Source organism: Nerophis lumbriciformis, linkage group LG27 (assembly GCF_033978685.3).
Source record: "Nerophis lumbriciformis linkage group LG27, RoL_Nlum_v2.1, whole genome shotgun sequence".
In the NCBI taxonomy this organism is placed as follows: Eukaryota; Metazoa; Chordata; class Actinopteri; order Syngnathiformes; family Syngnathidae; genus Nerophis; species Nerophis lumbriciformis.
The window spans coordinates 11,776,005-11,843,814 of record NC_084574.2 but is presented as its reverse complement, the minus strand read 5'-3'; the positions used below and the strand labels follow the sequence as shown (position 1 = coordinate 11,843,814).

Sequence of the window (67,810 nt, the reverse complement as noted above, 5' to 3'; positions counted from 1 at the left end):
ATATATATATATATATATATATATATATATATATATATATATATATATATATATATATATATATATATATATATATTCTCCTTGCAAGCACAAAACTCCTAAAACAAATGACCTGACTCAGATATTTACACAGTATATGAACACAAGCATGTCTACTGAGGTGAGTCAATCATAATATGCATTGACGTTCCTGCCTTTGCTTGTGTTTTAATGTTGTTAATATTTATTTAACGTTGACAGGTTGATGATGGCAGTGATAATGGCAGTGTGGGTGGTGGCTATCATGTCTTACGGAGCCTCTTTAGAACTGACACAGGTATTTATGTATTGCTGGGGATGGTTTTCTGATTTATCAGTGTCTTGATAGTTAATTACAGTACAATGAGTTGAAAAATGAGGGGGTCATATACCCATAAGGCTTCCGTTTAATGTAAGAATGATTATTGACAGATGTTTTTTTTGATGAAAAATTAACATTAGAGTAAAAAGAGTTCCACTGTACAGGTAAGGTTAATTTTTAACATACCCAACTTTAATGCGCCCTATAATCCGGTGCGCCTTATATATGACAAAAGATCGAAATAGACAATTCATCGGCGGTGCGCCTTATAATCCGGTGCACCCTATGGTCCGGAAAATACGGTACTTCACTTTATTTCTGGTAATAATAATAATAATAATAGATTTTATTTGTAAAAAGCACTTTACATTGAGTAAACAACCTCAAAGTGCTAGTGTATTAAAAAAAAAAAAAAGATAATAAAAAAATAAAAAAAATAAAAAACTAGAACAGCCAAGTAGCTAAAACTAGTATGTATACATCTAAAAAAAAGGCTTATATATATATTATTTTTATTTTTTTATTTTTTTTATTTTCCTGAGGGAACTCTCCTGAAGGAATCAATATCTATCTATCTATCTATCTATCTATCTATCTATCTATCCATCTATCTATCTATCTATCTATCTATCTATCTATCTATCTATCTATCTATCTATCTATCTATCTATCTATATATATATATATATATATATATATATATATATATATATATATATATATATATATATATATATATATATTCCGAGCGCGATGATGTCACCTTATCGATGGGAAAATGCATTTTTAGACAATATGATTTGCCAGAGCGGCTAGGAGACACCGGTAGTAACACGCGATAGAAAATGGATTAGAAAGGACAGATAAAAAAAAAAAAAATATATATATATATATATATATAATATAAAATAAAAATACAAATAAAAAACATTTTTTTACTTGGGACTTCCTGCGGGCCAAATTCGGGCCGTGGTTTGGGGACCCCTGGTTTTTAATAAATAAAGATTTTATTTTATTTTTTCTGGAAGAGTGATTAAATTTAAATCTTTTTATGTTTGAGACTAAAAACAATGTTAATGAAGTTATTTTTGTTGGAGATCTATCAAAATAATTTGTTCTATTTCGTTCCTTGTTGTTTTCTTTCATGTTAATAAGACTACAATGTCATGCAGAGGTGTACCTAAAACACTTTTATAGACATATAAAATGTATAAACGCGGTCATGAAATGCTTTTCTTATTCCATGGGGGGTCGCAACAGGAAATAATTGAGAAGCACTAAAGCACAAATTGAACTGAAAGTGAATTGAAGACATTTTTTACCGCAACACATGTAAAACAGCGCCCTCTGCTGTGAGTGTGCCGCAAGTGTAAAAAGCTTACAGCACCTGCAATACCAAGCCTAGCACGCATGCGCGCACCAATGTTCTGTTTGTTGTGGCTATGTGACTGTTGTCTTCTTTTTCTGCGGTTCACTCTGAGGCCAAACAAGATTTAACCAGCAAATCACAAGTCCCAAGCTGCCATTTGCCGAAAAACATGTGTGACGTTCCAAACATGTGTCGTAGTTAAATATTAGTTAGGTGAGTGGAATAGAAGTGCCAAGTAATTAATGGCAATTAATGCTGACAATTGTAAACACACACACGACAGTCCGTGATTGGTTAATTTTTAAATGTGCAAATTTCACACTTTGGGGAAATGAACCAATCAGCATAAGGTATTCCAACACACTCCAGCTTTTCACCCAATCAGCTCTGCTTCCGGCCTCATGAGTGTCATGTATTGCTTACTCCGGTCAAGGGACAATACCGGAACCATTGTAGGGGGAACTTAAGGGCGGGGGACACAGGATGTGACGACATGTGTTATGGTTGGACACCGGGAAGTGAAGGAAGGAAGAGCGGGAATAAAAAGGCAGAAAAGACAATAAAGCTTTATTTGTGTATGATTAATCTTAAAGTGCACTAACTAATAAGTGAATATTAGCATATTTAAGAATTCACCGATAACAGACTTTTTTGGAGTTACTGTGAGTGAACACGTTAAATTGCTATTAAAGGACATAGTCTTTAATTTCCTCCAACCTGACTAATATATATTTATCCACAGGTCAACATGCAGCATGGAGTGACTTTAGTCCAGTACATATATGAAGCTTTACCCATGATTGAAATAATTCTTGCCAATTTATTCTGTATATTTGGAAGTGAAAGTGAATGAAAAAACAATTGATATTTTCTGAAAGAAAACAGCGCCCTCTGCTGTGAGCATGCCGCAAGTGTAAAAAGCTTACAGCACCTGGTATTCCCAGGCGGTCTCCCATCCAAGTACTGACCAGGCCCGACCCTGCTACTTTGCTGCAGGGATGTCACCTCTTCTCACGGCGAAAAATAGTTAGTTCTATGTTTTTGTATCACCTCAATCGTAGGTTACTAGTTTACTAGTTTACCATTACAGGAGTGAAGCAAACCCAGGATAGAACAGTGGTTAAGACTCCTGCCTCTGAGTCCGTAGTACTGAGTTCAAATCCTTGACTTTTAAAGTTGAGGAATTTGTTTTACCTTTATCATATATCACTGATTGCATTTGTAAATAAACAAAAATCATGAATCAACAAGATGCTGGATAGTTTAATAGTCAACACTGTGGGCTCCCCAGAATCCCAACTCTGCAAGACCCATGAGAGCATAGTAGTTAAGACTGCTGCATCTCAGTCGGTAGTGGTGGCTTAAAATATCTTACTTTGAAAGTTTAGTTGTTTTGTTTTACCTCTAGAATAGTTCACTGATTGCATGTGTATATGAACAAAAATAATTTCAAGACCTTGGATAGCATGGTGGTTAAGACTGCTACCTCTCAATCAGTCGTATGGGGTTCAACTCCATGACTAGGAAAATGTAGGTTTTTGTTTCACCTTTATCATAGTCCACTGATTGCATTTGTATATGAACAAAAATGAAGTCATAACAAGTCCCTGGATAGCATGGTGGTTAAGACTGCTACCTCTCAGTCAGTCGTATGAGGTTCAAATCCATGACTAGGTAAATTTAGGTTTTTGTTTCACCTCTATCATAGTCCACTGATTGCATTTGTATACGAGCGAAAATTAGCTTGTGATGGGACCCAGAATAGCTCAATGGTCAACACTGTGGGCTCCCAATACAGGGGTACTTGGTTCAAACCCCAGACAAGTAATCGTTAATTTGGCTGAATGTCGTCAAAACGACATACATTGAGTACAATGATGTGCTCGTTGCTTGAATAACATAGATTTAAAAAATTAAGTTAAAGATAATAATAATAGTCAAATAGTCAATGAATACACCTCAGGGGTTACCTGTGTGTGTGTGTATGAGTATGTGCGTGTGAGTGTAATTCCTGAGGTGGGGGGAATAGGAGTAAAACTTAACAATAGAGAGCGTTGACCAATGAGCTCTCCTGGGTACGATTAAAAAAAAAAGTTAATTGAACAGTTAAAAAAATAATTAAATAAGTTAATTATTATGTTTTCATTACATGTGGAGGTGAAATAAGTCATCTGACACCTCCAATCAAAGCTTCAGAAATAGCTAGTCAACATACTGGATTTGAACCCAGCACCCCTTACTCCGAGTCAACAGTCTTACCGACTGTGCCATCTTGGGTGTTGAGAGAGCTTGTATCCGGCTTGTATAGAAAGCTAATCAGAGACTTGCTGCTGGGTAAACTACACTATAGACCAGTGGAATAAAATACTGTCAACTAGACTGGTATTGAACCAAGGATTGTTTGATTTTAATCAAGAGTCTTAACCACTGGGCCATCCTGGAACTGGTAAGTTATTCTTTCCGGCTCATATAAATAGCTAATCAGAGACTAAAGGTGGAACAAAATACTCCGAACTTACCTGGGATTGAACCCAGCACCCTTCATTCCAAGTCAACAGTCTTACCCACTGTGCTATCCTGGGTGTTGAGAAATCCTGTATCCGGCTTGTATAGAAAGCTAATCAGAGACTTGTTGCTGGGTAACCTACACTATAAACCAGTGGAATAAAATACTGTCAACTAGACTGGTATTGAACCCAGGACTTGTTTAATCCTAATCAAGAGTCTTAACCACTGGGCCATCTTGGCACTGGTAAGTTAGACTTTCCGGCTCATATAAAAAGCTAATCAGAGACTTAAGGTGGAACAAAATACTCCGAATTTACCTGGGATTGAACCCAGCACCCTTCATCCCAAGTCAACACTGTTACCCACTGTGCTATCCTGGGTTTTGTAAAATCCTGTGTCCGGCTTGTATAAAAAGCTAATCAGGGACTCTTTGCTGGGTAAAATACAGAAGAAGTGGACCAAAATACTGTCAACCCGACTGGTATCGAACTCAGGACTGTTTATTGCATGTCAAGAATCTTAATCGCTGCGCCATCCTGGGTCTTTTTCTGGCTATATAGAAAGGTAATCAGGGACTTGTTGCTGGTTAAACTACACTATAAAATAAAATAAAATACTGTCAAAGCATCTGGTATTGAACACAGGACTGTTTAATCCTAATTAAGAGTCTTAACCACTGGGCCATCCTGTCACTGGTAAAATGGTTATTTTCAGCTCATATAAAAAGATAATCAAAGACTTAAGGTGGAACAAAATGCTACCAACGTACCTGGGACTGAACCCAGCACACTTCATTCCAAGTTAACAGTCTTACCCACTGTGCTATCCGGGGTCTTCCAAAATTCCTCATTGACATTATCATTAGACATTTATAAAAAAATATACAAATGAACAATAGTGTCACAGTGGCTTACACTTGCACCGCATCTCATACGCTTGACAACACACTGTGTCCAATATTTTCACAAACATAAAAGAAGTCATATTTTTGGTTCATTTAATAGTTAAAAAAAATGTACATTATTGCAATCAGTTGATAAAACATTCTCCTTTACAATTATAAAAGCTTTTAAAAAAAATCTACTACTCTGCTTGCATGTCAGCAGACTGGGGTAGATCCTGCTGAAATCCTATGTATTGAATGAATAGAGAATCCTTTTGAATTGGGAAAATATCGTTTTTGAATCGAGAATTGCATTGAATCGAAAAAAAAATCGATTTTGAATCGAATCGTGACCCCAAGAATCGATATTGAATCGAATTGTGAGACACCCAAAGATTCGCAGCCCTAATATGTATGTATGTATATATATATATATATATATATGTATATATATATATGTATGTATATATGTATATATATATATATATATATATATATATATATATATATATATATATATATATATATATATATATATATATATATGTATATATATATATATATATATATATATATATATATATATATATATATGTATATATATATATATATATATATATATATATATATATATATATATATATATATATATATATATATATATATATATATATATATATATATATATATATATATATATATATATATATATTAGGGCTGTCAAACGATTAAAATAATTTTCCGCGATCAGTTAACTCAAAGTGAATCGCAGATAGGTATCATTTTTCATCATTAAGTGTACCCAAGACACATCATTTTCACGTTTTTTGGATTCATTCGTGACAATGTTTTAACCTTCTCTATTAAATAATACAATTTAATATTGAGCCTGCTAATCATTCTGAAATTGACAACTCGACCAGAACAAATTATAAAATAATTTACAGATTATTTCAGCCAGCCGGAACGCTACAATACATTATATGACATTATTTTATTAGGTTTGGTGGCTAACAGGAAGCCGTACATTAAGGAGAAACCCTAAATGTAGTTTAACTAGATGTAAAGCCTAGCGCTTCTATTTTGAAGTGTGCGATTGGTTTGAGAAAGTGTCATGACATGTTTTAATGTTGGATCAACTGTTTGCAATAAAAAAAAGTCTCCTTTCGACATTCTGCCGACTGTCTTTCATTTCTGTTGAACTTTTATGCCATCCTACTTACTAAATCAGTCACAGTAACAATCTACTATAAATGTTATGTTATCACTGCAACTTAACTGCAAACCTGAACACTGAAATGAAGCACCACCCACATCGAGAATGACGCTGCAGGGATGTCGCCTCTTCTCACGGCGAAAAATAGTTGGTTCTATGTTTCTGTATCACCTCAGTTGTATGTTACTAGTTTACTAGTTCACCATTACTTAAGTGAAGCAAACCCAGGATAGAACAGTGGTTAAGACTGCTGCCTCTGAGTCCGTAGTACTGAGTTCAAATCCTTGACTTTTAAAGTTGAGGAATTTGTTTTACCTTTATCATATATCACTGATTGTATTTGTAAATAAACAAAAATCATGAATCAACAAGATGCTGGATAGTTTAATAGTCAACACTGTGGGCTCCCCAGAATCCCAACTCTGCAAGACCCATGAGAGCATAGAGGTTAAGACTGCTGCATCTCAGTCGGTAGTGGTGGGTTAAAATCTCTTACTTTGAAAGTTTAGTTGTTTTTTTTTACCTCTAGAATAGTTCACTGATCGCATTTGTATATGAACAAAAATGATTTCATGATAAGACCCTGGATAGCATTGTGGTTAAGACTGCTACCTCTCAATCAGTTGCATGGGGTTCAAATCCATGACTAGGCAATTGTAGGTTTTTGTTTCACCTCTATCATAGTTCACTGATTGCATTTGTATATGAACAAAAATGAAATCGTGACAAGACCCTGGATAGCATGGTGGTTAAGACTGCTACCTCTCAATCAGTCGCATGGGGTTCAAATCCATGACTAGGAAAATGTAGGTTTTTGTTTCACCTTTATCATAGTCCACTGATTGCATTTGTATATGAACAAAAATGCATTCATGACAAGACCCTGGATAGCTTGTTGGTTAAGACTGCAACCTCTCAATCCGTCGTATGGGGCTCAAATCCATTACTAGGAAAATGTAGTTTTTTGTTTTACCTCTATCATAGTCCACTGATTGCATTTGTATATGAACAAAAATGAAGTCATAACAAGTCCCTGGATAGCATGGCGGTTAAGACTGCTACCTCTCAGTCAGCGGTCGTTTGAGGTTCAAATCCATGACTAGGAAAATTTAGGGTTTTGTTTCACCTCTATCATAGTCCACTGATTGCATTTGTATATGAGCGAAAATTCACTTATGATGGGACCCAGGATAGCTCAATGGTCAAAACTGTGGGCTCCCAGTACAGGGGTACTTGGTTCAAACCCCAGACAAGTAATCGTTAATTTGGCTGAATGTCGTCAAAACGACATACATTGAGTACAATTATGTGCTCGTTATGTGTAAATAAACAAAAATCATGAATCAACAAGATTCTGGATAGTGTAATAGTCAACACTGTGGGCTCCCTAGAATCCCAACTCTGCAAGACCCATGAGAGCATAGAGGTTAAGACTGCTGCATCTCAGTCGGTAGTGGTGGGTTCAAATATCTTACTTTGAAAGTTTAGTTATTTTGTTTTACCTCTAGAATAGTTCATTGATTGCTTTTGTATATGAACACAAATGAATTCATGACGAGACCCTGGATAGCATGGTGGTTAAGACTGCTACCTCTCAATCAGTTGTATGGGGTTCAAATCCATGACTAGGAAAATGTAGGTTTTTGTTTCACCTCTATCATAGTCCACTGATTACATTTGTATATGAACAAAAATGAATGTATGACAAGACCCTGGATAGCATGGTGGTTAAGACGGCTACCTCTCAATCAGTCGTATGGAGTTCAAATCCTTGACTAGGAAAATGTAGGTTTTTGTTTCACCTCTATCATAGTCCACTGATTGCATTTGTATATGAACAAATATGAATTTATGATAAGACCCTGGATAGCATGGTGGTTAAGACTGCTACCTCTCAATCAGTTGTATGGGGTTCAAATCCATGACTAGGAAAATGTAGGTTTTTGTTTCACCTTTATCATAGTCCACTGATTGAATTTGTATATGAGCAAAAATCCACATATGATGGGACCCAGGATAGCTCAATGGTCAACACTGTGGGCTCCCAATACAGGGGTACTTGGTTCAAACCCCGAACAAGTAATCGTTAATTTGGCAGAATGTCGTCAAAACGACATAAAATGAGTAATATTATGTGCTCGTTGCTTGAATAACATAGAGTTAAAAAAAATTAAGCTAGAGATAATAATAATTGTCAAATAGTCAATAAATACACCTCAGGGGTTACTTGTGTGAGTGAGAGAGTGTGTGTATGAGTATGAGCGTGTGAGTGTAATTCCTGAGGTGGGGGGAATAGGAGTAAAACTAAATAATAGAGAGCGTTGACCAATGAGCTCTCCTGGGTACGATTAAAAAAAAAAGTAAATTGGAACAGTTAAAAAAATAATTAAATAAGATAATTATTATGCTTTCATTATATATGTAGGTGAAACATATCATTAACACCTCCAATCAAAGCTTCAGAAATAGCAAGTCAACATACTGGATTTGAAACCAGCACCCTTTACTCCAAGTCAACAGTCTTACCCACTGTGCTATCTTGGCTGTTGAGAAATCCTGTATCCGGCTTGTATAGAAAGCTAATCAGAGACTTGTTGCTGGGTAAACTACACTATAAACCAGTGGAATAAAATACTGTCAACTAGACTGGTATTGAACCCAGGACTGTTTGATCCTAATCAAGAGTCTTAACCACTGGGCCATCCTGGCACTGGTAAGTTATTCTTTCCGGCTCATATAAAAAGCTAATCAGAGACTTAAGGTGGAACAAAATACCACGCACTTACCTGGGTTTGAACCCAGTACCCTTTACTCCAAGTCAACAGTCTTACCCACTGTGCTATCCTGGCTATTGAGAAATCCTGTGTCCGACTTGTATAGAAAGCTAATCAGAGACTTGTTGCTGGGTAAACTACACTAGAAACCAGTGGAATAAAATACAGTCAACTAGACTGGTATTGAACCCAGGACTGTTTGATCCTAATAAAGAGTCTTAACCACTGGGCCATCCTGGCACTGGTAAGTTATTCATTCCGGTTTATATAAAAAGCTAATCAGAGACTTAAGGTGGAACAAAATACTATGAACTTACCTGGGATTGAACCCAGCACCCTTCATTCCAAGTCAACAGTCTTGCCCACTGTGCTATCCTAGGTTCTGTGAAATCCCGTATCCGGCTTGTATAGAAAGCTATTCAGAGACTTGTTGCTGGGTAAACTACACTAGAAACCAGTGGAATAAAATACTGTCGACGCGACTGGTATTGAAACCAGGACTGCTTTATCCTATTCAAGAGTCTTAACCACTGGGCCATCCTGGCACTGGTAAGCCATTCTTTCCGGTTCATATAAAAAAACAATCAAAGACTTAAGGTGGAACAAAATACTACCAATTTACCTGGGATTGAACTCGGTGCGCTTCATTTATCATCTTGTATCCGGCTTGTATCGAAAGCTAATCAGGGACTCTTTGCTGGGTAAAATACACAAGAGGTGGCCCACAGCTCTGTCAACCCTACTGGTATCGAACTCAGGACTGTTTATTGCATGTCAAGAATCTTAACCACTGGGCCATCCTGGGTCTTGTGCAGATGTTTTTCTGGCTCATATAGAAAGGTAATCAGGGACTTGTTGCTGGGTAAACTACACTATAAAATAGTGGGATAAAATACTGCCGAACTGTCTGGTATTGAACCCAGGACTGTTTAATCCTAATCAAGAGTCTTAACCACTGGGCCATCCTGGCACTGGTAAGTCAGTATTTCCATCTCATATGAAAAGCTAACCAAAGACTTAAGGTGGAACAAAATGCTACCAAGCTACCTGGGATTGAACCCAGCACACTTCATTGAAAGTCAACAGTCTTACCCACTGTGCTATCCTGGGTATCTGGATTTTATAGAAAGCTTATCAGGGAATTCGAATCGCGATTCTCACGTTGTGCGATTCAGAATCGATTCTCATTTAAAAAAAAATCTATTTGTTTTATTTTTATTTATTTTATTTATTTATTTTTTCATTTGATTTTATTTTATTATTTTTTTATTAATCAATCCAACAAAACAATACACAGCAATACCATAACAATGCAATCCAATTCCAAAACCAAACCCGACCCAGCAACACTCAGAACTGCAACAAACAGAGCAATTGAGAGGAGACACAAACAAAACAAGGAACAAACCAAAAGTAGTGAAACAAAAATGAATATTATCAACAACAGTATCAAAATTAGTAACAATTTCAACATAGCAGTGATTAAAAATCCCTCAATGACATTATCATTAGACATTTATAAAAAATAAAAAAAACAATAGTGTCACAGTGGCTTACACTTGCATCGCATCTCATAAGCTTTGACAACACACTGTGTCCAATATAGATAAAATAAGTTGCAACAGTTGCAGTGAAAACATAACATGTATAGTAAGCAGGTTGCTTAGCTTCCGAGATCGGGCGTGTTCAGGGTAGTATGGCCGTAAGCCGTCAAATGACGCAAAATGTACCTACTTATATCAAACAGTGGGTAACATTATTGTTTAGCCGACAGCCTCGCACGCATGCGCACACTAATGTTGTGTTTGTTCACTGCTCAGCCAATCACAAGTCCAACAACTGACATTAGTCCCGCCCCCTGCCAGCCCAAACATCTGTGTGACGTTCCAACAATGTCCTGTAGTCAAATATTGGCCAGGTTAGTGGAAATCAAAGGCTACGTCATTAATGGTCATTTAAGGTGACAATCGTACACAGTCCGTGATTGGTCATTTTTAAAACATGCAGTTTTTAATCCGGCAATATTTTCACAATTTGGGGAAATGAACCAATCAGCGTCTCTTATTCCAACACAACTTTATCAGCCAATCAGCTCCGCTTCTGGCCAACTTCCAACAAATTGGCCAATGGGAGAGCACCCAGCTGCTTCCGGCCTCATAAGCATATTTATCAATTCACCAATCACCGACTTTTTGGAGTTGCTGTGAGTGAACACTTTAAATTGCTATTAAAGGACAAAGTCTTTCATTTCCTCTAACCTGACTAATATATATTTATCCACAGGTTATGTATGGAACGTCACAGCGGTTTGTTGGCTGCCAAGGGGCGGGACTAACGGCAGTTTGAGACTTGTGATTGGCTGAGCCAAGCGTGTTTGTTCCTGACATGGCCTCACGTTGAACCGCAGCAAAGGAAGACAACAGTCACATAGCCACAAAAGAACTGAACATTAATGTGTGCACACGCCATTTGTGAGGCATTTTTGGAAAAAAGGGTCATTTTTGCAGCTCCATACTAGAATAGGAGACGACCTGGGATAACCAGGTGATGTGAACCTTTTACACTTGCGGCACTCTCACAGCAGAGGGCGCTGTTTCTGACATGCTGAGAAAAAAAATCAGTTGTGTTGAATTAACTTTCAAATAAATTCTTGGCTATTATCTACTCTATGGGCAGTTTTTTTGCCATTTTACTCAGCCACACAGACTTGCTGTATGCTGAATATGCTATTTTTGACCTCTTTTCTCTCTGCATCTTTTTTTACCTCTCTTCTTCCCCATTTTTGACGGATTGTTGTTCCCCAAAAAATGAGTTTGACACCCCTGCTGTATACATTAAACCCACTCCCAGTCCCGAAAAGCGGGCCATGACTCAAAGATTATTTTTGTGTATGCAGGTCCACTCTCTCCACCAACATGTCAAACTAACCAGCACATTGTTTGTGTTTCCATCACATTTGACAGTTCAGGGTCCATCCATCCATCCATTTTCTACCGCTTATTCCCTTTTGGGGTCGCGGGGGGCGCTGGAGCCTATCTCAGCTACAATCGGGCGGAAGGCGGGGTACACCCTGGACAAGTCGCCACCTCATCACAGGGCCAGTTCAGGGTCGTTTATACAAATCAGGCTGATGACGTATGGAGGAGTGGTTTACTATATTTTTGTACTGATACCATAAATAATCAGACAATATTAGGTCAGAGTTACTTTACTAAAAAGTAAGTAAGTGAAATACAAAGCAATAATATACAAAACAATATGATTTTAAAAATAAAGTGTACCAAATTGTTTATAAAAAGTCAGGCTTTTGTCCGCAATGTCCAACAGTCAGAAAGTCATCCTCTCAGTAAATGATGAATTCATGAGGGTCAGGCGATTCTTTTTGGTCCATTTCAGCTGTAAATAACAATATATAAATAATAAATGTCAGTGTTTATCTCACGCAGACAACACAAACACATTTAGCGTTATCTTCTTAGCATTAACATTCTGTTCACTGGAGTTGAGGCTAATAACTACACAAATGGAGTGTCACTGAGTACTTTTACTACATGTAATCAAGTAAATAGTAAATATTTGTTGTTATTTACCTTTGATCCACTTGTGTGCTGCCTCCTTTATTTCACATTTATCCAATGAAGTCTCAGAGTAGCAAGCAGCTGATGTCACAGCTTCGAGTCCGGCTTCATACTCTTCTGCAAATATGTCCAATTTCTTATTGCAACATGTCTGAAACGGAGTAGGAAGAAGCAGAGTTTATTTAATCACACCTCTTTTCTTTTTCATAGCAACTACTAACACTTTTGATCTCCTGTTCTCAACTTGTAGACAGTCTGAATCCATTCATCCATTTTCTACCGCTTGCCCCTCTCGGGGTCGCGGGGGTGCTGGAGCCTATCCCAGCTGCATTTGGGCGGAAGGCTGAGTACACCCTGGACAAGTCGCCACCTCATCGCAGGGCCAACACAACATTCACACACTAGGGACCATTTAGTGTTGTTAATCAACCTATCCCCAGGTGCATGTCTTTGGAGGTGGGAGGAAGCTGGAGTACCCGGAGGGAACATGGAAACTCCACACAGAAACAATGAGATTGAACCCAGGGCCTTCTTATTGTGATGCACACACACTAACCCCTGTACCGCCGTGCAGTCCCAGTCTAAATCCATTAATAATACATAATATCGTTCTCAATAAACAGTTAAACATGTTGTAATTCACATTATGAAATGAACAAGATTATCTCATTTTTCTGTAAGGTTTAAAATGTTTAAAAGGATTCTTCTTCTTCGCACTTTGTAAACACTTTGGGTTTGAACAGTTTCTTAAAATGGATCCTATTATTACATTGTTTAACTTTGTTGCTTAATCCAGGGATTCTCAAACTGTGATGTGTGTACCATTAGTGGTACGTGGGCTCTATCTAGTGGTATGCCAAAGAATCACTTGATTAATGTACAGTGTTGTATTTTCCTACGTATAAACACAGTGCTACTGGCCAAAAATATTCAATATAATTGTTATATAAAACCTCTGCCTTGTTTTTTTGAATGAATACTTAGGCCTACTATGCTACTGTATTTTAATGTTGGTCATTATGGTGGTGCTTGCAGAGACAAGTGTTTTTCTGAGGTGGTACTTGCTGAAAAAGTTTGGGAACCACTGGCTTAATCTTTTCCACAATGATATGCTAAAGGTCTTAAATATGTTATGTGGAGATCGGCCGATAAATGCTCTAAAATGTAATATCGGAAATTATTGGTATCGTTTTTTTTTTATTATCGGTATCGTTTTTATTTATTTATTTATTCTTTTTTTATTTTTTATTAAAGCAACATAATAAACACAAGATACACTTACAATTAGTACACCAACCCCCCAAAAAAACTCCATCCCCCATTCACACTCATTCACACAAAAGGGTTGTTTCTTTCTGTTATTAATATTCTGCTTCCTACATTATATATCAATATATATCAATACAGTCTGCAAGGGATACAGTCTGTAAGCACACATGATTGTGCGTGCTGCTGGTCCACTAATAGTACTAACCTTTAACAGTTAATTTTACTCATTTTCATTAAATTACTAGTTTCCATGTAACTGTTTTTGTATTGTTTTACTTTCGTTTTTATTCAAGAAAATGTTTTTAATGTATTTATCTTATTTTATTTATTTATTTTTAAAGGACCTTATCTTCACCATAACTGGTTGTCTAAATTAGGCATAATAATGTGTTAATTCCACAACTGTATATATGGGTATTGGTTGGTATCGGTATCGGTAATTAAGAGTTGGACAATATCGGAATATTGGATATCGGCAAAAAGTCATTATCGGACATTCCTAGTTATGTGCATACAAATGTTTTGAATTACATTTGATATTTCTCCTCTTCTGTTGAGAATAAATGTTGTAAATTTGAGGGTAGCAAGTTATAGTTTACTTAGTACATCATTTTAGATGTTTGAATATGTACCAAATCAATGAATTTCAATATGTTTGATTACTTTAATAAAGAGTTTGAATAGCCAACATTATGTGTTAAATCGAACTGACCTTTTTTTTTATTACACGTTTAGTAAATAAAGTTGACTGTTGTAGTTACTGTATTTCCCCATATTTCTACACAATAACTCAGATATGATAACACTAGCGAGCAGTAGATAATATGGAATGATTTTACATATTTAGCTTTACCCATGATTGAAATATTTCTTGCCAATGCTGTATATTTGGAAATGAAAGTGAATGAAAAAACAATTGAAAGAAAGAAAACAGCGCCCTCTGCTGTGAGTGTGCCGCAAGTGTAAAAAGCTTACAGCACCTGGTATTCCCAGGCGGTCTCCCATCCAAGTACTAACCAGGCCCGACCCTGCTTAGCTTCCGAGATCGGACGAGATCGGGCGTGTTCAGGGTAGTATGGCCGTAAGCCGACAATATATCCAAAATGTACCTACTTAAATCAAACAGTGGGTAACATTATTGTTTAGCCGACAGCCTCGCACGCATGCGCACACTAGTGTTGTGTTTGTTGTGACTGTGTGACTGTTGTCTTCCTTTTACTGCACTTCACGCTGAGGCCATGTCAGGAACAAACACGCTTGGCTCAGCCAATCACAAGTCCAACAACTGACATTAGTCCCGCCCCCTGCCAGCCCAAACATCTGTGTGACGTTCCAAAAATGTCCTGTAGTCAAATATTGGCCAGGTTAGTGGAAATCAAAGGCTATGTCATTAATGGTCATTTAAAGTGACAATCGTACACAGTCCGTGATTGGGCATTTTTAAACAGGCATTTTTTAATCCGGCAATATTTTCACAATTTGGGGAAATTAACCAATCAGCGTCTCTTATTCCAACACAACTTTATCAGCCAATCAGCTCCGCTTCTGGCCAATTTCCAACAAATTGGCCAATGGGAGAGCACCCAGCTGCTTCCGGCCTCATTAGCATATTTATCAATTCACCAATCACCGACTTTTTGGAGTTGCTGTGAGTGAACACTTTAAATTGCTATTAAAGGACAAAGTCTTTCATTTCCTCTAACCTGACTAATATATATTTATCCACAGGTTATTTATGGAACGTCACACCGGTTTGTTGGCTGCCAAGGGGCGGGACTAACGGCAGTTTGGAACTTGTGATTGGCTGAGCCAAGCGTGTTTGTTCCTGACATGGCCTCACGTTGAACCGCAGCAAAGGAAGACAAAAGTCACATAGCCACAAAAGAACTGAACAATAATGTGTGCACACGCCATTTGTGAGGCATTTTTGGAAAAAAATGGGTCATTTTGCAGCTCCTTTGCTGTTAGTACTAGAAAAGGAGACGACCTGGGATAACCAGGTGATGTGAACCTTTTACACTTGCGGCACACTCACAGCAGAGGGCGCTGTTTCTGACATGCTGAGAAAAATAAACTGTTGTTTTTAATTCACTTTCAATTCACTTTTATGGGCAGTTAGTTCCCAATAAATACTTCAATAAGTTGTAATGCACATTATGAGATGACTAAGATTATGTCATTTTTCAATACAGTTTAAAATGTTTATGAAGATTCTTCTTTTGTGTACTTTGTAAACACTTTGAGTTGAACAGTTTCATAAACTGTATCATATTAGTACTTTATTGGATTTATTTTGCCCCATTCAATCAATTAATTCCACATAGCGATATACTAAAGGTGTTACTGTAAGTGTTGTACATGCATAACAATGTTTTATGTTGGATTTTACTCTAAGATTACATTTCTCCTCTTTTTTTGAGAAGAATTGTTGTACATTCTTGGGTAGCAAGTTTTAGTTTACTTTTACATCATTTTTGCTGTTTGCTGTCAACAAATAAAACGTTTGTATGTTGTTAATATCCAACATCATGTATTATTCTGATCGACCTTTTTTGTAACACAATTAGTGAATAAAATTCACTTTTGTAGTTATTTGCTCATATTTCTACACAACAACTCAGATCCAGTATGGTAACACCAGCAAGCAGGATAGAATATGGAGTGATTTTGTCCAAAACATAATTAGCCTCATTCATTATTGAAATATTTTTTGCCAACTTATGTTTTAAAATTCTTTATACGAGATTTCTAGTTTATTATTTATTATTACACCGCATAATTTGGTTTATTTTACCCTTTCAATATCTACTCCGTCTATTTGTATTTGTGTTTGACTTTCTCTTCCACTGTTACAAAATAGCATTATTTGATCAAAGATTGTCTGTTTTTGTCAAACCATCTTTTTAATTTGTTCATTTCTTCCGTTATTATTTGTATTAACTTCTGTGTGTTCTCTCCTGAACAATACACAGCTGTGTCGTCTGCAATTAATACTAACTTTACGTACTTTGTAACTTTACAAATGACCTTGTTGTAAAGATTGACCCATTTCTGGTCCCAGTAGTGATCCCTGGGGAACGCCACAAGACATATTCAGCTCTGTAGACGTATGTTCGCCCAGCTTCACGTATTGCTTCCTTTTAGTTAAGTCGCTTCTCAGGACCAACCCTCTGATGCCATTCTGTTCTAATTTGTCATTTAAAATTGTATGATTAATTGTGTCAAATGCTTTAGTTAGACCCTTAAACACTACCAGCTATTGCATTGGTCATTTCCTCTGTTATTTCCAATAATACAGAATAATATCCGTATTGTTTTTTTGCAAGTGTTCCACTTTTACTTATGAATTTGTCCAATCTGTTGAACATTTTTTTAAATAATTTTAGGAATTTATGGAATTAATGAAACAAGTGTATAGTTTGTATTCGTCTCCAGTCTTATAAATCGATACCACTTTTTTTTTCATTTTGTTTGGGAATTTGCCTGTTTGAAATGATAGATTGTAGATGTATGTTAAAGGTTCTGAAATTTCTTCAATAACTTTAAAAAAATATATTTTTCATATTAATTCTGTCTGTTGGTGTCTTGAATTTAACATGTATTCAGTATTTTGACTACCGTATTTTTCGGAGTATAAGTCGCTCCGGAGTATAAGTCGCACCGGCCGAAAATGCATAATAAAGAAGGAAAAAAACATATATAAAGTCGCACTGGAGTATAAGTCGCATTTTTGGGGGAAATTTATTTGATAAAAGCCAACACCAAGAATAGACATTTGAAAGGCAATTTAAAATAAATAAAGAATAGTGAACAACAGGCTGAATAAGTGTACGTTATATGAGGCATAAATAACCAACTGAGAACGTGCCTGGTATGTTAACGTAACATATTATGGTAAGAGTCATTCAAATAACTATAACATATAGAACATGCTATACGTTTACCAAACAATCTGTCACTCCTAATCGCTAAATCCCATGAAATCTTATATGTCTAGTCTCTTACGTGAATGAGCTAAATAATATTATTTGATATTTTACAGTTGTCAATGCGTGGTCCTTGGGGTTTGTTTTCCCGGAATACAAAGGAAAGTTGGCGCGGGCAAGACGTGAATGTAAGTACATGATTTATTTATAACACTAACAAAGTACAAAAAAAAGAAGCAAACAAAAGGCACGCACAATGGCGGAGAACAAACTTGACTAATGAAACCAAAACTTGCACAAAGGCAGAAACTATGAACAATAAACAAAAACTTACTTGGCATGGAACTATGGTAGCATGAAAATAAACAGAGGTAGCAGGGGTGTCAGAAGTAGCATGGTATGAAAGGATAATGTCACCAGGACGAACAACAGAAACAGACAGGCTTAAAGGCCTACTGAAATGCGATTTTCTTATTCAAACGGGGATAGCAGGTCCATTCTATGTGTCATACTTGATCATTTCGCGATATTGCCATATTTTTGCTGAAAGGATTTAGTAGAGAACATCGACGATAAAGTTCGCAACTTTTGGTCGCTGATAAAAAAGCCTTGCCTGTACCGGAAGTAGCAGACGAGTAGCGTGACGTCACAGGTTGTGGAGCTCCTCACATCTGCACATTGTTTACAATCATGGCCACCAGCAGCGAGAGCGATTCGGACCGAGAAAGCGACGATTTCCCCATTAATTTGAGCAAGGATGAAAGATTCGTGGATGAGGAAAGTGAGAGTGAAGGACTAGAGGGCAGTGGGAGCGATTCAGATAGGGAAGATGCTGTGAGAGGCGGGTGGGACCTGATATTCAGCTGGGAATGACTAAAAGAGTAAATAAACACAAGACATATATATACTCTATTAGCCACAACACAACCAGGCTTACATTTAATATGCCACAAATTAATACCGCATAACAAACACCTCCCCCATCCCGTCCATATAACCCGCCAATACAACTCAAACACCTGCACAACACACTCAATCCCACAGCCCAAAGTACCGTTCACCTCCCCAAAGTTCATACAGCACATATATTTCCCCAAAGTCCCCAAAGTTACGTACGTGACATGCACATAGCGGCACACACGTACGGGCAAGCGATCAAATGTTTGGAAGCCGCAGCTGCATGCGTACTTACGGTACCGCGTCTGCGTATCCAACTCAAAGTCCTCCTGGTAAGAGTCTCTGTTGTCCCAGTTCTCCACAGGCCAATGGTGAAGCTTGACTGTCATCTTTCGGGAATGTAAACAATGAAACATGTGGCATGTGTTGCAATGTTAAGATTTCATCATTGATATATAAACTATCAGACTGGTAGTAGTGGATTTCAGTAGGCCTTTAAATAGCAGTGACATGATCAGTGAAAACAGGTGCGTGACTCAAAAACGTGAAACAGGTGCGTGACATGACAGGTGAAAACTAATGGGTTGCTATGGTGACAAAACAAACAAAAGTGCACAAAGAGTCCAAAAACAAAACCGAACATGACTAAAACAAAACATGATCACACAGACATGACAACGGTAAAATTGTGGATAAAAGAGGAAAAGTCTGTTTTTTGAAGTTTCCCAAAGGGACCGTAGTCAGACCAATGTGGTCTGTAAATTATGCAAGGCAAGAGCGCTAATAGCACACCATCTTAACCGCGCTCACCCTTTAGAGCACAGCTCGAAAATCTGCAGAAAATACTTTCTCTATGTTTACATTTAAACTGAGTATAAGTCACACCCCCGGCCAAACTATGAAAAAAAACTGCGACTTATAGTCCGAAAAATACGATATTTCCTCTTCTGTCACTTCTGAGTATGGACTTCAGTCTATGGTGTCATTCAAGTCCTCAACCAACCCGGGATCTGGAATCCTTTCCACCAGATGATTTGGTCCGATATTTCACTTCTTCGTTCATATTGTCATATTTTTTTTCAAGTATTGAGGAGGGTAATCTTTCTTAACAACATTTTTAATAATGCTGTCATTTATTAATCACATTTAACCTAATGATTATACACCCCTTATATTTTTGGACAGCAAAAATGGAAACCAAGTATGGCATGGCAACCTTGACATTATTGGTCAAATGGTCTTGAGTGACATCATCCCCAGCGTGACCCCCCTTACCAGATGACTCCTTATACTATTTATGAGGAATGAGACATTTTTACAAAAGTGAAGAAATATGAACTTTATCCCGTCTCACACTTAAGAGCATGGTTCCAAGCAAACACTTTGCTAGGTTAATAAGACTTTCCTGAAATTCTTGACCACATTTTTTCACTCCCCAACTTTCATCGCGATCAGTGCTACTTTGACAAAAAGAAACAAAAATTGTATCTTATTCGCGAAGCAGATCTCCACTCAAACAGTGCGGTCGATGTCTTTGATGTTTTCTGCTAACTTGTCATAGAAGCACACTGTCTGAATGTGCATTAGATACTTCAAATGAGGTGATGATGTCATCTAAACTAAATGTTAGAGACCCCTGCTATATGTTCAAATGCACAGAAAGCATGAACAATGTTTGAGAAAGTGGAACAAAGTGACAAGAGGGCAACTTTCACAGTCAAGTGTGTTCATTGACCTTGTGGAAAGAGAAGACGACTGTGTGCTGAGAGAACATGATAACACTACTTGGACCAGATGATGTTCACAGTACAACATTGTAACAGTTTTCATGTATTTCACTGGCCGAATAGTTTGCATGACCTTAACTTGAAAATATTAATAGCTACATAGTTACATGCCCTTTTCCAAAGCACCCTATAGGCAAAAATACTGTTTGTGTATTCTAATCCACCAGGACACAATTAGGAAGAATTGAACTGTATTTATCACATTTACAACATACTGTGAAATGAATCCCTGCATTCAACACATGTACATTTAACTGCTGTTTTTTTAGACCAGTATGTATTTTTAGTGTCAATGTGCTTGCGCTCTATTTTGTTCCTTTTTTTTGTTTATTTCGAACATATAAATAAGAATACACAGTAATATATTACGTATTTAAAGTTTCACACTTCAGAATGTCCAAAAATGTGTAGCAATAAACAGTATACAGATTTAATATACTGTATAATCACCTCATGACATATTTTTTGATTATTAAATCAGATTTTTTTTTATTTCAACAAAATATGTTTGGAATATATGTTAATATGATGTTTTTTACCTGGTTAGACAACACATTTAATTTCTTTATTTTCTTTCCTTTTTTTAAGACAACATAATTTAAAAAATGCACTTGTATGCAGTACATGCAATTTATTAAAAATAACAAATATGTTTAGTAAGAAAAATATAGTGCTTTATTGATGTACATTATTTCCAGGTCAGTTTGACACAAGCGTGGAAGAAGTTTAGAAGGTTTATACCTGATTTATTATTTAGGCTCAAGATTCTTCTTTGTACATTGAAAACACTGTTTCTTAAAACACCTCACATTAATGCATCTTAGTTCTTTGTTTAATCCCTTCTATGATTTAATCCCACTTACTGATATACTAAAGGTTTTAAGTGTTGTACGTGCAATTTTTCCATAAGGTTATCTTACTCCTGTTCTTTTGAAAAAAAAATTGTTACACATTATATATTGGGTAACAGGTTATTGTTTGCCTTGTACATGATTTTATCTGTTTTAGTTGTACCAGATCAGTGAACTTCAGTATTTGTGATTTAATAAATAAAATGTTTAAATGTTCTCTATAACCAACATTATATTCTACCCTAACTGACCTTTTTGTAAGACAGTTAATTGATGTACTTTTATTTTTTTCCCGCCATATGTCTACACAATAGCTCAGATATGGTAGCGCTAGCAAACAGTAGAGAATATGGATCGATTTCTGGTCCAGTAATAATTTACCTTTATTGTTTATTTATATATTTCTCCCTACGTTTTGTTGAACTTTTCTAATGCAATATTTCTAGTTCATTTTTGTCATTTATTATTATACCAAGACTTTTGTTTTCCTTCATTTTATCAATATCCATAGCATCTATTTGTATTTGTGTTTGAATATCTTGTGTATCCTTTCTGAATAGCATTATTTTAGTTTTACTCCAATTGAGTTTTTTTTAATCAAACCATTGTTTTCAGTTATTCATCCCTCCTATTATCTCCACTGAGCTCTCCCCTGAACCAAACATAGTCAAATCATCTGAAAATAATACTAAGTACACGTCCTTTGTGACTTTACAGATGTCTTTTACAAACCCCGTTTCCATATGAGTTGGGAAATTGTGTTAGATGTAAATATAAATGGAATACAATGATTTGCAAATCCTTTTCGACCCATATTCAATTGAATGCACTACAAAGACAAGATATTTGATGTTCAAACTCATAAACTTTTTTTTTTTTGCAAATAATAATTAACTTAGAATTTCATGGCTGCAACACGTGCCAAAGTAGTTGGGAAAGGGCATGTTCACCACTGTGTTACATGGCCTTTCCTTTTAACAACACTCAGTAAATGTTTGGGAACTGAGGAGACACATTTTTTAAGCTTCTCAGGTGAAATTTTTTCCCATTCTTGCTTGATGTACAGCTTAAGTTGTTCAACAGTCCGCGGGTCTCCGTTGTGGTATTTTAGGCTTCATAATGCGCCACACATTTTCAATGGGAGACAGGTCTGGACTACTGGCAGGCCAGTCTAGTACCCGCACTCTTTTACTATGAAGCTACGTTGATGTAACACGTGGCTTTGCATTGTCTTGCTGAAATAAGCAGGGGTGTCCATGGTAATGTTGCTTGGATGGCAACATATGTTGCTCCAAAACCTGTATGTACATTTCAGCATTAATGGCGTCTTCACAGATGTGTAAGTTACCCATGTCTTGGGCACTAATACACCCCCATACCATCACAGATGCTGGCTTTTCAACTTTGCGCCGAGAACAATCCGGATGGTTCTTTTCCTCTTTGGTCCGGAGGACACGACGTCCACAGTTTCCAAAAACAAATTGAAATGTGGACTCGCCAGACCACAGAACACTTTTCCACTTTGTATCAGTCCATCTTAGATGAGCTCAGGCCCAGCGAAGCCGTTTCTGGGTGTTGTTGATAAACGGTTTTCGCCTTGCATAGGAGAGTTTTAACTTGCACTTACAGATGTAGCGACCAACTGCAGTTAATGACAGTGGGTGTTCCTGAGCCCATGTGGTGATATCCTTTACACACTGATGTCACTTGTTGATGCAGTACAGCCTGAGGGATCAAAGGTCACGGGCTTAGCTGCTTACGTGCAGTGATTTCTCCAGATTATCTGAACCCTTTGATGATATTACGGACCGTAGATGGTGAAATCCCTAAATTCCTTGCAATAGCTGGTTGAGAAAGGTTTTTCTTAAACTGTTCAACAATTTGCTCACGCATTTGTTGACAAAGTGGTGACCCTCGCCCCATCCTAGTTTGTGAATGACTGAGTATTTCATGGAATCTACTTTTATACCCAATCATGGCACCCACCTGTTCCCAATTTGCCTGTTCACCTGTGGGATGTTCCAAATAAGTGTTTGATGAGCATTCCTCAACTTTATCAGTATTTATTGCCACCTTTCCCAACTTCTTTGTCACGTGTTGCTGGCATCAAATTCTAAAGTTAATGATTATTTACACAAAAAAAAATGTTTAGCAGTTTGAACATCAAATATGTTGTTTTTGTAGCATATTCAACTGAATATGGGTTGAAAAGGATTTGCAAATCATTGTATTCCGTTTATATTTACATCTAACACAATTTCCCAACTCATATGGAAACGGGGTTTGTATATAAAGGTGGAACCATTTTGGTCCTAGTATTGACCACTGAGGTACATCACAAGTTATGTTTAAGGTTGTATTCTCTGAGTTTCAAATATCACATCCTCTTCGAAGGTTAAGTAGCTTTTAACCCAAATCAAGACCCCTTTGATGCTAGCCCTCTCTAATATAATTAATTATTTAATTAGTTATGTAAAATGCTTTTGTTCGGTCCATAAATTCTCAGGCAGCACACTGTTCATGATTTATTGCAAACTACATGTAATAAACTAGAAAAGCCCTTTTTCCACTGCAGCAAACTTTGGTGCCGGAGTAGATGAAGTCCCAAGTCAGAGTTGAACCGTATTTATACGTACAAATGTACACATTAACATGCATACGAACACAAATCCACATGACCAAAAACACAGCACACCACTAAGCGTGATTTACTCTTATTACTATCGTAAGTAGGGATGTATACCGAGTAGCGCTAGTTTTTGGTCCGGGTTCCTAATTAGGTTGGTCCATGAGAACCGTGAAGATTCTGGACTAACGATGCAGTTATTGCTATTTTCTGTTCCAGCTGACTGACGTTATAATGACACACTGTTACATTGAGTTCAGCTGCCGTTGCTACACATTAAAATCAGCTTTGAATAATGACAAATAAGGAAGCAACACCACACAAAAAGTTTGTAACATATCAATTCGCACTTTACTCACAAGTCACGACCACATTGGGGCGGTATAGCTCGGTTGGTAGAGCGGCTGTGCCAGCAACTTGAGGGTTGCGGGTTCAATCCCCACTTTACCCACCTGCTCCCAGTGCCAGCCACACTGGTTTAAATGTAACTTAGATATTGGGTTTCACTATGTAAAGTGCTTTGAGTCACTAGAGAAAAGCGCTATATAAATATAATTCACTTCACATTTTATCAACCGTCTTCCTAGCGATCCATAAATCCACAAGCCAATGTTAATCCACTCAAAAAAGTGAAAATCGAGGTAATATAATAATCCATAAAGTTGCTTTGAAGCAAGATAACATCCACTGTGACTGACAGGTCTCTGGTTGCCGTCTGACGTCACTCCATTGCGCCGCATTTTGCTTGAATGTGTTTCAGTTCCTTCTGTATCTTGACTTCCAACTGGACGATTGAGCATTATACTTGCTCGCTGAGTCTTTTTATTAAAGGCCTACTGAAACCCACTACTACTGACCACGCAGTCTGATAGTTTATACATCAATGATGAAATCTTAACATTGCAACACATGCCAATACGGCCGGGTTAGCTTACTAACTCAGTGGCCTAGTGGTTAGAGTGTCCGCCCTGAGATCGGTAGGTTGTGAGTTCAAATCCCGGCCGAGTCATACCAAAGACTATAAAAATGGGACCCATTACCTCCCTGCTTGGCACTCAGCATCAAGGGTTGGAATTGGGGGTTAAATCACCAAAATGATTCCCGGGCGCGGCCACCGCTGCTGCCCACTGCTCCCCTCACCTCCCAGGGGGTGATCAAGGGTGATGGGTCAAATGCAGAGAATAATCTCGCCACACCTAGTGTGTGTGTGACAATCATTGGTACTTTAACTTTAAAGTGCAATTTTAAATTTTGCGCGAAATATCCTGCTGAAAACGTCTCGGTATGATGACGTCTGCGCGTGACGTCTCGTATTCTGGACATCTGTGTTGGTGAATCTTTTGCAATTTGTTCAATGAACGATGGAGACAGCAAAGAAGAAAGCTGTAGGTGGGAAGCGGTGTATTGCGGCCGGCTGCAGCAACACAAACACAGCTGGTGTTTCATTGTTAACATTACCGAAAGATGACAGTCAAGCTTTACCATTGGCCTGTGGAGAACTGGGACAACAGAGACTCTTACCAGGAGGACTTTGAGTTGGATACGCAGACACGGTACCGTGAGTACGCATGCAGCTGCGGCTTCCAAACATTTGATCGCTTGCCCGTACGTGCGTGCCACTATGTGCATGTCACGTACGTAACTTTGGGTACTTTGGGGAAATATATGTGCTGTATGAACTTTGGGGAGGTGAACGGTACTTTGGGCTGTGGGATTGAGTGTGTTGTGCAGGTGTTTGAGTTGTATTGGCGGGTTATATGGATGGGAGGGGGGAGGTGTTTGTTATGCGGGATTAATTTGTGGCATATTGAATATAAGCCTGGTTGTGTTGTGGCTAATAGAGTATATATATGTCTTGTGTTTATTTACTCTTTTAGTCATTCCCAGCTGAATATCAGGTCCCACCCGCCTCTCACAGCATCTTCCCTATCTGAATCGCTCCCACTGCCCTCTAGTCCTTCACGCTCACGTTCCTCATCCACAAATCTTGCATCCTCGCTCAAATTAATGGGGAAATCATCGCTTTCTCGGTCCGAATCGCTCTCGCTGCTGGTGGCCATGATTGTAAACAATGTGCAGATGTGAGGAGCTCCACAACCTGTGACGTCACGCTACTTGTCTGCTACTTCCGGTACAGGCAAGGCTTTTTTATCAGCGACCAAAAGTTGCGAACTTTATCGTAGATGTTCTCTACTAAATCCTTTCAGCAAAAATATGGCAATATCGCGAAATGATCAAGTATGACACATAGAATGGACCTGCTATCCCCGTTTAAATAAGACAATCGCATTTCAGTAGGCCTTTAATGTAATACACACCACACACACATGCATCGGTAGCTGTCAACAGTCAATATGATTTTCGGTCCGTCACTCAAATACGTCCGTGTGCAACATAAACACAAACAACCATGCCCGTGGTTACAAAACGCACACCCACATAACATGCTTAGTGATTGTATTGATTTATATGTTTTTTTGATATGATACATCATGTAAAAGGTGTGTGTTTTACACATGCATGCCATATATACATATTATTTCCATCGGAGTGTAATTGTAATGAATAGAAACAGAGTGATGGATCTGTGTGGTCTTTACAAGAAGATGACATCACTGCATCTCACCTTGCACTGCACACATAGTTGACTTCATCATGTTGGAGGTGTTCAACCTCTTGAGCTACTATGAATGCTAATCAAAATGCATTTTTTCACATGTCACATTTCCACAAATAATAGAGTTTTGATAAATACCTGTATCAATGAGGAATATCAATTAGGGTATTGTATCGATAAACATTTAACATCTCTAATCGTTACAATTTAAAAGTTTATATATTTATCTCCATTCTTTTTTAAATTTTCCCCTTCTTTCTCTTATAAAAATACTTTTAATCTAATATATTTATTGCTCTGTTTGAATTTATAGTAATAGTGATAATAAAAGTAAAATATTATCATTCTTTATCAATATTGTTATTGCTCCATTTGAGTTGATGGTAATGGTGCTAATAGAGATAAACATAATTATTATTATGTGTTAATATTGTTGTATTGATGTAGGTAATATTGGATATATATATATATATATATATATATATATATATATATATATATATATATATACAGTCAAGCACAAAATTATTCATACCCCTAGCAAATTTTGACATAAAGTTACTTTTATTCAACCAGAAAGTTTTGTCTTGATTGGAAATAACAAAGGCATCCTCCAGAAGATAATAAAACAATGTACAAGAGACATCATTGTTGGATAAAAATTTATATCAGGTTTTATTTACATTAAATTAGACAAAAAGTGGCATGTTTAAAATTATTCATAGTCTTAGCAAATTGTCACACACCATGGGAAAATTAAATGTTCTATAACATTCTAAATTCTAAAGCATCCTAATCATCTGCAGTTGGTTTGTGGACAGTCATGCCTCGGACCAAAGAACTCACTGAGGACTTGTGGCTGCACATTGTGGCTGATCACAAGTCAGGAAAGGGCTACAAGGCCATATCTAAATGTTTTCAAGTTCCAGTGGCTACAATGCAAAGTATTATTAGAAAATAAAATGCACTGTGGAAAATCTCAGAGGCCGGAAGCCAAAAGTGACACCTGTGCTGGCCAGGAGGATAGTGAGAGAGGTGAAAAAGAATGAATCTGGTAAATCTGGGCTCCACTGGTGGCAACATCTCAAGGCAGACAGTCCAATGAACACTGCACAATGCTGGGTTCCATGGATGCAGACCATGGAGGACACCCCTTCTCCTGGTAAGTCACACTAGAACAGGGGTGGCCAAACTTTTTCCACTGAGGGCCGCACACTGAAAAATCAAAGCAAGCGGGGGCCATTTTGATATTTTTTATTTCAAAAACCAATACAATATATGTATAAAAAATATACATTTAGGTCTCCACTCAGGCTTGATCCCAGGGACCCCAAATGGTTTTGGTCAAAAATATATATAAAACATGTATTATTATTATTATTATTATTATTATTATTATTATTATTACTCAAGGTTTAAATCTCTAGATCAACATTAGGTCTAGCTGTCATTATAACGTTAAGGATTTAAGTTGTGTGCCCTTTTTGTCAAAGAAAATCCTGTTTTTTATGGAAAAAACACAAAATATGCAATATTTTCACCCAATAAAATTTTTAAGTGGAATATTTGAGATTATATAATAATTGGAGCCTTAAAAAGGTCAATAACTCAAAACAACATTGATTTTAATTAATTATTATTTTTGGAGCAATGACACTTAAAAAAACAAAAGTCCCACTAACTCATTAAAGTGTTAAAAAATAATTTATACATTTTTTTTACTTTTAACACAATAATCTTGAGATCAACTTCAGATCTATCCGTCAATTATAAGTTATATTGTTGTTTATGTTTTTTGTTTGTTCGTTTTAGGCCCTTCTTTAAAAAAAAAAAAAAAAAGTTTTTTTATATGGCAAACACAAAATCCATCCATCCATCCATTTCCTACCGCTTATCCCTTTTGGGGTCGCGGGGGGTGCTGGAGCCTATCCCAGCTACAATCGGGCGGAAGGCGGGGTACACCCTGGACAAGTCGCCACCTCATCACAAACACAAAATATGCAACATTTTCCCCAAAAAATATCTCAAAGTGGAATATTTAATGTGACGTTATTGAAGCCTTGAATAGGTCAATAATTCATAATGACATTGATTTTGATTCATTATTATTTTTTAAAGAAAGAAAGTCTGCATGGCAACTTATGTTATTAGAGTCAACAATGCAACATTGTCTTCTTACATTTCACCTGTTTGCTCTTTTATACCACTTTTTATGTTTTGTTTTGTTTTTTATCGTATTTTTAGAATGTGTCGTGGGGCCGTTAAAAAATTACCTGTGTGGGGCAAATGGCCCCCGGGCCGCACTTTGGACACCTCTGCACTAGAGCCTCCTTGGCCTTTGCAAATGCTCATCTGGACAAAGAAGAAGATTTCAGGTCTTCTGTTTAATGGTCAGGTGGAACATAAATTGAATTGTTTGGCCACAATGACGTATGCTTCATTTGGTGTAAAAAAAAAAGAAACTTCATCTCTAAGAACACCATTCCTACTGTCAAACACGGTGGTGGGAACCTAATGCTTTAGGGGTGTTTTTAAACTAATGGACCAGGGAACCTAATCACAGTAAATGGCACCATGAAACAAGAGCAATACATCGAGATTCTCAACAACAACATAAGGTAGTCTGCAGAGAACCTTGCCCTTGGACCCCAGTTGACATTTCAACACAACAACGACCCAAAACACACTGCAAAAGTGGTGAAGAAATAGTGAATCCAATGAAGAATCTGTGGAGGAAGCTAAAGATCAGGTTGATGGCAAGAAGACCCTCCAACCTGGAAGAGTTGGGGCTCATCGCTAAAGATAAATGGGTAAAAATACTAGTGGAGACATGCAAAAAGCTGGTCAGCATTTATAGGAAGCGTTTGATCTCTGTAATAGCCCAAATATGGCTTTTTTTCTGTTGATTATTGAGAAGGGTATTAATGATTTTGGACATGCCACTTTTTGTTCAAATGTAAATAAAAGCTGACAAACTTTATTTTCCACAATTATGCCTCGTGTACGTCGTTTTATTATCTTCTGGAAGACACCTGAGTCAGTTCCAATCAAGAAAAAAACTTGCTGGTTGAATAAAATTGACTTTATTTGCCAGGGGTATGAATACCTTTGCGCTCTACTGTATATATATATATATATATATATATATATATATATATACTTACTGTATTATAACTGTTTACATTGCTTTTTTAATTAATTCTGGTATCATATTTGTAAATAATGTATCTGCCCTTTTGTTGTTGTGTCCTCTCAGTATTGTACCCCACAAGTCTTTTTTCTTCTTCTTTCTAAGTCCTCCTGTTGCACCAAACATTTAATGAAGTAAATACTAATAATGTAACAAGAGAAGTATCTCACACTTATCCTTTATAAAGTAAATCTGTACAGCAGATACATCATCCAGATCAGTACATTTTAATCTAAAAAAATTATAAAGGTGTTATGACCCAGCTTTTCCCTTCTGCTAGCTGGTACTGGAGGTTCCAGTTGCCACCAGGTGCCGACTGGTCATGAACTGGACCTGCACGGTGATGGACCTGAATGGCCTCCAAACCTTCCCCTATCCTGCACCTCATCCCTGGGGTCATTTTTTTTAACCTTCCCTCCAGGTTGAGACTGTGCAGGGTTATATGGAAGAACATTTTTTTTTGTTTAAAAAAAAAAACTACTTTTGTTAATGTCACATTTTGTATGTCCACCTTTCTATTGTCTTTCCTTCTGAAGTCCTGGGTGGCAGATATCTGACGTCAGGATAAGGGTGACAACACCAGAATGGGGAAGACACCAGGCTGCGAGAGGAGGAGCTTTCACAGGTATGACCTCCATCTACCGAGTGGTTTGCGAGTCATTCAGACAACCTGCCAGAGGACAACAGACATCATGAATATGATTGTCTTCTTTCTTCTGGCCGTGCAAATGCACAGTGTGGTGTCAGGTAAGCCATTTTTCTTTACCACTTTGTCAACTTCTTTGTAACATTTGCTATTTTTATCTAACTTTATGCCATTAAAAACGGTTGTCATGTATATTGTCATAAATCTGCTAGTCATTGTCTTTTGACATCAATTTCATTGAATGAATATGAAGGACCTGAGTAGTCCTGAGTTCAATCCCGGGCTCGGGATCTTTCTGTGTGGAGTTTGCATGTTCTCCCCGTGACTGTGTGGGTTCCCTCCGGGTACTCCGGCTTCCTCCCACCTCCAAAGACATGCACCTGGGGATAGGTTGATTAACAACACTAAATGGTCCCTAGTGTGTGAATGTGAGTGTGAATGTTGTCTGTCTATCTGTGTTGGCCCTGTGATGAGTCGGCGACTTGTCCAGGGTGTACCCCGCCGTCCGCCCGGATGCAGCTGAGATAGGCTCCAGCGCCCCCGCCACCCCAAAAAGGGACAAGCGGTAGAAAATGGATGGATGGATGGAATTGTTTGGTAAAATATATTAAAGCTTCAGCTTGACTATGGGAAGATGCTCCTTATTGCATTAGCTATGGGTGTCACAGACAATTTTAATTGGGTATTGTATTACTAATGTTGATATACATCCTCACCCCCCCCCCCCGCCCCCCCCCCCCCCCCCCCCACACCCTTTCCCCGCCAAAACAGAGCTAGATAGGGTGGCACTAAGAGGAGATAAGAAAGTGGGAGGTAAATTCTTAAGCTGAGTAGTAACAAGTTATTAGCAACTTTGTTTGAAAAAATTCCTTTGATTTTGTTGCTGCTGAGAATGCTAATCAGGGTGATGGAGAAGGACAGAGAGGAGGAGGAGGGAGTGGATGAGGGAAAGTGGGAGTGGTGGGGTAGAAACAAGTCAGGAAGGACGACAGCGACGTGATGAGGCAGCAGTTTGAAGTTGAAGCATCCACAAAGGAGGAGGGGACATTAGTGACTTAAGGAAAGCATGATTGTCCCAAGCAAGTTAAAGGAGGTGTTTGCAACTTGATCACAGTGCATGCCAAACAGCGCCCCCTAGTGACAGGACAGTAGACCCAGGCCTTATTTGATCACTGTATTTATTGTAGAATTCTTTATTGAAGAATTACCTGCAAGCTGTTTTAATTTGAAAAACAATTAAACACAAAAGCTTTGCAATTTTATGTTTTGTATTTAGTTGAATTTTGTTTAACAAGTCTTCACGGTTGTAGAGGGGTTAGTGCATCTGCCTCACAATACGAAGGTCCTGAGTAGTCTTGGGTTCAATCCCGGGCTCGGGATCTTTCTGTGTGGAGTTTGCATGTTCTCCCCGTGACTGCGTGGGTTCCCTCCGGGTACTCCGGCTTCCTCCCACCTCCAAAGACATGCACCTGGGGATAAGTTGATTGGCAACACTAAATTGGCCCTAGTGTGTGGATGTGAGTGTGAATGTTGTCTGTCTATCTGTGTTGGCCCTGCGATGAGGTGGCGACTTGTCCAGGGTGTACCCCGCCTTCCGCCCGATTGTAGCTGAGATAGGCTCCAGCGCCCCCGGCGACCCCAAAGGGAATAAGCGGTAGAAAATGGAAGGATGGAAGTGGCAGCATTAGTTTAGTGTAGCTTATTTTTACTCCTCCGGACATGTTCAATGGTATTACCGGTATTATTATCATCATTATTATAACTAATATTATTAATATTATTATACCATTTTCATTTTGGATATAAGAAACAAGTAAACAAAATATTAACAAATACATAACCTACAGTATTTTAACTTCATTTAAAAAAAATAGGTATTCAGTATATTAATTTTGTTTCATTCTCCAATGGAAATGTGTCATAAATGTAACATATTTATTCACAAATGAAATTAGTAAAAAAAAATATTCAACCCCCATTTAAAAAAATTGTTTTTATATATTTTCCACATGTACAAACTCAACAAAACACAGATGACCAATTAAAAATAAAATAATAATAATCGGTTCACGGCTGAGTGTGAAACGACTGGGAAAACAATTAACCGAGTCCATGGTTCTCGCCCGGAAAAGGGTGGAGTGCCATCTCCAGGTTGGGGAGAAGATCCTGCCCCAAGTGGAGGAGTTCAAGTACCTCCGAGGCTTGTTCACGAGCGAGGGAAGAGATCGACAGGCGGATCGGTGCAGCGTCTGCAGTGATGTGGACCCTGTATCGGTCCGTCATGGTGAAGAAGGAGCTAAGTAAAGGCAAAGCTCTCAATTTACCGGTCGATCTAAGTCCCCATCCTCACCTATGGTCATGAGCTTTGGGTGATGACCCAAAGGACAAGATCACGGGTACAAGAATAGAATGGACTTTATTGTCATTATATTTGCATATAACGAGATTAAGGACTCCAACTTAAGGTGCAGTAGTGGAAACAAATATGGAATACAAATAAATCACACAAGTAGTAATAAAGATAAACAAAAATAGTAATTGAAATAAACAGACTACTATCCAATAAGAACAATAAGCAATCCTGTACAATATACAAAATACTGTACAAACAGCCGAAATGAGTTTCCTTCGCCGGGAGGCGGGGCTCTCCCTTAGAGATACGGTGAGAAGCTCTGTCATTCAGGAGGAACTCAGAGTAAATCTGCTGATCCTCCACATCGAGGAGCCAGATGATGTGGCTCAGGCATCTGATCAGAGTGGCCCCATAACGCCTCCCTCGGGGAGTGTTTAGGGCGCGTCCGACCAGTAGGACACCACGGAGAAGACCCAGGCCACGGCGGAGAGACTATGACTCCCAGCTGGCCTGGGAACGCCTCGAGATCCCCCGGGAAGAGCTGGAAGAAAGTAGCTGGGGAGAGGAAAGTCTGTGCTTCTCTGCTTAGGCTGCAGCCCTACTTCAGATGAGCGGAAGAAGATGGATGGATGGATGGATGGATGGATGGATGGATCTAGCAGTGCACATCAGGACTTGACTGAAGACTAAACTGCTTAAAAGACTGTTGAACATGAAATAAAATGTAAATAAATAACATGTTTTTTTTTCTTCTTTTAGTGAATTACACTCTGTGGCATGCACGAGTGGCGGACTATCGAGATTCAAAGCCCTTCGACTATTATGAGGACGGTGGTATGGGTAACGCATACATTTACTCCTACAGCAGCAACACGAGCAGACAAGTAGTACCGGTACAGGACTGGATGAGAAAAATCACAGCAGAAGATCCTCAGTACTGGCAGAGAGAGACCGAGAAGGCTGTTGCTCGTGAGCAGTTCCACACAAACAGATTTGAAGCTAATTTGAAGATTTTGAATCGAACTGAAGGTTTGTTTATGTTGAACTTTCAACTGTTAAGTTATGTTTGATGTTCTATTTTAATACTTTGTAATACGCACACATTATTTGTAAAACGCACACATTATTGCACATATATCTTGTCTCTGTCTATCCTAGAATGACCTATGAAAAAACATGATTTGTGTGTGTGTGTGTGTGTGTGTGTGTGTATCTCTGTGTTATGGTGTTGAGGTTTTCCTTTGCTTTACAACACTTTGTGTTAGTAATGTGCAGGTTATGAATGACTCCTTCAATACTTGATACTAAATCGTCTCAATTCACCCGTTCCCTTACTTATACCTGCTACTGCGAGCTAGATTAAAAAAGGTAACATGTCATTAATTGTGCAAAGCTACAAATCTGGTCCATGTCTCTAACGGCTCCTTGTTCTCCTTCCTGCCCAGGCGGAATCATAAGCTCAACAATACAATTAATTCACTTGCTCATTTGGCATGTTTCTCTGACTCTGTGAAGGCTCAAGTTTTACTGACTTAAGGTTACTTGGCAAACACTAAAATGTACAGATTTTACCGAGTTTCACTGACTCCCGAGTAATTGATCAAGACTCGAGTCCAAGGGGGGAACTTGTTGCATATGTGCAAGTTTCTGCACATGCCTTTGTGACGAGTAACTTAAGTGAAAGAAGTACCCCAATAGACACTTTAGTGAAAGAAGTACCCCAATAGACACTTTAGTGAGTGACTCATAAGAACTTGAGCCAGTAAAACGAATCAAGTTTCACATAACTATGTCTTGTTACTCTCTCAGGTTTTCACATTGCTATGTGGGTTTCTGGATGTAAATGGAATGATGAGACTGATGAGGTCACAGGTTGGTATTTGGAAGACTTGGGACTTTTCCAAGACTACACGCCGATTAGGAGATGGACCGCAGCAAAAGAACAAGGGGATCACATCAAACTGATCTGGGACGATGACAAAGCTCCCCCAGACACCTTCAAGTTCTACACTGAGGAGTGTCCTTCTAACTTGAAGATGTTTGTGAGCATCTTAACGAGAACAGGTAGAACCTCACCTTTTACTTTCACCTTTGGAACCATGTTAGCATGTTCTCTATAGCAACATTATTAGCATTACAAACTACACTCTCTTTATACTCTTCCTATTTTCTCCCTTTCCGTCCATATTTACTCCTCCCACACCTTCTCTCCATATTGTCCTCTGTTCATACATGACCTCACTTCCTGTGCAGAGCTTCCAAAGGTGTCCCTACTCCAGGAGACACCATCTTCTCCGGTCAGCTGCAACGCAACAGGTTTCTACCCCAACAAAGCAGTCATGTTTTGGAGGAAAGACGGCGAGAAGCTGCACGAGGGCGTGGACCACGGAGAAATGCTCCAAGACGGAACCTTCCAGATGTCTGTGGACCTGAACGTGACGGCCGACATGGAGGGCAAGTACGAATGTGTGTTTCAGCTGACTGGCGTCAAGGAGGACATCGTCACCGAGCTGGAGAGCAGAAGCATCCTGAGCAACGCGAGCGGTGAAGGTGAGAAAGACACATGTGGTTGATTGGCACATTGATGTAGATTAGGGGTGTAACCATTCATCCATAGAATGATCTATCAATTTATGTTCCTAAGATTCAACTCCATCGATCCGTGCTCGGAATGTTGACCTTCCGGAAAATATATATTGCTCTAACATCGTTTTAAAAGGCAGTCAGTCGACATTATTGATACTAAGAAAAGAAAACATTGGATGTAAGAATGGCAGACTTTATATGAAGTTTAAAATTTGACAATGAGGACGTTAAATGTTACTCAAGTCTGTCTGCCCGTCTGTGGCCATCAGTCATCAAAACAAAAAAGGCAGATACGTACGGTGGCCAGGAAACGTCAGAACAAATGCAAACGCCACAAAACAAAAACATAAAGACGAAAGCCACAACACAACAACTTTCAGCCCAAAGCCACAACAAAAACAAACGCCACAACACAATAACATAAAACCATAACACAACTTTAAGCCACGGAGCAACTTTCGTCGACGGACCAAGTGGCCGAGGCGGAAGATTGAAAACGGTGGAATGAACATAGAGTGTTAGTGTTCATGAAAAAGAAAAAAAAGTTATTTATGACTGAAAAAGTTGTTGACTTTTCCAACTTTGTTCATAACACCGTTTTCAACTTTCTGCCTCAGCCATTGTGGTCCATCAATTCCTTCATGTCTTTTTTATTGTGTTTTGGCTTTTAGTTGTTGTGTTGTCGCATTTGTATTTGTTGTAGCTTTTGCAATCATGTTGTAGGTGAAAGTTGTTGTGTTGTGGCTTCATGTTGTTGTGTTGTGGAGTTTGCATTTGTTGTGATCTTTTCTCGGCCTGTTTATTAAAATGAGAGTAGTAGCAGATCAAACCACTGCTCATTTAACCTGAAATTTCTCAGGTTAATTTACTGTGAAGAGATGTTGGTTGCACTTTGTTTGATATTAATGGTGTATTATTTCATGTTGAAAAACAAAAGCAAACGTCAACAGGTAAATCTACAGTTGAAATTTTGGTTACTGTACTTTAGACAATTTCTTGAATGTAAATTTTTTTCTTTTTTTTCTTAATTCATTCTAAAGTGTTGGTTGGACTTTATTTAAATAATATGTAAATGCATTGGCCATTACTTGTTGTTTACTTGCTTGTTTGTGTGTATAATTCATTCATGCATGATTTCCTTTCAAGAACGAACGGGAATATTGGAAACTTCACCTGCAGTGTCCAGTATCCAGTATTTATTTGACAGTCACACTGCTTGACTTCTTTTTTGCTAAAAAGTTACTGCATCGATTTCTTCTTACTTGAATCGTTTTGTATCGTATCGTTCTAAAAAAAAATATATCGTCCTTGAATTGTATCACCGACCACAAATTATGAAATTTATCAAATTGGTATTAAAACTAATCGTCACACCCCTAATGTAGATGTTTCTCATCAGAAGTCTAATTGTCCCTTATATAGATCCATGCTATGAAATTAGCACGTTACTGTTTCAGCTGCTATGTGGTGATGTACAAACAGAATCTAGGTCCAGTTATCAACCCTCACACAGACCAACAAACCCATTTATCAATGTATTTGTGTTAAGCACTTTTAACTTTGTGCTTGTTCATTCTACTTTCTATCCAGACCTCAATACAACCATCTCTGGTGATAACAGCCAAGCGACATCATGGCCGACCACCATCACTATCAGACCAACAACCAACGGTACTTCCAATGGCAACCAAACTACTACCTGGCCGAACACAACCATTGAAGCAACCACCCGACCCAGTCTCAACAACTCGGATGCCACCCCGCCAACTCCTGGTCACCGTAAGTCCACAGATCATCTGGAAGGTAAACAGACAAAGGGACAATTTTAGACTGTAAATATGAGACATTAAGTCCAGGCCTAAATATATTCTGAGTGGTTATTTTAACATGAGGAGCATCAGTTCAAATAAGATCTAATTCTTAATTCAAATATTAACTTGATTTATATATGACTATAGCTTTGTTTAACGGAAACTTTGCTGCGCTAAAACATAGCAGTAAAAATATTGGATATATTTTAATATTTCTGCTTTAAAAATACCAGTAAATGGAGTCATGAAATTTAGTAAAGAGAAGTTCTAATACAGAGATAGAATGGAATACTCCTTTTGAATGTTTCACCCTTAATGTGAGTCGGCGTAATTCTAAAATATTTGTTTTGTATAATCCTCCATCCTCTTCAGTCTCCTTGTTTGTGGAATTTTTTTTAACACAGGAGTAAGAGAAATGTGTAGTTTTCAAAATAATTGTATATTGTCTGATTGTCTGTAAGGCCAAGAATGCTTTTATGCTGAGTTCTAACTGGGGATTGGATGAGCGCTAGAAAGTCAAAGTAATCATCTTACACTTAACTTTGTTGTATTCTATGTCATGATGACAATGGTTGATGATATTAATGTTGTATTATGTCATGTTGAAAAACAAAAGCAAATGTCAACAGGTAAATCTACAGTTGAAATTTTGGTTACTGTACTTTAGACAATTTCTTGAATGTAAAAAAAAATAATAGTTTTTTCTTAATTCAACCTAAAGCGTTGGTTGGACTTTATTTAAATAATATGTAAATGCGTTGGCCATTACTTGTTGTTTAGATTAGATTTTTAGATTTTTTTAGATTTAGATTTATTGGTCCCCTTGGGGAAATTCATTGTCACTGCCGTACATTTAAACACTAGACATTACACATCACACACACACAAAATAACAAAAAGACATCATACAAGACTAACACATTTACAGGCTTCTCAGACGGGTCGGCCGGGCCTGCTGTTAAGGGCGGCTATAGCTGCAGGGATAAGGCTTTTCCTGAGGCGGGCCCTCCGGAATTTGATAGTTCTGTACCTGCGCCCTGATGGTAGTGGGATTATGTATTAGTGTAGTGGGTGAGTGATATCCTGGACTATTGTTTTTGCCAGTCGGGTGATGGACCTGTGGTTTAAGTCTGAAATGTTGGGTGTGGGTAGGCCGATGATTTTAGCTGCTATGTTTGTAATGCGTGTGAGTTTGGTCCGGTTGGTTACAGAAAGTATGGTGAAAAAACATGTGGAACAGTACAGAAGGATGGGTTGAACAATGCTTTGGTAAAGTAATAACAGGAGATGAGGTGCAACGTATAGTCCTTTAAGTTTTCGGATGGCTGACAGTCTTTGTTGACTTCTTTTTTGAATGTCCGTGGTGTGCTGATCAAAGATGAGTTTATTGTCCAAGGTTACGCCCAGGTATTTGAAAGTGTCAACTGTTTTAACTGTTTGTGTGTTTATGATGATGGGGTTCTGAGGTGAGGGGGGGTTGAACCATATTTCTTTTGTTTTATTGACATTGATTTTCAGATAACTGGCTGTGCATGACTCTGTGAAATGTTTGACTGTGTTATGATAGTCCAGGATGGATTGACTGTTGGAGAGGAGTGCGAGAATGGCTGTGTCATCTGAGTATTTTTAGTATGTAGTGGTGGGTGAGATGCTACGGCAGTCATTGGTGTAGAGTGTGTACAGGAAAGGGCTCAACACACATCCCTGTGGGACCCCGGTGTTGATGGTAAGCATCGGGGATGTGCTTGAGCCCACCCTTACTGCTTGCAATCGGTCGGTGAGGAAGTTGTGGGTGAGGTGGATCAGCTGAGGGGGGATGTTGAGCTGGTGTAGTTTCCGGATCAGTAGATGCTTCTGTAGGGAGTTGAAGGCGGAGCTGAAGTCCACGAAGAGGATCCTGGCAAAGTTGCTTGGGGAGTCCAGATGCTGGAGGAGGAGATGCAGCAGGCAGGCCACAGCATCCTCTGTGCCCCTCCTGGCCCTGTAGGCAAATTGGAGGGGGTCCAGGTGTGGGGTGACAACTGGAAGGATGATGTGAAGCAGCAGTTTCTCCAGTTTACTTGCTTGTTTGTATGTATAATTTATTCATGCATGATTTCCTTTCAAGAACGGACGGGAATATTGGAAACTTCACCTGCAGTGTCCAGTATCCAGTATTTACTTGACAGTCACACTGCTTGACTTCTTTTTTGCTAAAAAAGTTACTGCATCGTTTTCTACTTACTTGAATCGTTTTGTATCGTATAGTTCGAAAAAAAATATATCGTCCTTGAATCGTATCGCTGACCACAAATTATGATTTTTATCAAATTGTTATTAAAACTAATCGTCACACCCCTAATGTAGATGTTTCTCACCAGAAGTCTAATTGTCCCTTATATTGATCCATGCTATGTAATTAGCACGTTACTGTTTCAGCTGCCATGTGGTGATCTACAACAGAACCTAGGTCCAGTTGTCAACCCCCACACAAACCAACAAACCCATTTATCAATTTATTTGTGTGAAGCACTTTTAACTTTGTGCTTGTTCATTCTACTTTCTATCCAGACCTCAATACAACCATCTCTGGTGATAACAGCCAAGCGACATCATGGCCGACCACCATCACTATCAGACCAACAACCAACGGTACTTCCAATGGCAACCAAACTACTACCTGGCCGAACACAACCATTGAAGCAACCACCCGACCCAGTCTCAACAACCTGGACCCCACCCCGCCAACTCCTGGTCACAGTAAGTCCACAGATCATCTGGAAGGTAAACAGACAAAGGGACAATTTTAGACTGTAAATATGAGACATTAAGTCCAGACCTAAATATATTCTGAGTGGTTATTTAAACATGAGGAGCATCAGTTCAAATAAGATCTAATTCATATTTCATATATTAACTTGATTTATATATGACTATATATTTGTTTAACAGAAACTTTGCTGCGCTAAAACATAGCAGTAAAAATATTGGATATATTTGAATATTTCTGCTTTAAAAATACCAGTAAATGGGGTCATGAAATTTAGTAAAGAGAAGTTCTAATACAGAGATAGAATGGAATACTCCTTTTGAATGTTTCACCCTTAATGTGAGTCGGCGTAATTCTAAAATATTTGTTTTGTATAATCCTCCATCCTCTTCAGTCTCCTAGTTTGTGGATTTTTTTTTAACATAGGAGTAAGAGAAATGTGTAGTTTTTAAAATAATTGTATATTGTCTGACTGTCTGTAAGGCCAAGAATGCTTTTATGCTGAGTTCTAACTGGGGATTGGATGAGCGCTAGAAAGTCAAAGTAATCATCTTACACTTAACTTTGTTATATTCTATGTCATGATGACAATGGTTGATGATATTAATGTTGTATTATGTCATCTTGAAAAACAAAGGCAAACGTCAACATGTAAATCTACAGTTGAAATTTTGGTTACTGTACTTTAGACAATTTCTTGAATGTAAAAAATAATAATAGTTTTTTCTTAATTCAACCTAAAGCGTTGGTTGGACTTTATTTAAATAATATGTAAATGTATTGGCCATTACTTGTTGTTTACTTGCTTGTTTGTATGTATAATTCATTCATACATGATTTCCTTACAAGAACGAACGGGAATATTGGAAATTTCACCTGCAGTGTCCAGTATCCAGTATTTATTTGACAGTCACACTGACTTCTTTTTTGCTAAAAAGTTACTGCATCGATTTCTACTTACTTGAATCGTTTTGTATCGTATCGTTCTAAAAAATATATATCGTCCTTGAATTGTATCACTGACCACAAATTATGATTTTTATCAAATTGTTATTAAAACTAATCGTCACACCCCTAATGTAGATGTTTCTCATCAGAAGCCTAATTGTCCCTTATATTGATCCATGCTATGTAATTAGCACGTTACTGTTTCAGCTGCTATGTGGTGATGTACAAACAGAATCTAGGTCCAGTTATCAACCCTCACACAGACCTACAAACCCATTTATCAATGTATTTGTGTTAAGCACTTTTAACTTTGTGCTTGTTCATTCTACTTTCTATCCAGACCTCAATACAACCATCTCTGGTGATAACAGCCAAGCGACATCATGGCCGACCACCATCACTATCAGACCAACAACCAACGGTACTTCCAATGGCAACCAAACTACTACCTGGCCGAACACAACCATTGAAGCAACCACCCGACCCAGTCTCAACAACTCGGATGCCACCCCGCCAACTCCTGGTCACCGTAAGTCCACAGATCATCTGGAAGGTAAACAGACAAAGGGACAATTTTAGACTGTAAATATGAGACATTAAGTCCAGGCCTAAATATATTCTGAGTGGTTATTTTAACATGAGGAGCATCAGTTCAAATAAGATCTAATTCTTAATTCAAATATTAACTTGATTTATATATGACTATAGCTTTGTTTAACGGAAACTTTGCTGCGCTAAAACATAGCAGTAAAAATATTGGATATATTTTAATATTTCTGCTTTAAAAATACCAGTAAATGGAGTCATGAAATTTAGTAAAGAGAAGTTCTAATACAGAGATAGAATGGAATACTCCTTTTGAATGTTTCACCCTTAATGTGAGTCGGCGTAATTCTAAAATATTTGTTTTGTATAATCCTCCATCCTCTTCAGTCTCCTTGTTTGTGGAATTTTTTTTAACACAGGAGTAAGAGAAATGTGTAGTTTTCAAAATAATTGTATATTGTCTGATTGTCTGTAAGGCCAAGAATGCTTTTATGCTGAGTTCTAACTGGGGATTGGATGAGCGCTAGAAAGTCAAAGTAATCATCTTACACTTAACTTTGTTGTATTCTATGTCATGATGACAATGGTTGATGATATTAATGTTGTATTATGTCATGTTGAAAAACAAAAGCAAATGTCAACAGGTAAATCTACAGTTGAAATTTTGGTTACTGTACTTTAGACAATTTCTTGAATGTAAAAAAAAATAATAGTTTTTTCTTAATTCAACCTAAAGCGTTGGTTGGACTTTATTTAAATAATATGTAAATGCGTTGGCCATTACTTGTTGTTTAGATTAGATTTTTAGATTTTTTTAGATTTAGATTTATTGGTCCCCTTGGGGAAATTCATTGTCACTGCCGTACATTTAAACACTAGACATTACACATCACACACACACAAAATAACAAAAAGACATCATACAAGACTAACACATTTACAGGCTTCTCAGACGGGTCGGCCGGGCCTGCTGTTAAGGGCGGCTATAGCTGCAGGGATAAGGCTTTTCCTGAGGCGGGCCCTCCGGAATTTGATAGTTCTGTACCTGCGCCCTGATGGTAGTGGGATTATGTATTGGTGTAGTGGGTGAGTGATATCCTGGACTATTGTTTTTGCCAGTCGGGTGATGGACCTGTGGTTTAAGTCTGAAATGTTGGGTGTGGGTAGGCCGATGATTTTAGCTGCTATGTTTGTAATGCGTGTGAGTTTGGTCCGGTTGGTTACAGAAAGTATGGTGAAAAAACATGTGGAACAGTACAGAAGGATGGGTTGAACAATGCTTTGGTAAAGTAATAACAGGAGATGAGGTGCAACGTATAGTCCTTTAAGTTTTCGGATGGCTGACAGTCTTTGTTGACTTCTTTTTTGAATGTCCGTGGTGTGCTGATCAAAGATGAGTTTATTGTCCAAGGTTACGCCCAGGTATTTGAAAGTGTCAACTGTTTTAACTGTTTGTGTGTTTATGATGATGGGGTTCTGAGGTGAGGGGGGGTTGAACCATATTTCTTTTGTTTTATTGACATTGATTTTCAGATAACTGGCTGTGCATGACTCTGTGAAATGTTTGACTGTGTTATGATAGTCCAGGATGTATTGACTGTTGGAGAGGAGTGCGAGAATGGCTGTGTCATCTGAGTATTTTTAGTATGTAGTGGTGGGTGAGATGCTACGGCAGTCATTGGTGTAGAGTGTGTACAGGAAAGGGCTCAACACACATCCCTGTGGGACCCCGGTGTTGATGGTAAGCATCGGGGATGTGCTTGAGCCCACCCTTACTGCTTGCAATCGGTCGGTGAGGAAGTTGTGGGTGAGGTGGATCAGCTGAGGGGGGATGTTGAGCTGGTGTAGTTTCCGGATCAGTAGATGCTTCTGTAGGGAGTTGAAGGCGGAGCTGAAGTCCACGAAGAGGATCCTGGCAAAGTTGCTTGGGGAGTCCAGATGCTGGAGGAGGAGATGCAGCAGGCAGGCCACAGCATCCTCTGTGCCCCTCCTGGCCCTGTAGGCAAATTGGAGGGGGTCCAGGTGTGGGGTGACAACTGGAAGGATGATGTGAAGCAGCAGTTTCTCCAGTTTACTTGCTTGTTTGTATGTATAATTTATTCATGCATGATTTCCTTTCAAGAACGGACGGGAATATTGGAAACTTCACCTGCAGTGTCCAGTATCCAGTATTTACTTGACAGTCACACTGCTTGACTTCTTTTTTGCTAAAAAAGTTACTGCATCGTTTTCTACTTACTTGAATCGTTTTGTATCGTATAGTTCGAAAAAAAATATATCGTCCTTGAATCGTATCGCTGACCACAAATTATGATTTTTATCAAATTGTTATTAAAACTAATCGTCACACCCCTAATGTAGATGTTTCTCACCAGAAGTCTAATTGTCCCTTATATTGATCCATGCTATGTAATTAGCACGTTACTGTTTCAGCTGCCATGTGGTGATCTACAACAGAACCTAGGTCCAGTTGTCAACCCCCACACGAACCAACAAACCCATTTATCAATTTATTTGTGTGAAGCACTTTTAACTTTGTGCTTGTTCATTCTACTTTCTGTCCAGACCTCAATACAACCATCTCTGGTGATAACAGCCAAGCGACGTCACGGCCTACCACCATCACTATCAGACCAACAACCAACGGTACTTCCAATGGCAACCAAACTACTACCTGGCCGAACACAACCATTGAAGCAACCACCCGACCCAGTCTCAACAACCTGGACCCCACCCCGCCAACTCCTGGTCACAGTAAGTCCACAGATCATCTGGAAGGTAAACAGACAAAGGGACAATTTTAGACTGTAAATATGAGACATTAAGTCCAGACCTAAATATATTCTGAGTGGTTATTTAAACATGAGGAGCATCAGTTCAAATAAGATCTAATTCATATTTCATATATTAACTTGATTTATATATGACTATATATTTGTTTAACAGAAACTTTGCTGCGCTAAAACATAGCAGTAAAAATATTGGATATATTTGAATATTTCTGCTTTAAAAATACCAGTAAATGGGGTCATGAAATTTAGTAAAGAGAAGTTCTAATACAGAGATAGAATGGAATACTCCTTTTGAATGTTTCACCCTTAATGTGAGTCGGCGTAATTCTAAAATATTTGTTTTGTATAATCCTCCATCCTCTTCAGTCTCCTAGTTTGTGGATTTTTTTTTAACATAGGAGTAAGAGAAATGTGTAGTTTTTAAAATAATTGTATATTGTCTGACTGTCTGTAAGGCCAAGAATGCTTTTATGCTGAGTTCTAACTGGGGATTGGATGAGCGCTAGAAAGTCAAAGTAATCATCTTACACTTAACTTTGTTATATTCTATGTCATGATGACAATGGTTGATGATATTAATGTTGTATTATGTCATCTTGAAAAACAAAGGCAAACGTCAACAGGTAAATCTACAGTTGAAATTTTGGTTACTGTACTTTAGACAATTTCTTGAATGTAAAAAATAATAATAGTTTTTTCTTAATTCAACCTAAAGCGTTGGTTGGACTTTATTTAAATAATATGTAAATGTATTGGCCATTACTTGTTGTTTACTTGCTTGTTTGTATGTATAATTCATTCATACATGATTTCCTTACAAGAACGAACGGGAATATTGGAAATTTCACCTGCAGTGTCCAGTATCCAGTATTTATTTGACAGTCACACTGACTTCTTTTTTGCTAAAAAGTTACTGCATCGATTTCTACTTACTTGAATCGTTTTGTATCGTATCGTTCTAAAAAATATATATCGTCCTTGAATTGTATCACTGACCACAAATTATGATTTTTATCAAATTGTTATTAAAACTAATCGTCACACCCCTAATGTAGATGTTTCTCATCAGAAGCCTAATTGTCCCTTATATTGATCCATGCTATGTAATTAGCACGTTACTGTTACAGCTGCTATGTGGTGATGTACAACATAATGTAGGTCCAGTTGTCAACCCTCACACGGACCAACAAACCCATTTATCAATTTATTTGTGTGAAGCACTTTTAACTTTGTGCTTGTTCATTCTACTTTCTATCCAGACCTCAATACAACCATCTCTGGTAATAACAGCCAAGCGACATCATGGCCGACCACCATCACTATCAGACCAACAACCAACGGTACTTCCAATGACAACCAAACTACTTTCTGGCCAAACACAACCATTGAAGCAACCGCCCGACCCAGTCTCAACAACTCGGATGCCACCCCGCCAACTCCTGGTCACAGTAAGTCCACAGATCATCTGGAAGGTAAACAGACAAAGGGACAATTTTAGACTGTAAATATGAGACATTAAGTCCAGGCCAAAATATATTCTGAGGGGTTATTTAAACATGAGGAGCATCAGTTCAAATAAGATCTAATTCTTAATTCAAATAATAACTTGATTTATATATGACTATATATTTGTTTAACAGAAACTTTGCTGCGCTAAAACATAGCAGTAAAAATATTGGATATATTTTAATATTTCTGCTTTAAAAATACCAGTAAATGGAGTCATGAAATTTAGTAAAGAGAAGTTCTAATACAGAGATAGAATGGAATACTCCTTTTGAATGTTTCACCCTTAATGTGAGTTGGCGTAATTCTAAAATATTTGTTTTGTATAATCCTCCATCCTCTTCAGTCTCCTTGTTTGTGGATTTTTTTTTAACACAGGAGTAAGAGAAATGTGTAGTTTTCAAAATAATTGTATATTGTCTGACTGTCTGTAAGGCCAAGAATGCTTTTATGCTGAGTTCTAACTGGAGATTGGATGAGCGCTAGAAAGTCAAAATAATCATCTTACACTTAACTTTGTTATATTCTATGTCATGATGACAATGGTTGATGATATTAATGTTGTATTATGTCATGTTGAAAAACAAAAGCAAACGTCAACAGGTAAATCTACAGTTGAAATGTTGGTTACTGTACTTTAGACAATTTCTTGAATGTAAAAATTTTTTTTTTCTTAATTCAACCTAAAGCGTTGGTTGGACTTTATTTAAATAATATGTAAATGCATTGGCCATTACTTGTTGTTTACTTGCTTGTTTGTATGTATAATTTATTCATCCTAAGCAGGGAAGCCCAGACTTCCCTCTCCCCAGCCACTTCGTCCAGCTCCTCCCGGGGGATCCCGAGGCATTCCCAGGCCAGCCGATAGAGATAGTCTTCCCAACGTGTCCTGGGTTTTCCCCGTGGCCTCCTACCGGTCGGACGTGCCCGAAACACCTCCCTAGGGAGGCGTTCGGGTGGCATCCTGACCAGATGCCCGAACCACCTCATCTGGCTCCTCTCGATGTGGAGGAGCAGTGGCTTTACTTTGAGCTCCTCCCGGATGACAGAGCTTCTCACCCTATCTCTAAGGGAGAGCCCCGCCACCCAGCGGAGGAAACTCATTTCAGCCGCTTGTATCCGTGATCTTGTCCTTTTGGTCATGACCCAAACCTCATGACCATAGGTGAGGATGGGAACGTAGATTGACCGGTAAATCGAGAGCTTTGCCTTCCGGCTCAGCTCCTTCTTCACCACAACGGATCGATACAGCGTCCGCATTACTGAAGACGCCGCACCGATCCGCCTGTCGATCTCACGATCCACTCTTCCCTCACTCGTGAACAAGACTCCGAGGTACTTGAACTCCTCCACTTGGGGCAAGATCTCCTCTCCAAATCGGAGATGGCACTCCACCCTTTTCTGGGAGAGAACCATGGACTCGGACTTGGAGGTGCTGATTCTCATCCCAGTTGCTTCACACTCGGCTGCGAACCGATCCAGTGAGAGCTGAAGATCTTGGCCAGATGAAGTCATCAGGACCACATCATCTGCAAAAAGCAGAGACCTAATCCTGCAGCCACCAAACCAGATACTCTCAACGCCTTGACTGCGCCTAGAAATTATGTCCATTCTGTCCACCAACAAACCCATTTATCAATTTATTTGTGTGAATCACTTTTAACTTTGTGCTTGTTCATTCTACTTTCTATCCAGACCTCAATACAACCATCTCTGGTAATAACAGCCAAGCAACCTCACGGCCGACCACCATCACTATCAGACCAACAACCAACGGTACTTCCATTGGCAACCAAACTACTACCTGGCCGAACACAACCATTGAAGCAACCGCCCGACCCAGTCTCAACAACCTGGACCCCACCCCGCGAACTCCTGGTCACATCAAGACCACAAATTATCTGGAAGGTATACTGACAAAGGGACAATTTTAGACTGTAAATATGAGACATTAAGTCCAGGCCTAAATATATTCTGAGTGGTTATTTAAACATGAGGAGCATCAGTTCAAATAAGATCTAATTCTTAATTCATATATTAACTTGATTTATATATGACTATATATTTGTTTAACAGAAACTTTGCTGCACTAAAACATAGCAGTAAAAATATTGGATATATTTTAATATTTCTGCTAGGGATGATGTTTGATAAAAAAAATTATCGAGTTCGAGCCCATTTTCGAATCCTCTTATCGAACCGATTCCTTATCGATTCTCCTATCGAATCCAGATAGGTTGTTGTATATGGGAAAAACACACACAATATTTGGTTTAAAAGCTCACTTTTATTTTATAAGAAAACACTTTAATTAAATAAATAAATAAATAAATATTGACTGTTGTTACCCCCCTAAAAAAAATAAAAAGTAAATATATTCTCTGTTATTACCCAAAGTATATTAAGTGGAATTTTTCAGAAAAACAAATATATACAGTAACACAAAAACAACCTGTCTCTGTGATCACTATAGGTGTATAAATAATACTATAGTGTTAAATAAAATCAGTCCCTTGGGCACAAAACTGAAAATAATACAGCTCTCCAAAAAGTGCACTTCTGCTGCTATTGGAAGATCCTTCTGGGGTCCATCAGTGTGGCCTCCTCTAGGAATGACTGCACGTTCTTGTTCTGGAGGGAAAATGAGGGACAGACACAGCATAGAATTAGGGGGGAAATTAGCTGAATGTGAAGACTAGGGTGCCTGTTATTAAGTCTTCAGCATTAGTATGTGGAATTAAATGATGGAATGGATTAAGTAATGAAGTTAAACATTGTACTGATATAGAGGTTGTTCAAATTAATAGTGCTTGCAAAGTACAAAGAAGAATTATGAGAAATACTTTCAACCTTATTGAAAATATGATAGTCTTCTCAGTATATTGATAATGACTGAATTAATTAATTTACATATTACAAAACTGTTGTATATACTAATTCATAGATGTTATTTTATAATTAAAAGGTCAGTAAATGATGTATATATTTGTAAACGCTCTGAAGTGGGAAAGGGTAGGATTAAATAAGCTTTACTTCTTCGTACTCCTTTTCAGACATGATGTAAAGTGAAATGATATGAAACTGAGATGTGTTATGCTGTAAGTGTGTTCATGCACGAAATAAACTAAAGAAAGAAAGAAAGCACTAGTTTTTTAGACAGACCTGCAAACTCTGGAGTGGTGTAGGCTACAAGATAACGTTAACGTTATCAGACATACAAAAAGGCTAACGTTAACGTTACCGTTAGCCACTGACTATGCTTAGGTAACGTTACTCTAGCTAACATTACTGCAGTCCTGGTTGACATATGAGGTAACGTTATTTTAGCCTAAAGGCTACGAGTGAGCAGATATGGAAATTAACTGGCAACAGTTAACGTTAGTTACTCACCAGCACTCTCACTGGAATTGGCGCTGCAGCTTGAAGTAGAGGAAGAGGGGCTTGCTTCGTCATCTCTGTCGCTGCTTCTCCACAACACCTTTCTCGAACCTTCAGGTTATGTACAGCCTGAACATGTTTCGTCATGCTTGTTGTGCTTCCCCCCTTACATGAGAGCGAAGCCTGGCAATAATTACAGATAGCGGTTTCCTCGTCGTATTTTTTTTTTAAATGAAGCCATGCCTTGAGGCGTTTTTTCCGGCTGCTTCTTCTTTTTTTTTTTTTTTTAAACCTTTATTTATAAATTTCAATTACAAACAGACGAGAAACAAAAACAGTACAGAACACTACAAAGACAGTACAAAACAACGCCAGGGGGTTGTAAATTCAAAGTAACTAAAATAGAATACAAAAAAGTATACATATATAATAAACCTTGTTGCGGCTTCTGTATCTGCCGCCTAATGACTGAGCTACGTCATTTTCTGGGATGTGCCACAGGGCATTTCCTGTGAGACGGGATTCGTTTCCAGGGATTGGAATAAAGAACCAACTGTTTTTCTTTACTATAGTGGCCTCGATAACGGGAACCAGTTCTCAAAAAGGGATTGGAGTCCATGGAATCGGTTCTTTTCTTATCAAACAACCGGGAGAACCGGTTTCGAACATCATCCCTAATTTCTGCTTTAGAAATACCAGTAAATGGAATCATGAAATTTAGTAAAGAGAAGTTCTAATACAGAGATAGAATGGAATAGTCCTTTTGAATGTTTCACCCTTAATGTGAGTCGGAGTAATTCTAAAATATTTGTTTTGTATAATCCTCCATCCTCTTCAGTCTCCTTGTTAGTGGAACATTTTTTAACACAGGAGTAAGAGAAACGTGCAGTTTTCAAAATAATTGTATATTGTCTGATTGTCTGTAAGGCCAAGAATGCTTTTATGCTGAGTTCTAACTGGGGATTGGATGAGCGCTAAAAGTCAAAATAATCATCTTACACTTAACTTTGTTATATTCTATGTCATGATGACAATGATTGATGTTTACATGCAAAGTAGTTATGAAGATTTCCTTGCCTTGCCATGTTTTGTCAACCGAGTTATGCTTTTCGCTCTCAACAGAAAACTTGAGCGTCAAGGTCGCTGTTGTCACGGTGGGGGTCGTTGCTGGGGCTGTCCTTCTGTCGGCCATCATCTTTGGGATTGTCAAGCGTTACAGACACAGTGAGTTACATATCTTCTGTCTTTTTCTTGTCTTCTATTCCTCAGCGCAGCCTCACTCGACCTGTCAAACTGACCATTTCTGACCAGAAAACAGTCTTATTTTGTCTTCATTTTTCTATTTTAATAGTGTCCTGTAGTTTTCCCATCATGTAATTTTATTTTATTTTAATCCACTTCGACAGCAAAACTACCAGAATGTCCCCTTATTTTCAGGTGACATCACGTGTACACACTTATCTTGCTGACTCATTAAGAGGAAGTAAGAGAGAAACATCAAGTTTCTAAGTCTCACCTCAAAGATCTCATACGAGTGATAAGGAACCTTCCGGATGCACTTTCTTCACCATGAGTGAGGTGTTTGGTTAGCATGAGCAACCAGCTAACAGTGCGTTTGTGTTTGTTCAACAGCTCACGGTTTTTACTGGGTCAACAGGCCGACTGAATCCTGGGTCACAGTGGCCATGCGGCATCTGAGGCTTACTCAGTCTGAGTCTGAGTCTGAGTCTGAGTCTGAGTCTGTGTGAGAAACAGCAGCTGGCACACAGTGAGTTAACTTACAAGCACTGTTTGCATGTCCAAATGTTTTTGGACTCGTGTGACGATGTAACTTGGATTAACTTTTGTGGGTAATATGCTGTCATTTTCTTCCTCCAGGACCACAAAGATGGCTCCATCGCTGAGGGACATCATCTCACATGGAGATGAGATGGAGATGTTCTTTGTTCCTTGTGATACATATACTTTATACTCATATTTTACTGTTACATCATGCAATGTCTTTTCTGGGTACTTAAAAAATGGAGATGAGACGGGATGAGATGGAGATGAGATGGAGATGAGATGGAGATGAGATGGATGAGATGGAGATGAAATGGAGATGAGATGGAGATGTTCTTTGTTCCTTATGATACATATACCTTATACTCATATTTTACTGTTACATCATGCAATGTCTTTTCTGGGTACTTAAAAAATAGAGATGAGATGGAGATGAGATGGAGATGAGATGGATGAGATGGAAATGAGATGGAGATGAGATGATGAGATGGAGATGTTCTTTGTTCCTTATGATACACTTACCTTATACTCATATTTTATTACTCATTTTGTGCAATGTCTTTTCTGGGTACTTAAAAAATGGAGATGAGATGGAGATGAGATGGAGATGAGATGAAGATGAGATGGAGATGAGATGGAGATGTTCTTTGTTCCTATGATACATATACCTTATACTCATATTTTACTGTTACGTCATGCAATGTCTTTTCTGGGTACTTAAAAACTGAAGCTGAGATGAGATGGAGATGAGATGGAGATGAGATGGAGATGAGATGGAAATGAGATGGAGATGAGATGGAGATGTTCTTTGTTCTTCATGATGCATATACCTTATACTCATATTTTACTGTTACATCATGCAATGTCTTTTCTGGGTACTTAAAAACTGAAGCTGAGATGAGATGGAGATGAGATGGAGATGAGATGGCGATGAGATGATGTTCTTTGTTCATGATACATATACCTTATACTCATATTTTACTGTTACATCATGCAATGTCTTTTCTGGGTACTTAAAAAATGGAGATGAGATAGAGATGAGATGGAGATGAGATTGAGATGAGATGAAGATGAGATGGAGATGAGATGGAGATGTTCTTTGTTCTTCATGATACATATACCTCATACTCATATTTTACTGTTACATCATGCAATGTCTTTTCTGGGTACTTAAAAACTGAAGCTGAGATGAGATGGAGATGAGATGGAGATGAGATGTTCTTTGTTCTTCATGATACATATACCTTATACCCATTTTTTACTGTGACATCATGCAATGTCTTTTCTGGGTACTTAAAAACTGGAGATGAGATGGAGATGAGATTGAGATGAGATGGAGATGAGCTGGAGATGAGATGGAGATGAGATGGAGATGAGATGGAGATGGAGATGAGATGGAGATGAGATGGAAATGAGATGGAGATGAGATGGAGATGTTCTTTGTTCCTTATGATACATATACCTTATACTCATATTTTACTGTTACATCATGCAATGTCTTTTCTGGGTACTTAAAAAATGGAGATGAGATGGAGATGAGATGGAGATGAGATGGAGATGAGATGAAAATGAGATGGAGATGAGATGGACTTTGTTCTTCATGATACATATACCTTAAACTCATATTTTACTGTTACATCATGCAATGTCTTTTCTGGGTACTTAAAAACTGAAGCTGAGATGAGATGGAGATGAGATGGAGATGAGATGGAGATGAGATGGAGATGAGATGGAGATGTTCTTTGTTCATGATACATATACCTTATACTCATATTTTACTGTTACATCATGCAATGCCTTTTCTGGGTACTTAAAAAATGGAGATGAGATGAGATGAGATGGAGATGAGCTGGAGATGAAATGGAGATGAGATGGAGATGAGATGGAGATGAGATGGAGATGAGATGGAGATGAGATGATGTTCTTTGTTCTTTGTTCTTCATGATACGTATACCTTATACTCATATTTTACTGTTACATCATGCAATGTCTTTTCTGGGTACTTAAAAAATGGAGATGAGACGAGATGAGATGGAGATGAGATGGATGAGATGGAGATGAGATGGAGATGAGATGGATGAGATGGAGATGAGATGGATGAGATGGAGATGAAATGGAGATGAGATGGAGATGTTCTTTGTTCCTCATGATACATATACCTTATACTCATATTTTACTGTTACATCATGCAATGTCTTTTCTGGGTACTTAAAGATGGAGATGAAATGAGATGTAATGGAGATGAGATGGAGATGAGATGGAGAAGTTCTTTGTTCTTTGTTCTTCATGATACATATACCTTATACTCATATTTTACGATTACATCATTCAATGTCTTTTCTGGGTACTTAAAAATGGAGATGAAATCAGATGAGATGAGTTGATGAGATGGAGATGAGATGGAGATGAGATGGAGATGAGATGGAGATGAGATGGAGATGTTCTTTGTTCTTTGTTCTTCATGATACGTATACCTTATACTCATATTTTACTGTTACATCATGCAATGTCTTTTCTGGGTACTTAAAAAATGGAGATGAGACGAGATGAGATGGAGATGAGATGGAGATGAGATGGATGAGATGGAGATGAGATGGATGAGATGGATATGAGATGGATGAGATGGAGATGAAATGGAGATGAGATGGAGATGTTCTTTGTTCCTTATGATACATATACCTTATACTCATATTTTACTGTTACATCATGCAATGTCTTTTCTGGGTACTTAGATGGAGATGAAATGAGATGAGATGGAGATGAGATAGAGAAGTTCTTTGTTCTTTGTTCTTCATGATACATATACCTTATACTCATATTTTACTGTTACATCATGCAATGTCTTTTCTGGGTACTTAAAAAATGGAGATGCGATGAGATGGAGATGAGATGGAGGTGAGATGGAGATGAGATGAAGATGAGATGGAGATGAGATGGAGATGAGATGGAGATGAGATGGGGATGTTATTTGTTCTTCATGATACATATACCTTATACTCATATTTTACTGTTACATCATGCAATGTCTTTTCTGGGTACTTAAAAACTGGAGATGAGATGGAGATGAGATTGAGATGAGATGGAGATGAGCTGGAGATGAGATGGAGATGAGATGGAGATGAGATGGAGATGGAGATGAGATGGAGATGAGATGGAAATGAGATGGAGATGAGATGGAGATGTTCTTTGTTCCTTATGATACATATACCTTATACTCATATTTTACTGTTACATCATGCAATGTCTTTTCTGGGTACTTAAAAAAATGGAGATGAGATGGAGATGAGATGGAGATGAGATGAAAATGAGATGGAGATGAGATGGACTTTGTTCTTCATGATACATATACCTTAAAACTCATATTTTACTGTTATATCATGCAATGTCTTTTCTGGGTACTTAAAAACTGAAGCTGAGATGAGATGGAGATGAGATGGAGATGAGATGGAGATGAGATGGAGATGAGATGGAGATGAGATGGAGATGTTCTTTGTTCATGATACATATACCTTATACTCATATTTTACTGTTACATCATGCAATGCCTTTTCTGGGTACTTAAAAAATGGAGATGAGATGAGATGAGATGGAGATGAGCTGGAGATGAAATGGAGATGAGATGGAGATGAGATGGAGATGAGATGGAGATGAGATGATGTTCTTTGTTCTTTGTTCTTCATGATACGTATACCTTATACTCATATTTTACTGTTACATCATGCAATGTCTTTTCTGGGTACTTAAAAAATGGAGATGAGACGAGATGAGATGGAGATGAGATGGAGATGAGATGGATGAGATGGATGAGATGGAGATGAGATGGATGAGATGGAGATGAAATGGAGATGAGATGGAGATGTTCTTTGTTCCTCATGATACATATACCTTATACTCATATTTTACTGTTACATCATGCAATGTCTTTTCTGGGTACTTAAAGATGGAGATGAAATGAGATGTAATGGAGATGAGATGGAGATGAGATGGAGAAGTTCTTTGTTCTTTGTTCTTCATGATACATATACCTTATACTCATATTTTACGATTACATCATGCAATGTCTTTTCTGGGTACTTAAAAATGGAGATGAAATCAGATGAGATGAGTTGATGAGATGGAGATGAGATGGAGATGAGATGAGATGGAGATGAGATGGAGATGAAATGGAGATGTTCTTTGTTCTTTGTTCTTCATGATACGTATACCTTATACTCATATTTTACTGTTACATCATGCAATGTCTTTTCTGGGTACTTAAAAAATGGAGATGAGACGAGATGAGATGGAGATGAGATGGATGAGATGGAGATGAGATGGATGAGATGGATATGAGATGGATGAGATGGAGATGAAATGGAGATGAGATGGAGATGTTCTTTGTTCCTTATGATACATATACCTTATACTCATATTTTACTGTTACATCATGCAATGTCTTTTCTGGGTACTTAGATGGAGATGAAATGAGATGAGATGGAGATGAGATAGAGAAGTTCTTTGTTCTTCATGATACATATACCTTATACTCATATTTTACTGTTACATCATGCAATGTCTTTTCTGGGTACTTAAAAAATGGAGATGCGATGAGATGGAGATGAGATGGAGGTGAGATGGAGATGAGATGAAGATGAGATGGAGATGAGATGGAGATGAGATGGGGATGTTATTTGTTCTTCATGATACATATACCTTATACTCATATTTTACTGTTACATCATGCAATGTCTTTTCTGGGTACTTAAAAACTGGAGATGAGATGGAGATGAGATTGAGATGAGATGGAGATGAGCTGGAGATGAGATGGAGATAAGATGGAGATGAGATGGAGATGGAAATGAGATGGAGATGAGATGGAAATGAGATGGAGATGAGATGGAGATGTTCTTTGTTCCTTATGATACATATACCTTATACTCATATTTTACTGTTACATCATGCAATGTCTTTTCTGGGTACTTAAAAAAATGGAGATGAGATGGAGATGAGATGGAGATGAGATGGAGATGAGATGAAGATGAGATGGAGATGAGATGGACTTTGTTCTTCATGATACATATACCTTAAACTCATATTTTACTGTTACATCATGCAATGTCTTTTCTGGGTACTTAAAAACTGAAGCTGAGATGAGATGGAGATGAGATGGAGATGAGATGGAGATGAGATGGAGATGAGATGGAGATGAGATGGAGATGAGATGGAGATGTTCTTTGTTCATGATACATATACCTTATACTCATATTTTACTGTTACATCATGCAATGCCTTTTCTGGGTACTTAAAAAATGGAGATGAGATGAGATGAGATGGAGATGAGCTGGAGATGAAATGGAGATGAGATGGAGATGAGATGGAGATGAGATGATGTTCTTTGTTCTTTGTTCTTCATGATACGTATACCTTATACTCATATTTTACTGTTACATCATGCAATGTCTTTTCTGGGTACTTAAAAAATGGAGATGAGACGAGATGAGATGGAGATGAGATGGATGAGATGGAGATGAGATGGATGAGATGGATGAGATGGATGAGATGGAGATGAGATGGATGAGATGGAGATGAAATGGAGATGAGATGGAGATGTTCTTTGTTCCTCATGATACATACACCTTATACTCATATTTTACTGTTACATCATGCAATGTCTTTTCTGGGTACTTAAAGATGGAGATGAAATGAGATGTAATGGAGATGAGATGGAGATGAGATGGAGAAGTTCTTTGTTCTTTGTTCTTCATGATACATATACCTTATACTCATATTTTACGATTACATCATGCAATGTCTTTTCTGGGTACTTAAAAATGGAGATGAAATCAGATGAGATGAGTTGAGATGGAGATGAGATGGAGATGAGATGGAGATGAGATGGATGAGATGGAGATGAAATGGAGATGTTCTTTGTTCTTTGTTCTTCATGATACGTATACCTTATACTCATATTTTACTGTTACATCATGCAATGTCTTTTCTGGGTACTTAAAAAATGGAGATGAGACGAGATGAGATGGAGATGAGATGGATGAGATGGAGATGAGATGGATGAGATGGATATGAGATGGATGAGATGGAGATGAGATGGAGATGTTCTTTGTTCCTTATGATACATATACCTTATACTCATATTTTACTGTTACATCATGCAATGTCTTTTCTGGGTACTTAGATGGAGATGAAATGAGATGAGATGGAGATGAGATAGAGAAGTTCTTTGTTCTTTGTTCTTCATGATACATATACCTTATACTCATATTTTACTGTTACATCATGCAATGTCTTTTCTGGGTACTTAGATGGAGATGAAATGAGATGAGATGGAGATGAGATAGAGAAGTTCTTTGTTCTTTGTTCTTCATGATACATATACCTTATACTCATATTTTACTGTTACATCATGCAATGTCTTTTCTGGGTACTTAGATGGAGATGAAATGAGATGAGATGGAGATGAGATAGAGAAGTTCTTTGTTCTTTGTTCTTCATGATACATATACCTTATACTCATATTTTACTGTTACATCATGCAATGTCTTTTCTGGGTACTTAAAAAATGGAGATGCGATGAGATGGAGATGAGATGGAGGTGAGATGGAGATGAGATGAAGATGAGATGGAGATGAGATGGAGATGAGATGGGGATGTTATTTGTTCTTCATGATACATATACCTTATACTCATATTTTACTGTTACATCATGCAATGTCTTTTCTGGGTACTTAAAAATGGAGATGAGATGAGATGGAGATGAGATGGAGATGAGATGGAGAAGTTCTTTGTTCTTTGTTCTTCATGATACATATACCTTATACTCATATTTTACTGTTACATCATGCAATGTATTTTCTGGGTACTTAAAAAATGAAGATGAGATGAGATGGAGATGAGATGGAGATGTTCTTTGTTCATGATACATATACCTTAATACTCATATTTTACTGTTACATCATGCAATGTCTTTTCTGGGTACTTAAAAAATGGAGATGAGATGAGATGAGATGGAGATGAGATGGAGATGAGATGGAGAAGTTCTTTGTTCTTTGTTCTTCATGATACATATACCTTATACTCATATTTTACTGTTTCATCATGCAATGTCTTTTCTGGGTACTTAAAAATGAAGATGAGATGAGATGGAGATGAGATGGAGATGAGATGGAGATGAGATGGAGATGTTCTTTGTTCATGATACATATACCTTAATACTCATATTTTACTGTTACATCATGCAATGTCTTTTCTGGGTACTTTAAAAATGGAGATGAGATGGAGATGAGATGCAGATGAGATGGAGATGAAATGGAGATGAGATGGAGATGAGATGGAGATGTTCTTTGTTTTTCATGATACATATACCTTATACTCATATTTTACTGTTACATCATGCAATGTCTTTTCTGGGTACTTAAAAAACCCGTTATGATCATATCAAAGTTTTGTCGTTTCAGATTGATTTAGGTCCTAATGTGCGTGTTGCTTTAAATGCAAACTAATAGTAGTGGAATCGCCGCTATTTATTGATGACAATCACATAGTGCCACATTTCTTTCAATAAATTAATTTGTTCATTCCGGCTCCAGAAAGAGGAAGAGTCAGAAAGTGATGTTGAGAGAAAAATACAAGAGAACAAGATGAAGATTTAAGTTTTCACAGCACTAACTGAAAGCCAACTAAGATGAAAATTGTGATATAAAAGTAAAACATAGTACATTTTTAACAGATATTACTTTAAATTACTTACAATGTTGATATGCCAAAACATGGATTTGTCAAAATTGAAGTCGAATGTTCTATTGGCAAACACACATTCAAAGCAGTACCATTGCAGTGTGACCAGTGTTGTCACTTGATTGGTAGTTAAGTCATTTCATGGTTTTACCTTCGACCAGTAACCTTTAACAGTTAACGTTTTTTACCAGAGTGTTAAAAAGTGACATGTCTGCATTACTCCAGTGTCATTTATCGTCACATTTAAGATGTTTTATTTTTAGACTGTTAAGCTTTCTTAAAGAGAACTGCACTTTTTTGGAAATCTTGCCTATCGTTCACAACCCTTATGAAAGACATGACAATGAATGGATTAAAAAAAAAAAAAAAGCATTCTAACCCGTAAATAAACGTGAATAAAAGTTTACTTACAGTGGAGCTTATGGGGCGTCCTCTATTCTGCCTATAAAACCCAATTAATAATGATCCAAAAACTGCCAACAATACTCAATTTCCATTTCCATCCATCCATTTTCTACCGCTTGTCCCTTTCGGGGTCGCGGGAGTGCTGGAACCTATCCCAGCTGCATTCGGGCGGAAGGCGGAGTACACCCTGGACAAGTCGCCACCTCATCACAGGGCCAACACAGATAGACAGACAACATTCACACTCACATTCACACATTAGGGACCATTTAGTGTTGCCAAAAAAAAAAAAAAGTGAACGTCGTAATGTGTTTTTTTAAAATGAATGCGCCGCATATCATTAAAATGATCAAAATACGTAAATATTAATTGTTATTATAAACGTGCCCGTTACTACTTTACATATACTGTATACTTACATCATGTATATACAACTTTATTGGAGGTGTTTGGATGTTTTTTTAAGGGTTTTATAGGCAGAATACAGCGGCTCGCATAGCCTCCATTGTAAGCGGACTTTTGATTGCATGTATTTCATATTTAGCATGCATAAAAATACATCTGTCATCATGTCTTTCATGATTGCGAATGATAGGCAAAATTACGGAAAAAAAGTGCAGTTTCCCTTGAAACTTGTATGAATAATCTTGAAATGACATGTTAATGTGTGTACCATTATTAAAGATTTTAATAAAATGTAACAAAAAAAAAAAAAGTGTGTTGTTGTATTGTGCATGTTTGAAATAAATACTTCAAAAAAAATAAAATAAAATAAAAAAAAATTTGATTGATGTTTACAGTCGTGGTCAAAAGTTTACATACACATGTAAAGAACATAATGTCATGGCTGTCTTGGGTTTCCAAGCATTTCTACAACTCTTTATTATTTTTTTGTGATAGAGTGATTGGAGCACATACTTGTTGGTCACAAAATACATTCATGAAGTTTGGTTCTTTTATGAATTTATTATGGGTCTACTGAAAATGTGAGCAAATCTGCTGGGTCAAAAGTATACATACAGCAATGTTAATATTTGCTTGCATGTCTCTTGGCAAGTTTCACTGCAATAAGGCGCTTTTGGTAGCCACCCACAAGCTTATGGTTCAATTTTTGACCACTCCTCTTGACCAAATTGGTGCAGTTCAGCCAAATTTGTTGGTTTTCTGACATGGACTTGTTTCTTCAGCATTGTCCACACGTTTAAGTCAGGACTTTGAGAAGGCCATTCCAAAAACCTTCATTCTAGCCTGATTTAGCCATTCCTTCACCACTTTTGACGTGTGTTTGGGGTCATTGTCTGTCCTGTTGGAACACCCAACTGCGCCCAAGACCCAACCTCCGGGCTGATGATTTTAGGTTGTCCTGAAGAATTTGGAGGTAATCCTCCTTTTTCATTGTCCCATTTACTCTCTGTAAAGTACCAGTTCTATTAGCAGCAAAACAGGCCCGGAGCATAATACTACCACCACCATGCTTGACGGTAGTCATGGTGTTCCTAGGAATAAAGGTCTCACCTTTTCTCCTCCAAACATATTGCTGGGTATTGTGGCCAAACAGCTCCATTTTTGTTTCATCTGACATATGGACAAAGATAAGACCTTCTGGAACTCACAGTATAGCAGCTGCTCCTCCACATCGAGACGGGCCAGATGAGGTGGTTCGGGCATCTGGTCAGGATGCCACTCGAATGCCTCCCTAGGGAGGTGTTTAGGGCACGTCCAACCTCTAGGAGGCCACAGGGAAGACCCAGGACACGTTGGGAAGACTATATCTCCCGGCTGGCCTGGCAACGCCTCGGGATCCCCCGGCAGGAGCAGGCTGCTGCCGCCGTGACCCGACCTCGGATAAGTGGAAGAAGATGAATGGATGGGTAGAAATTGGACAACCAATTAATAAAAAATAAGTGTAAGGCTTTACATATTAACTTATGCTCTCCAGAGTCAAAAGCTTTATAGAAATCAAAAAAAAAAAAGAAGAGCTCCTTCCTCAATGAGATGTGATCATATCCAGCACCAGAGCCGGCCCAAGGCATAAGCGTACTAAGCGCTTGCTTAGGGCCCCGCGGCCACCAGGGGGCCCCCAAAAGCAATTAACAAAAAATTATTATTTTTAATTTTTTGCATGTACGAGTCTGACTGATGATTTCTAAATGATCAAAGATATATTATTGTACAAAAACACAATTTTAGGTCAACATTTTTGCACATTGCTGTTTCAGGTTTTTGTTACCAAAAATAATAAAGTGAATCAGAATCAGCTTTATTGTCCAGTTATGTTTAACACACATGGAATTTAACTTCAGTAGACTGCGCTCTCTTTGTACAAAGTAAACATTAAATATGAACAATTAACTAAAAATATAAACTAGTAATTAAAGACTAATATGTAAAAGACTGATGAGACAAGATGACACTTTTACTGTAAATACAAAGCTTTATCACTTGGACTGTTCAACCCCAGGCCACTCTTGTAGCTGAATGTTTTCTACATTTTAAGATTAGGAACCATATGTGGCACTCTGGACATCATTCGTTCATTCATTGGTATTATTTATGTTCTTAACTGGGCCACCCCCATATCTTTATAAATGACATGTCATTTGTAAAGACATGCCAGGCTGACAATAGGATAATGTAAACAACACTGCCAGAGCCGCAATGAGTTTATATATTATTTATATATTATTGGCAGAAATAGAGGGCCCCAAAATCAAATTTTGCTTAGGGCCCCATGGAGGCTTGGGCCGGCACTGTCCAGCACTAAACGGACATTGTGACGACCTTTCATGAAACCTGATTGTGTACCTGAACATAAGTCTTCCAAACAAGGTTTTAGTCTTTGAGCATATAAAGAAGTTAGCAGAGGTGGGACCAAGTCATTGCTTTGCAAGTCACAAGTAAGTCTCAAGTCTTTACCCTCAAGTCTCGAGTCAAGTCCCGAGTCAAGACAGGGCAAGTCTGAGTCAAGTCCAAAGTCAAGACTGGAAAGTCTCAAGTCAAGTCCCAAGTCCTGCATTTTGAGTTTCGAGTCCTTTCAAGTCATTTAACCACAGACTAATATATTTACACAGATTGTGTATGCTTTTAAAACGCTGTATTAATTTATTAAAACAAGTGCATTTGAAATTGCAGGGAAAAAGATAGTGCTGACATTGCACTTCAAAATAGCACTATTAACCAGTCATTTTAAACATGTAACTCATTCCTTTACAGAATAAACACATTTGAAAAAAAACAAGTGCTTATTTGCACAAAAGTGTTAACATTGTATTTCCATGGCATATTGCATTGTAACTAGTTCCACAGCAGTTTCTATCCTGTTCTTACCTTGTCTCATTGATCTCATCTCATACTGTATGTGTGTTTATGTGTGCGTACACATGAAAAACATAACAAATATATGAACATAACAATTAACAGAGTTGTACTTTTTAGATGTCAGGACCCTATGCAATATGTACACATATTCTTAATATAGTATACATTTTAACTGACCTTTATTTGACTATGTTTGTCTTTTTGTAGGTGGCTAAAATACGCGGTGCTGCTGACTGCCGTCTAACGTTACGTTACTGTGTGTGATACATTGACTAACGTTACGTTACTGTGTGTGATACATTGACTAACGTAATGTTACTGTGTGTGATACATTGACTAACGTAATGTTACTGTGTGTGATACATTGACTAACGTTACGTTACTGTGTGTGATACATTGACTAACGTAACGTTATGTGTAGGTACCTCATGCAACCCTGCTTAAAAAAAAATCACTTGACAAAAAGTATGAATAAGGTAGTAAACTGCAGTGGACGCAACAGATTGCCGTGTTTGCAATGACGTTATAACCATAGACATCTTATAAGTAGACGCAGCATTGGTTGCTGTGACGTGAGCAATTTGGCCGCCATCTTGAAGTGCTGATGAGGAGCCGGCAAGCAGCCTAAACTGACAGTTGACAGGTAGAAAACAAAGATGGTGTTCAGCGTTTTCCTGCTCAAATGAGCGGACTGTTGAAAATAGGAATCGGGGGATTACTTTTCACAAGTGAGATTTAACATTAACGTACTATTGGTTGTATTTTATGAAAATAATATTACCACAGAGTTGAGAAGGATCAAAGATCTTCAATATTTGTATGTGAAAATCACAAAGAAATATTCTGGGGGAGGATAACGCCCCTACAGGGGTTTGGTTTACAAACTTTCAGCCCCATCTAAAACAAAATTCACCAGCCGCCACTGATTATGATGCATTCTCATTTTAGGCAAAGTATAAGACAATACTTTCTTAACAGTATAATTGTAACCAGGAATAAGTCTTCAAGTAACAATATTCAAATACTAATATTGTTGGGTTAAACAGAATTTGGTTTTATTCTGAATCCAGTGAAACAGATGGTGGTTTTAGCTGATATGAAGACTTTCAGGTGTTTATATGTTTATATATGTTTAAGTATTTGGCAGACGCTTTTATCCAAAACGACTTACATAAAATAATACATATAACCTACTCAGTGGCCTAGTGGTTAGAGTGTCCGCCCTGAGATCGGTAGGTTGTGAGTTCAAACCCCGGCCGAGTCATACCAAAGACTATAAAAAATGGGACCCATTACCTCCCTGCTTGGCACTCAGCATCAAGGGTTGGAATTGGGGGTTAAATCACCAAAAATGATTCCCGGGCGCGGCACCGCTGCTGCCCACTGCTCCCCTCACCTCCCAGGGGGTGATCAAAGGGGATGGGTCAAATGCAGAGGACAAATTTCACCACACCTAGTGTGTGTGTGACAATCATTGGTACTTTAACTTTAACTTAACTAAAACAATCACTGCAAACATTATCATTTAAGGGAAGAATGTAATAGAAAATATCAATACAAAGTGTCAAGACAGAATAAACTCTCTGCTGCTGCAGCAACAGAGATACAGTCTATAGGTCCCTATGATATATAGATATCTAATGTATTCATACATTGTTTATGTAGGATACACACATATGTATATATAACCTAATCATATTGTTTCTTCAACTTAAAAATAGCTTACCGTTTTTTTCCCCCTTCTCTGGGATTATATTCCCAGTTTTGATCTCGGACGTCTGGTCACTTAAGCGTATAAGAATATTATATTACTGTTAAGCAAACTATGAATAATAAAACACGCCAAAACATGTGTCTGTTATCATAGCTACACGTATGACAAAAAAGGGGGTGAAAATCAGTGGTATTCAGTGAGGTAAAATGAGTTAAATGCGCTGACAGTTCATTGCTCCTGCCAAATTAATTGCACTGAGTGGAGCGTATCACCATTTCAAGATGGCGGCCACGCGCCTCGTCTGCACCAGTAGGCAGTAGCGCTCTATGCTGCGTCTACTTATAAGATGTCTATGGTTATAACGTTAGCAGTGAGTTTGCAGCCTCACTGATTTAACTACACAGCAAATAAAAGTCACGTTACTTAGCCAATAAACGTTATCTTACATTCAAAACTTACCCTTCTTTGTGCAACTTCAAATGTCGAACGAAGTTGGAAGTTGTTGCGTCTCCGTCTGTAATATTCGAACTGCGTGATTTGCAAACGGCAATTCGTTTTTTGTTGACCAAGTCGTAGTTTTTATACCCGAACGAAACCAACTTTAACATAATTGTTTATCACTGGCACGTTGTTGGACAACTCTTAAGAGTTCAAATCAAATTGCAGGACAACCAATGAACAATTGTTCATTGGTTGTCCTGCAATTTGATTGGATGAATGCTGTGTGATGAAAACAACGTAAATCTAATTTGATTGGCTGTTGTACTGACAGCACACCAGCTGACAGGAATAACACGCTGATAGACGAAGAAAATGAAAAATACGGAGCGCTCCCAAATAACTTTCTAAGCTTTGGATTTTGGGGAAAGTAGCAAGTCATGTCAATTAAGTCATGTCAATTCAAAAGGCTCAAGTCCAAGTGAAGTCACAAGTCATTGATGTTAAAGTCTAAGTCGAGTTGCAAGTCTTTTTACATTTTGTCAAGTCGAGTCTAAAGTCATCAAATTCATGACTCGAGTCTGACTCGAGTCCAAGTCATGTGACTCGAGTCCACACCTCTGGAAGTTAGATATTTGTAATCTGAGTTTAGCAAAAATAATAGGCCTCCAGTTTTCAATATAGAGAATATATTTTATAGCTTTAGGTAAAAGAGTGATGTTACCTTGTTTCATTGTTTCTGGCAATTGGCCTAAATCTAAAACTTTGTTGAAAACACACAAAAGTAATCATTTTATCCCATCCCAGAAGGTTTTAAAGAGTTCAAAAACGGTAAACCTAGCAGGACCAGGACTTCTATTAAGAGGTGTTCGGGTTACAATGTTATCTAGTTCTCAATTTTTATGGGACTATCACATGTTGTATTATGAGAAGACATTTTGGGTATGAAGGGATAAAATGTTTGTAAGAATGAGTCACATTCTTCAATATTAAAAGAAGCTTTTGATAGAAATTTCAGATATATGTTTTAATTACTTCAGCGTCTGCGGTGAGAACTTCATTAATGTTTTTTGTCTTTTTTTTTTTAGAGCCACGTTTCTTCCCCAAACTATGAAAATAATTTGATTATTTTCCCCCATGTTCCAACCGTTTAGCTCTTGAGCTTCTAAAAGCACCTTTAGCCTTTTCAATATACATGTTGTCTTAAAGATTATTTGATGCACATTTGTCATTATCATCCAAAATAGTTTAATATTTCTGTTGATTTCAAAGGGGATATATTTGTATTCAGTAGCTTTCTTTTTAGCAAGTTCCATCCATCCATCCATCCATTTTCTACCGCTTATTCCCTTCAGGGTTGCAGGGGGTGCTGGAGTCTATCACAGCTACAATCGGGCGGAAGGCGGGGTACACTCTGGACAAGTCGCCACCTCATCACAGGGCCAACACAGATAGACAGACAACATTCACACTCACATTCACACACTAGGGACCATTTAGTGTCCCCAGCAAGTTCTTTTTTCAGAATCAGAATCAGAATCAGAATATTTTTATTGCCATTGTTTGAGAACGGGTTCACAAACTAGGAATTTTTCTTGGTGCAATCGTGCAACATAAACCACATATAAAACGGATTTTGAAAATTAATGGAAAAAAAACTCTGCACTCACATTTCAACAAATCCCATTTCTGAGTAAACGTGACATCTTCGAGTTCTATGTGTCTAAATATTGTTTATTTAATACCCTTACAGTACAAATTATTGTTTAATAAAGACCAATTTAATTTCCAATATCCTGAATGACTTATTTTGGTGCCTTAGCTTTGTGAGAAGTAAATCTCATCTTGGTCAGTAAGAAGTGCCGTGCCATACCATTTGAATAAATAAGAAGAAGCAAGGAGTCTGAGAAGAATATAGCAGCACAAAAAAAGGGGGGTCAGCGGGGACCATACTTGCCAACCTGGAGACCTCCGACGGGGGGCGTGGTTGGGGGCGTGGTTAAGATATATATAAGAAATACTTGACTTTCAGTGAATTCTAGCTATATATATATATATATATATATATATATATATATATATATAAATACAATAAATACTTGAATTTCAGTGTTCATTTACAAACTACAACTCACAAACACTTTAGAGTTAGGCTCCACCATCAGAATGTGTACTTAAACTTATAAAGATCACATGGATATTATTCAGTGAGTTGATTCACCAAAACTAACCTGTTATACAGGAGGAAAAAGCACACACGACGTTTCAATTGTTCACAGACTGGTCGCGCTCATCAGAATGACAAGACACTTCCGGTCTGCAGGTGATAGCATTCAATTGGGAAGAAATGCCCTACTGCCCCCTACTGACCAATGTGAATACTGATAAATGTGTAATGACAGCTCCAAAAACGAATTCAAACCACAAAATAAAATAAATAAATCAACACAGAAATGTGACACATTATGGGTGGGTCACATATGCATGTACAGTAGATGGCAGTATTGTCCTGTTTAAAAGTGTCACAACATTGCTGTTTACGGCAGACGAACTCCTTTACGGTAGACACTGTTGCTGTGTGTTGTCAACACGTCACTCAGGTCCGCCTGAATTTCGGGAGTTTTTCGGGAGAAAATTTGTCCCGGGAGGTTTTCGGGAGAGGCGCTGAATTTCGGGAGTCTCCCAGAAAATCCGGGAGGGTTGGCAAGTATGGCGGGGACTGCGGGGGATAATTGATTTATGACCCAAAGTGAGTGGGGGTTTATGACCCCCAGGAAGTAATTTTGTAGTTTTACAAGCTGTCCGCTATCTTAGTTGTAGTCCATAAGTCATAATGATTTATGATTGCTACAGACCAAAAAGGGTATTACAACTTGTAGTTTTTTTAAGCTGTCTGCCATCTTGGCTGTAGTCCATAAGGCATAACAATTTATGATTCCTACAATCAGAAAGGGGTATTATAGCTTGTAGTTTTGTTTTTTTTGTGTTTGTTTTTTTAAATTGTCCGCCATTTTAGTTGTAGGCCATAGGTCAAAATGATTTACGACCATACTTGCCAACCTTGTAACCTCCGAATTCGGGAGATTGGGGCGGGGGGGTATATTTATAGCTAGAATTCACTGAAATTCATTATATATATATATATATACATATTTATATATATATATTTATATATATATATATATATATATATATATATATATATATATATATATATATATATATATATTTATATATATATATATACTACTAACTGTACTGTACTTGCTGCTTACT

At 37.9% G+C, this 67,810-nt stretch overlaps 1 protein-coding gene and 1 non-coding gene across 2 annotated transcripts; one reads left to right on the top strand and one right to left on the bottom strand.

Annotated features, from left to right (window-relative positions):
- Positions 1-14,905: 14,905 nt before the first annotated feature.
- Positions 14,906-15,024, bottom strand: LOC133570425 (5S ribosomal RNA). Its single transcript, XR_009810192.1, has one exon. It is a non-coding gene; the product is annotated as a 5S ribosomal RNA (ribosomal RNA).
- A 15,376-nt stretch (positions 15,025-30,400) lies between these two features.
- On the top strand, positions 30,401-50,915 carry LOC133570160 (uncharacterized). Its single transcript, XM_061922872.1, has 9 exons — positions 30,401-30,578; positions 33,590-33,859; positions 34,640-34,894; positions 35,084-35,380; positions 45,522-45,734; positions 47,464-47,544; positions 47,596-47,676; positions 50,269-50,370; positions 50,779-50,915. Exons 1-9 carry the CDS (start codon positions 30,416-30,418, stop codon positions 50,892-50,894), a joined length of 1,578 nt encoding a protein of 525 aa, XP_061778856.1. The 5' UTR covers positions 30,401-30,415; the 3' UTR covers positions 50,895-50,915.
- The last annotated feature ends 16,895 nt before the right edge of the window (positions 50,916-67,810 follow it).

Bases quoted from the DNA above. Each gene is read 5' to 3' on its own strand.
- LOC133570160 (XM_061922872.1), top strand. From the start codon at position 30,416: ATGGGGAAGACACCAGGCTGCGAGAGGAGGAGCTTTCACAGGTATGAC. The intron at 30,579-33,589 runs GTAAGCCATTTT...TTCTTCTTTTAG, and splicing joins AATGCACAGTGTGGTGTCAG to TGAATTACACTCTGTGGCAT. The intron at 47,677-50,268 runs GTATACTGACAA...CGCTCTCAACAG, and splicing joins GACCACAAATTATCTGGAAG to AAAACTTGAGCGTCAAGGTC.